The 72,089-nt window shown below is 45.5% G+C and overlaps 1 protein-coding gene across 2 annotated transcripts; it reads left to right on the forward strand.

Moving 5' to 3' along the window:
- The first annotated feature begins 4,859 nt into the window (after positions 1-4,859).
- Positions 4,860-34,810, forward strand: LOC149469947 (mitochondrial glutamate carrier 1-like). Of its 2 annotated transcripts, XM_089668127.1 has the most exons (11): positions 4,860-4,994; positions 9,932-9,982; positions 16,864-16,964; positions 17,309-17,434; positions 17,575-17,630; positions 20,942-21,032; positions 23,004-23,122; positions 24,729-24,933; positions 29,162-29,316; positions 29,510-29,585; positions 31,210-34,810. In XM_089668127.1, exons 3-11 carry the CDS (start codon positions 16,945-16,947, stop codon positions 31,370-31,372), a joined length of 1,011 nt encoding a protein of 336 aa, XP_089524253.1. In that variant the 5' UTR covers positions 4,860-4,994; positions 9,932-9,982; positions 16,864-16,944; the 3' UTR covers positions 31,373-34,810. The 2 variants fall into 2 exon arrangements, with proteins under 2 accessions (XP_089524253.1, XP_089524262.1); XM_089668136.1 differs by lacking the exons at positions 4,860-4,994; positions 9,932-9,982; positions 16,864-16,964 and adding an exon at positions 18,253-18,335 and having other exon boundaries at positions 17,349-17,434.
- Positions 34,811-72,089: the final 37,279 nt, after the last annotated feature.

Consider the following 72,089-nt stretch of genomic DNA (forward strand, 5'->3'; position numbering starts at 1 on the left):
TATTCACTTCTGACCCCTGTACTCTGCATTATTCACTTCTGACCCCTGTACTCTGCAATATTCACTTCTGACCCCTATACTCTGCATTATTCACTTCTGACCCCTGTACTCTGCATTATTCACTTCTGACCCCTGCAGTGCGCATTATTCACTTCTGACCACTGTACTCTGCATTATTCACTTCTGACCACTGTACTCTGCATTATTCACTTCTGACCCCTGTACTCTGCATTATTCACTTCTGACCCCTGTACTCTGCTTTATTCACTTCTGACCCCTGTACTCTGCAATATTCACTTCTGACCCCTATACTCTGTGCATTATTCACTTCTGACCCCTGTACTCTGCATTATTCACTTCTGACCCCTGTACTCTGCAATATTCACTTCTGACCCCTATACTCTATACATTATTCACTTCTGACCCCTGTACTCTGCAATATTCACTTCTGACCCCTATACTCTATGCATTATTCACCTCTGACCCCTGTACTCTGCATTATTCACTTCTGACCCCTGTACTCTGTATTATTCAATTCTGACCCCTATACTCTGTACATTATTCACTTCTGACCCCTGTACTCTGCATTATTCACTTCTGACCCCTGCAGTCTGCATTATTCACTTCTGACCACTGTACTCTGCATTATTCACTTCTGACCACTGTACTCTGCATTATTCACTTCTGACCCCTGTACTCTGTATTATTCACTTCTGACCCCTGTACTCTGAGCATTATTCACTTCTGACCCCTATACTCTGTACATTATTCACTTCTGACCCCTGTACTCTGCATTATTCACTTCTGACCCCTGTACTCTGAGCATTATTCACTTCTGACCCCTATACTCTGTACATTATTCACTTCTGACCCCTATACTCTGTACATTATTCACTTATGACCCCTGCAGTCTGCATTATTCACTTCTGACCCCTGTACTCTGCATTTATCACTTCTGACCCCTGTACTCTGCAATATTCACTTCTGACCCCTGTACTCTGCATTATTCACTTTTGACCCCTGTACTCTGTATTATTCACTTCTGACCCTTACACTCTGTACATTATTCACTTCTGACCCCTGTACTCTGCATTTATCACTTCTGACCCCTGTACTCTGTATTATTCACTTCTGACCCCTGTACTCTGCATTTATCACTTTTGACCCCTGTACTCTGTATTATTCACTTCTGACCCTTACACTCTGTACATTATTCACTTCTGACCCCTGTACTCTGTATTATTCACTTCTGACCCTTACACTCTGTACATTATTTACTTCTGACCCCTGTACCCTGCATTTATCACTTCTGACCCCTGTACTCTGTATTATTCACTTCTGACCCCTGTACTCTGCATTTATCACTTCTGACCCTGTACTCTGTATTATTCACTTCTGACCCTTACACTCTGTACATTATTCACTTCTGACCCCTGTACTCTGTATTATTCACTTCTGACCCCTGTACTCTGCATTTATCACTTCTGACCCCTGTACTCTGTATTATTCACTTCTGACCCCTGTACTCTGCATTTATCACTTCTGACCCCTGCAGTCTGCATTATTCACTTCTGACCCTTACACTCTGTACATTATTCACTTCTGACCCCTGTACTCTGCATTTATCACTTCTGACCCCTGTACTCTGCATTATTCACGTCTGACCCCTGTACTCTGTATTATTCACTTCTGACCCTTATACTCTGTACATTATTCACTTCTGACCCCTGCAGTCTGCATTATTCACTTCTGACCCATGTACTCTGCATTTATCACTTCTGACCCCTGTACTCTGTATTATTCACTTCTGACCCTTGCACTCTGTACATTATTCACTTCTGACCCCTGTACTCTGCATTTATCACTTCTGACCCCTGTACTCTGCATTTATCACTTCTGACCCCTGTACTCTGTATTATTCACTTCTGACCCTTACACTCTGTACATTATTCACTTCTGACCCCTGTACTCTGCATTTATCACTTCTGACCCCTGTACTCTGTATTATTCACTTCTGACCCCTGTACTCTGCATTTATCACTTCTGACCCCTGCAGTCTGCATTATTCACTTCTGACCCTTACACTCTGTACATTATTCACTTCTGACCCCTGTACTCTGCATTTATCACTTCTGACCCCTGTACTCTGTATTATTCACTTCTGACCCCTGTACTCTGCATTTATCACTTCTGACCCCTGCAGTCTGCATTATTCACTTCTGACCCTTACACTCTGTACATTATTCACTTCTGACCCCTGTACTCTGCATTTATCACTTCTGACCCCTGTACTCTGCATTTATCACTTCTGACCCCTGTACTCTGCATTTATCACTTCTGATCCCTGTACTCTGCATTATTCACGTCTGACCCCTGTACTCTGTATTATTCACTTCTGACCCTTATACTCTGTACATTATTCACTTCTGACCCCTGCAGTCTGCATTATTCACTTCTGACCCCTGCAGTCTGCATTATTCACTTCTGACCCATGTACTCTGCATTTATCACTTCTGACCCCTGTACTCTGCATTATTCACTTATGACCCCTGCATGCAGTCTGCATTATTCACTTCTGACCCCTGCATGCAGTCTGCATTATTCACTTCTGACCCCTGCATGCAGTCTGCATTATTCACTTCTGACCCCTATACTCTGTACATTATTCACTTCTGACCCCTGTACTCTGCATTTATCACTTCTGACCCCTGTACTCTGCATTTATCACTTCTGACCCCTGTACTCTGCATTATTCACTTCTGACCCTGTACTCTGCATTATTCACTTCTGACCCCTATACTCTGCATTATTCACTTCTGACCCCTGTACTCTACATTTATCACTTCTGACCCCTGTACTCTGCATTATTCACTTCTGACCCCTGTACTCTGCATTTATCACTTCTGACCCCTGTACTCTACATTTATCACTTCTGACCCCTGTACTCTGCATTTATCACTTCTGACCCCTGTACTCTGCATTATTCACTTCTGACCCCTATACTCTGCATTATTCACCTCTGACCCCTGTACTCTGCTTTATTCACTTCTGACCCCTGTACTCTGCATTTATCACTTCTGACCCCTATACTCTGCATTATTCACTTCTGACCCCTGTACTCTGCATTTATCACTTCTGACCCCTGTACTCTGCATTTATCACTTCTGACCCCTGTACTCTGCATTATTCACTTCTGACCCCTGTACTCTGCATTTATCACTTCTGACCCCTGTACTCTGCATTATTCACTTCTGACCCCTATACTCTGCATTATTGACTTCTGACCCCTGTACTCTACATTTATCACTTCTGACCCCTGTACTCTGCATTTATCACTTCTGACCCCTATACTCTGCATTATTCACTTCTGACCCCTGTACTCTGCATTTATCACTTCTGACCCCTGTACTCTGCATTTATCACTTCTGACCCCTGTACTCTGTATTATTCACTTCTGACCCCTGTACTCTGCATTTATCACTTCTGACCCCTATACTCTGCATTATTCACGTCTGACCCCTGTACTCTGCATTTATCACTTCTGACCCCTATACTCTGCATTATTCACGTCTGACCCCTGTACTCTGCATTTATCACTTCTGACCCCTGTACTCTGTATTATTCACTTCTGACCCCTGTACTCTGCATTTATCACTTCTGACCCCTATACTCTGCATTATTCACTTCTGACCCCTGTACTCTGCATTTATCACTTCTGACCCCTGTACTCTGCATTTATCACTTCTGACCCCTGTACTCTGTATTATTCACTTCTGACCCCTGTACTCTGCATTTATCACTTCTGACCCCTATACTCTGCATTATTCACGTCTGACCCCTGTACTCTGCATTTATCACTTCTGACCCCTATACTCTGCATTATTCACGTCTGACCCCTGTACTCTGCATTTATCACTTCTGACCCCTGTACTCTGTATTATTCACTTCTGACCCCTGTACTCTGCATTTATCACTTCTGACCCCTATACTCTGCATTATTCACTTCTGACCCCTGTACTCTGCATTTATCACTTCTGACCCCTATACTCTGCATTATTCACTTCTGACCCCTGTACTCTTAGACCAAAGACCATTACCTACATCATAATGTGTATAGAATAGATCATTAATACGTATATATATAATAAGGGTCATACTGTCTCTTTACCCCACTCATCGGTCTGTGGATGAGAACATGGAAGGCATAAGTGTGGTGACAAGGAGGCTGACTGAATGAATAAACATGAACTCATGTACAGGCTGCCTGAGGAAACTATGGGAAGCCTTTCTTTTTTTTTTTTCTAAACGTTTTGTGGATTTTTTAGGGGTTTTTGACGTCTTAAAGGGACCACACTGCCAGAAAAGTGTCACAAATACGTTTTTCTTATTTACCCAACTTGACTGGAGCAGGAATTTCAGCAGGTTTTTTATGTTGACCTTCCCACCTGAAGTCCAAATAATTCAAAGTAAACAGCAGAAAAATAAGCCGTGTCAGGACATGCTGAGCATATTTATTGGATGAAGATACGGAATGTACGTGTAGTTACAACATGTTATTACAGGCTAATCACGTTCTATTCAATTCTATGGAATCCTTCTAAGCTACTCAGCAAGAACGTATTGTGCGGCACATAGATAACCCCCTCCCCTCCCCCACCGGGACACCAGCCGACAACCTCCACCCCGGCTGACACAGGACTGTCTAGATATGGTTCTAACCTAATGGGCGTGCCTCATACCGGTCACACAGAAATGCGGCTGACACGGGATTGGCTTTCACGAGCACAGCCAAATCAGTGATTGGTTAGCAATTTGTCGGTGACGCCCCCAGTAGTAAGGAGCGCTGCAAGTTTCTGAAGACTCTCTTTCTTCTCCGCCTGTGTCAGGGGTGTAGAGCTGTGTTCTCCATTCATCGCCAGCGGGTCACCTCCACACCTACCGCACTGTCCTCCCTGCACTGTGAACACCTCATCAATCGTCTGTGACCGGGGAAGGTGAGTGAGCAGAATGAATGAACCTCTGACCTCCATGACCACGTCAGAGTGGCTGTGTCCTCACAGGGCCCAGTGTTCCAGCATGTCTCCCCTGTAATGATAGCATTATGAGTGACTGCATATGTGTGTGGGCAATCGTACACCCCTGGGAGAACTTGGTATAGCCCAGCCTTCCTCCTCAGGAGCAATAGCAATATGATCTTCGACCCACACTGAACCCCTTAGGCCCCATTCGCACCCAGCGTAGCATTTATTGTATTTATTTCAGGTGCTAATAATGCCGGGCGCAGGGTCAGACGTGAATAATGCTGAGCGCAGGGGTCAGACATGAAGAATGCCGGGCGCAGGGGTCAGACGTGAATAATGCTGAGTGCGGGGGGTCAGACATGAAGAATGCCGGGCGCAGGAGTCGGACGTGAATAATGCTGAGCGCGGGGCTCAGACATGAAGAATGCCGGGCGCAGGGGTCGGACGTGAATAATGCTGAGCAGGGGTCAGAATGCCGGGCGCAGAGGTCAGATGTGAATAATGCTGATTGCGGGGGTCAGACATGAAGAATGCCGGGCGCAGGGGTCAGACGTGAATAATGCTGAGCGCGGGGGTCAGACATGAAGAATGCCGGGCGCAGGGGTCAGACGTGAATAATGCTTAGCGCGGGGGTCAGACATGAAGAATGCCGGGCGCAGGGGTCAGACGTGAATAATGCTTAGCGCGGGGGTCAGACATGAAGAATGCCGGGCGCAGGGGTCAGACGTGAATAATGCTGAGCGCAGGGGTCAGACATGAAGAATGCCGGGCGCAGGAGTCGGACGTGAATAATGCTGAGCGCGGGGCTCAGACATGAAGAATGCCGGGCGCAGGGGTCGGACGTGAATAATGCTGAGCAGGGGTCAGAATGCCGGGCGCAGAGGTCAGATGTGAATAATGCTGAGCGCGGGGGTCAGACATGAAGAATGCCGGGCGCAGGGGTCAGACGTGAATAATGCTGAGCGCGGGGGTCAGACATGAAGAATGCCGGGCGCAGGGGTCAGACGTGAATAATGCTTAGCGCGGGGGTCAGACATGAAGAATGCCGGGCGCAGGGGTCAGACGTGAATAACGCTGAGTGCGGGGGTCAGACATGAAGAATGCCGGGTGCGGGGGTCAGAAGTGAATAATGCTGCGTGAGGGGTTAGACATGAAGAATGCCGGGTGCGGGGGTCATACGTGAAGAATGCTGGGCGCGGGGGTCATACGTGAAGAATGCCGGGCGCGGGGGTCATACGTGAAGAATGCCGGGCACGGGGGTCATACGTGAAGAATGTCGGGCGCTGGGGTCATACGTGAAGAATGCCGGGCGTGGGGGCCAGAAGTAAAGAATGCCGAGAGCGCGAGGGCCAGAAGTGAATAATGCAGAGAGCGCGGGGGCCAGGCGTGAATAATGCCGAGAGCGCGGGGCCAGGCGTGAATAATGCCGCGCGCGCGGGGGGGGGTCAGACGTGCATAATAATGCCGCGCGCGGGGGGGGTCAGACGTGCATAATAATGCCGCGCGCGCGGGGGGGTCAGACGTGCATAATAATGCCGCGCGCGCGGGGGGGTCAGACGTGCATAATAATGCCGCGCGCGCGGGGGGTCAGACGTGCATAATAATGCCGCGCGCGCGGGGGGGTCAGACGTGCATAATAATGCCGCGCGCGCGGGGGGGGTCAGACGTGCATAATAATGCCGCGCGCGCGGGGGGGGTCAGACGTGCATAATAATGCCGCGCGCGCGGGGGGGGTCAGACGTGCATAATAATGCCGCGCGCGCGGGGGGGGGTCAGACGTGCATAATAATGCCGCACGCGCGCGGGGGGGGGTCAGACGTGCATAATAATGCCGCACGCGCGCGGGGGGGGGTCAGACGTGCATAATAATGCCGCGCGCGCGGGGGGGGGTCAGACGTGCATAATAATGCCGCGCGCGGGGGGGTCAGACGTGCATAATAATGCCGCGCGCGGGGGGGGGTCAGACGTGCATAATAATGCCGCGCGCGCGTGGGGGGGGGTCAGACGTGCATAATAATGCCGCGCGCGGGGGGGTCAGACGTGCATAATAATGCCGCGCGCGCGGGGGGGGTCAGACGTGCATAATAATGCCGCGCGCGCGGGGGGGTCAGACGTGCATAATAATGCCGCGCGCGCGGGGGGTCAGACGTGCATAATAATGCCGCGCGCGCGCGGGGGGTCAGACGTGCATAATAATGCCGCGCGGGGGGTCAGACGTGCATAATAATGCCGCGCGCGCGGGGGTCAGACGTGCATAATAATGCCGCGCGCGCGGGGGTCAGACGTGCATAATAATGCCGCGCGCGGGGGTCAGACGTGCATAATAATGCCGCGCGCGCGGCGGTCAGACGTGCATAATAATGCCGCGCGCGCGGGGGTCAGACGTGCATAATAATGCCGCGCGCGCGGGGGTCAGACGTGCATAATAATGCCTGCAAGACATCAGACACTTCCCACAAAATGCACTAAAGATGCCTATAAAAAAAAAAAAAACCACAAGATAGAATCCACATCAACCACAACCTGCGTAGGTGTGAACCAGGCCTAAGTGTGACAAACACACCAAAGAGGCTCCTCCACATTTGCTGGTGTAGAGCTTTGTGAATTTTTAATCGTGTTTGTAGAACATTTTGCTGTGTGCAAAAACGTGCGACTGCTGACTGCATGGCACTGCAAACGCGACTGTTTTTCGCACATTCTAATGGAAGGGGGCCTGGCAAGAAAGAAGGAAACCCAGTCTTTGGTAATGCCTATGGGTTCCAGACTTCAGGCAGTCATTGTCAGTAAAGGATTCTCAACAAAATATTCCAAATGAACATTTTATTTAATTATGATTAAATTCATTTGTCCAATTACATTTGATCCCCTAAAAATGGAGGGACTGTGTATAAAAATGGTTGCAGTTCCTAAAATTTGTACTTGATATTTATGTTCAACCCCTTGAATTAAAGCTGAAAGTCTTCCCTTCAATTAATTTGGATTGTTTCTTTTTAATTTATTCTGGTGGCATACAGAGCCAAAAGTATGAAAATCGTGCCTGTCCAAATATCTATGGACCTAACTGTAGTTTCTATGACCCAGACACAAAGATCAGCAGATTTGTTATGAAAATCAAGGAAATGTTGGGGGACGATAAGTTTGTCTATTCCATCCTCCACAGATTGTATGTGCTCACCAACTTTTTTTCTTAAGATCCTAATTCTTCAACCCACATACAGCAGGACAAACAATAAATCATGAATTCAGATGAACAATTGTAAAATGTGTTCATTGTAGAAGTCTTTTCCTTAGTGGTAAAGCATTTTTGGCCATGCTGTACATGTTTACACATTGGACATTTGGGTTTACGACATTGAAACATCCCTTTTTTTAGACAAAGTAAAGGTAGGACGTGAGTGATTGGTAGTGAGTGGTATCTTACTGGGCATAATATTGCTTTTAATATTGGGCACCCTTCTAAAAATCCTGTTTAACAGATGTCCCCAAAAGAACTTAATGTGGGGATCTTCGAGAAGATCCAATGCTGGCTGAAAATGTACTCCATTTTTCTGTGTTGGGTGTGGAGCTGAATGGTAAATCTTAGGCTTGGCCATAATTGTACACATGACAAAGCTTATATTCAACAGGGTGAAATCCTAAAGCATAAATTTCAGGAAAAAGGTTATCCCTCAACACTCATTCAAGAGGCCTTTACTACATATTTAAATGGACATACCCCAAACCAGACAAAACTAGATCATTAAGATTTCATCCACAGGAGAAAGCTAATAAAAGTGAAGGGATGGACGCTGCTCAGCCGACCCCAGGAGTCTAATGTTGAGGAATGGCCTCAGCTGCTGTATCCTCTGACACATTTTGCCCCGCCCATCGGGGCTTGGTAACAGAGGTGACCTCTTGGTGATTTTTTTTTGTGTGACACCTTGGTAATGAGACACATTTTTACAGGCCATCAGTTGAGACTCAACCAGCTGATATTTAATTTGCACTGACAAGGGGCAGGGTTGTTTTCTAATTACTGATAGATTTCAGCTAGTGTTTTGGCTCTCCATGCCTTTTTTTTGCACCTCCCTTTCTTCATGTATTCAATACTTTTTTTCCCATTTTATTACACATAACTTAATTTCTGAACTTGTTTGTTTTGGTTTCTTTGTATGTATGGATTGGATGGGTTGTTACCGACATGAAAATTTCATGTCAATAGCACATTTTATGGGCAGCACAGTGGCTAAATGGTTAGCACTTCCGCCTGGCAGTACTCGGGTCATTGGTTCGAATCCCAGCCACGGCACCTCCTGCCTGGAGTTTGCATGTTCTCCCTGTGCCTGCGTGGGTTTCCTCCGTGTACTCCGGTTTCCTCCCACACTCCAAAGGCATGCTGGTAGGTTAATTGGCTCCTGTCTAAATTGTCCCTAGTATGTGTATGAATCTGAGTTAGGGAGCTTAGATTGTACGCCCCTTGAGGGTTAGGGACTGATGTGAATGTACAATATATATGTAAAGTGCTGCGTAAATTGACAGTGCTATATAAGTACCTGAAGTAAATAAATAATTTTAGAAATCTATTTACCGAGAAAATTGGTGACATGTTCAATACTTATTTTACCTGCTGTTTATTGGCCAGTGCTGAGCTAGTAGTACATGGTGTAGTGAAAGCCATCATATAATGATCCCATACATCTAGACATGTAGTTGTTCTATTACAACAGCAGTGTCTATAAAATTAAGAACTGAGTTGTAGATTCAGTATGCCATCCTACAGTGACTTTGAAGTAACCAGTATATCCATCAAGACTGGATATTTTCTAGGCATTTGTTAATTGGCAGGGTTGTGATTTGCAGTGTAAAATATGTTGTCAATAAATCATTGAGAAAATTACAAAGTTTTTAATGCTCTTTATATATTTTTTTAGATCTCTGAAGAATATTGAAACCAGATACTTGAAGTTTTTGTTGGTTTTTTGGTAAGTTACCCTAGGTTCACACTTATGATTTCAGTGCATTTTCCAGTTTTCAGAAACGCGCTCAGTCCATTTACCACGATTTTCTATGGATCTAGTTAACATCTGTGAGTTTTGAGCTGGTGCAGATTTTTGAAAGGGTCAAGGACTTTTTTTTTTTTTTTCTTCCCGCAGCTGTTTGCGTGTAACAGACTTCAATGGAACTGCACCAAAAATGCATTTTGCATGTTGTATTTTGTGTAGATTAAGCTGATTAAGGAGCAGAGATACTATGTACCCCATACTCAATCACATTGGAAGGGGGGGGGGGGGAATCTGGCTGATCTGGGGAGATCTTGTTAAGTCACCCCAACAAGCACAGCAAGAGTTTCTTAAAGTGGCAGACCTACAAAGTGCTCTTCCATTGTTCTAAATTCAGATAATGCATAAGAAGATCATTAAACAATTTGACTAGTCAGTGGCAGGAAGAACAACTGGTTTATGCTGATAAGTGGAAGCTGAGTCACAGCTGCATGTCTGAAATCCTTCAGAGTGGCAGAAATGAGGTCTTTGTTTCCAGGAAACAGTGATAACATCAGAAGAGTAGTGAATTTTAGAAATGAATGTTGCTTGCAGTTAACTAAAGAAAATGTTTTAATGGACCCCAAGCAGGTATTTAGCGCTGAATTATGCAGTTGCTTTCATACCAGTGGTAAAACATTTTAAAGGGCCTCTTCATGCAAAAAACTGTCTAGTGTGGTTGCTTCTGTGTTATGGACCACTTGGCAACTTTTTAGTAGAAAACATTCATTCTTTATTTATTTTTTTAATTCATTTTCTAAGCAAATACATGGAAATACCTTTACTTTCACTTTGCATTTTCCTTCAGAAATCATTCCATTTTTAGCCCAGGCAGTGACATTACAGAATCCATCTTTCTATTGAGATGGGTAAAAACTGTCAGGCTGACAGAGGGAGAGTTCTGTAAATGGATGGGCAAGAGGAGAGATATTTTTGATGCTTACCAAATAGAAAACTTGGGTGCAACCAGTGTATTGAAGTCAAAAGGTTAGAAATGAGAGGGGTGGGAGAGTGGCACAAGTCTACGAAACCTGTTACTTTTCTGTGCTTTGCTAACTGGTCTTTGCAGGTGTTCCGTAAAATAGGTTATAACCAGACAATGTATAAACTACCCTTGCATATATGCTTGTTCGAAAAGGATAGGAACAGATATTTATAAAAGGAATTTGGTGTTTATTTAGCCTTTCCATTCATTGCCCCTCTGCTGACATTTTATTATATAGAAATGATGAAGAAACAATAGTTCAGTTTTGTTGTGGTAAACGTGTTGCAATAGAAATTTCACAATAGTCATTAGGTTACCCCAGTTACATAGTCTATACCTATGCTGAACTTTGTCCTAATCAACATGCAATAATAATTGATCAGGTCTGGTAGGTTTTGTTCCTTTAAATTTTCTGTTTTTTGTTTGTTTTTTTTTCTCTAGGTATCTACACAAGGTGGTTTTAAATATTTTGTCATATTTTCAGTTTGAGTTACTAATTTAAGGATCTTATGGTAAATCCTCAAGAAGGCATAGAAGTGTAACTCCTGCAAAACATTTTTTCTGGCTTTTGTAGTGGAGAAGGTTAATGTCAGGGATGCAGGTGTGACCAGAAGTGTGTGGACTGACACAGGGAAACGTAGGCTTCAGATATAGTATATAATATAATTTATTGAGACTAACAATACAAATATAAACGCAGTGCACCAAACCCCAAGCTAAAACAAATACATACAACAAGGTGAAACAAACCCAAACCTAAACTGATATAGATACACAGGTACATACACATATAGAGCACAACGTAGTCAGGCAGGCCGGGTCGATAACTATCGGGCAGGTAGGTACAGAAGGAGCATGCGGAGAGAATGGTCAGGGTCACAAGCCAGGGATCAAACAGGAGAAGTCAGCAGAGGTCAGGATCAGGCAGGGTCAGCAACAGGTCAGGCAGAAACAGGACCAGGAATGCAGGTTACAAGATACAGGGGCCCATGGAAAAACACACACCAAGGCCCTGACTGTGAGTCTGGCCATACCTTAAATACAACCCCTGCAATCGGCTTCAGGTGTTTTGGCTGACTGCAGGGGTGAGTCTCTGATTGCTGAGAGCACCCGCTGGCCAGCCCTGGTACTGCAGCCCACAAGGCAGGTGAGTCCCACCGTTATTGGCAAGTCCATTCCTGACAGTTAAAATCAAGTAACCGTGCTATAGGTTTAGTGGTCAGTGGGAGTAAAAAAAAAAATCATTGTTGTCAGTGAGGGAATTAGTTCCCCATCTCTGGTGTCAGTGTCAGTGCTAGGAATAGTACCCCGTTGTTTGTATCAATGGGAGGAATTGTGTTCCATCTTCGGTGCCAGTGGAAGAAATGGTGCCTTGCATCAAATAGAATAGTGCCCCAAAGGCCAGATAAAGGCAAGCAAAGGCAAGCAAAGGGCCATATGCGGCTCTTGCCAAATTTGCTCAAATCCTTACACTTGTCCTTCCCTTTTTTTTTTTTTCTCTGCTTTCAAGATATCCACTTCAGGGACATGTTCACTGGCTGCTTAATATGACCCATCAACTTTTAGATGCTACTGTAATGAGATGGTTGGTGTTATTCACTATCATATTCAAGAGAATTTACTCTGTATATCTGGTGACTGATGTTATCCAGACAGAAAATCTGTTGTACTTGTCAATGTAGCAGGACGTTATTAGGATTCTTCCAATGGGGACTATTTCTGTGACATTTGTCAAATGTGGAATTAGCTCTTGTTTCCTGATATATGTATGGAACAGGAAGTGAGGTAAATCTCCTCAATAGGATTTGGAATTACAAGGAAAAGGGTTTGGGTGAGCGTAAAGATGAGTTTTATGTTTACAGCTGTATGTTTGTTCCAAAAAAGGAGCTGTAAAGTTTAGTACAGGGATACTGTGCAGCTTTACAGCTTTGTGAATAGTGTAGTATTATTATGATTATTTGTGCACGTAGTGCTTATAGCACTATTTAGCCTTGCATGCAGTTTATGCTGTTTCCTTTTCATTGTGGGTTCAGTGGAAATCCATTTGTTGGGGTAGTATTATCAACCGAGCGTGTGATTTATTATGGTTGATCAAACAAATACAATAACATGGCTCAGACACTTTAGTCAATGTGCTTTTTTTTTTTTCTCTGTATCGCTGTATGTGTAGATAGATATCGTGTGTGTGTATATTTTTATATATATATATATATATATATATATATATATATAGTGTGTGTGTGTTTTATATATGTATAAAAACACACATATTATATATAGTTTTACACACAGTGGGCATTATTATTATTACTATTATACAGGATTTATATAGTGCTAACAGTTTGCGCAGTGCTTTACAAAATGAAGGTAGACATTACAGTTACAATATAATTTGGTACAAGAGGAAACGGAGGGCCCTGCTCGTTACAGTTTACAATCTAAGAGGAAGGGTTGAGTGATACAAAAGGTAATAGCTGTGGGGGATGAGCTGATGGAGGAAATAAATGGCAGTTTACTAGGTAGAAGCAGGATAGGCTTCTTTAAAGAGAGGTTTTCAGGGATCGTCTAAAAGTGGATAGATTCAGAGACAGCTGGAGAGATTGGGGTAGGGAGTTCCATAGGATGGGAGAAGTCCTGGAGGCAAGCATGGGAGGAAGTGACACGGGAACTAGAGAGCAGAAGGTCTTGGGAGGATCGAAGAGAGCGGTTTGGTTGAAATTTTGAGACCAGGTTGGTGATGTAGCTGGGGGCAGAGTTGCAGATGGCTTTGTAAGTTGTTGTTAGTATTTTGAATTTTATTCGTTGGGTGAGTGGAAGCCAGTGGAGGGATTGGCAGAGAGGAGTATCAGACACTGAACGGTTGGTAAGGTGGATGAACCTGGCTGCAGTGTTCATGATGGACTGGAGGGGGGTAGCCTATGTAAAGGTAAGCCAATGAGGAGGGAGTTGCAGTAATCAAGGCGAGACATAACTAGGAAGTGAATTAGGAGCTTTGTGGTATCATTGGTTAAAAAGGGGCGTATTCTGGAAATGTTGCAGAGGTTGAAGCAGCATGATTTGGACAGGGATTGGATGTGGGCCTGAAAGGATAGTTTAGAATCCAGGGTTACACCTAGTACCCTGGCATGCAGGGATGGGTTGATAGTGGTGCTATTGATTCTGACCGAGAAAGCAGGGGAAGAGGCATGTGGGGGAGGAAATATTATAAGCTCAGTTTTGGATAGATTGAGTTTTAGGAAGTGGTGTGACATCCTGTCTGATATGTCTGTTAGTAAATCGGCGATGTGTGAGGAAACTGATGGGGTGAGCTGAGGAGTAGAGAGATGGACTTGTGTGTCATCAGAATAGAATTGGTATTGGAAACCATGGGAAGCTATCAGCTGACCCAAAGAAGAGGTGTAGATTGAGAATAGGAGAGGTCCAAGGACAGAACCTTGGGGGACCCCGACAGTAAGAGGAGGAGGTAGAGTTGTAGGTGACACTGAAGGTGCAGTGAGATAGGTAAGATTCGAACCAACGGAGAGTACAGTCATGGAGACCAAGTAAATAGTTTGTTTTGAGGAGGAGGGGGTGGTCAACTGTGTCAAAGGCAGCGGAGAGGTCCAAGAGCAAGAGTACGGAATAGTGACCGTTGGTTTTAGTGGTTAGTAAGTCGTTTGTGAGTTTTTAGGAGCAGTTTCTGTGGAATGTTGTGGGCGAAATCCAAACTGAAGGGGACCTAGAAGGTTATTTTCAGTAAGGTGGCAGCTCAGCCGTTTGTAGACTAGACATTCAAGGAGTTTGGAGGCAAAAGGGAGTAAGAAGATGGGTCAAGATTGGTGGGGTCCAGTGAGGCTTTTCTATAATAGCTGGGTTAAACAAGGGAAGTATAGATTGTGTAGGTGTACAAGGAGTGTAGGGTGAGGGAGATATCTGTACAGTGGAGATCTCGTCACGAATTGTATCAATCTAATTTTTGAAGTGATCTCCTGAGCAGTGAGTGAGTTAGTGGGTGGAGGTAAAGAAGGACGAAGTAGAGAGTTAAAGGTAGAAAAGAGTTGACAGGGATTGCGTGAGAGGGTGTTAATGAGAGTGATAAAATAGGTCTGTTTGGCAGTATGGAGACAAGAATTGTATTTTAGAAGGGCAGATTTATATTCGTCGAAGTCTTGCTGGGTCTTAATCTTGCGCCATAAACGCTCCAGAGCAAGGCTATGTTTTTTGAGGCATCTGGTATTGTCTGTTTGCCAGGGCTGTAGTGATCGAGGCCTGATTCTGTGTGTAGTGAGGGAGGCCAATGTGTCCAGGGTGGATGACCGTGAACTATTGTAGGCAGAAGTGGCCAGGTTGGGGCAGGACAGGGCTGAGATTTTGTCAGAGACAATCGAAAAAAGTTGCCAAAAAAAGAAGTTAAGGGTTAAGACAACGAAGGTTTCTACTGGTAACTGTTTGGAAATTGTAAGACAAGGAGGAGGAAGCCAAGGAAAGAGTGAAGCTAATAAGGGAGTGATCAGAGAGAGGAAAAGGAAAGTTGGTGAGGTTGCAAGGAGTGCATACAGTAGGTAGGAGAATACAAAGACGAGGCAGCTACCAGTGAGTAGCATGTGTCCATTGTTTTAGGTCAAAAGAAGTGGTTAGGCACAGAAGTTTAGAGGTAGCAGGAGTGTTAAGATTAACAGGGATGTTGAAGTCACCAAGAATGATAGTGGGAATTTCAGAAGAGAGAAAGTAAGGCAGCCAGGCAGAGAAGTCATCAAGGAAGCTTGATACCAGTCCAGGAGGCTGATAGATTACAGCAATTCTTAAAGAAACTGGAGAGAACAGACTAATACAGTGAAACTGCGAATGAGGAGAGGGACAGAGAGGCATAGAAAATACATTTCACTTAATAGACTTCATTACAATTCTAGGCATTGATTGATCCTTTGAAATATGTGTGTGTCCATCTCCTGACTTGTGCCTGTCCACATCCCGGAGATCTTTTGACAGTGCCTTGGCACCCATAGTTGGTTTGCTTCAGTTGAAATGCTCCAGGAAAGCGTTTTTTTTTTTATTTGTTTGTTTGTATTGGGGGTTTTTTTTCATGCTGAGATAATCAAAATGACCACAGTTGATCACAGTTGAAGATCAGATGGCTGTGTGTGCCATTGAGAAAGAAGGCGATTAGCTACACCTGATTGGGTCTAAAAGCCATTTTTAGGAGGGCAGTGATCCTTTCTCCAACTCCAACCCAGTGATTCTGTTTTTGAATTTTGAATTTTTTTTCTGACATGTTGGTGTTAAAAACAGCTGGATAAAACAAAAACGGTCTGTCTACATTTCAGGCTACAAAGCAACAAAATGTGAATATTGGGGGGGATTCTTTACCCACTGTAAATAATATTGTAAATCCATAGGAACATCTTGTCTTTGGTGTATTTATTTTGGCTAAAATCTAAAACATTGTTCACTAGTTCTGACCCTTTGATTTCAAGCAGATTTTAGAAGATTTACTTTAAGTTTACTATGACATTGGGGCAGCCAAACGTCAATTGCACATTTATACTCAAACCTTCGTGCATCTCAGTTAGTCAGCCCAAGCCATTAATCCCTACTGCTGTTCACAGTAAATGCCAAATCTTTAGAATATTTTATTTTGTAGCTGGCAAAGCACATGAGCCTTTCTCTTCTAAGCTGGGTGATGCAAGTTGCTGTTTTGGTTGAAAGTATTAGTTAAATTGCCCAGTGTTTAGTTGTGTGTGCAGTGAGCTGTAAGTGAGTCACTCGAGTTCATTGAGCTCATCTTTTTTACAAGGGAGTGTGTGCCAGGGGTATATTTAGACACAGCTGATATGCTTTAAACTGTGCCTTCTCTTTGCAGAGCTCAGTTGGGATTCCGTGCAGGAACAAGCTTGTGCGTTTGTGACCAAATAGATCTTTGAAAGAAGAAAAACACTTGAAAATGGCTGAGAAGCAGATTAGGTAATTGACCACCAAACACTTTACTTGGATCATTTGCTTTTCAATTAAAAAATTTAAGGCTGGGTGATAAAGTAACATATGAAGTAACTTATTTTTGATTAACTGTTTTTAAATGCTCTCAGTATGACCTTTTCAGATTTTAGGCATCTTTAATTAATTTTATAACTATATTTATTTTAACTTTGGTAAAAACCAAAACCTTTAGCCCACTATTCAGAAACAGAATTTTTAATATCTGCTTCTGGTAGGCTTTCCAAATGAGGATGTTTATGGTCTTCAGACTTCTGAAGTGTAATATTATAGAGCTTCTAGGCAGTATTTTATTCTACTTTTTCCCTCCTCAGTTTGCCTGCCAAGCTCATCAACGGTGGAATTGCCGGAATCATTGGAGTGACTTGTGTTTTTCCAGTTGACCTGACCAAAACTCGCCTTCAAAACCAAAGGAAAGGCCAGCATGTCTACAGAAACATGTAAGTGGGATTGGGATGGGATAGATTTTTTTTTTTTACTTCAGTTGCCAGGGTAGCTTGTAGCATTGTATCTAAACATGCTAGAAATATTCTTCAAATTTTATTAAGATTCTTTTATCTTATGGCTTCTTTCTTTTCAGATGGGACTGTTTGGCAAAGACTGTTAGATCGGAAGGTTGTTTCGGGATGTATAGAGGTATGTGTTCCAGAAAAATTTTGTCCAGTAATTTATTCATCAGATACTCAACTCCATAGTAATTGGATTTGCCAAAAAAGGGCACTTTTAGTTAGTTGTTTTGGATGACTTACTAGCTGGTGCTACATTTTCAGTTGTGTGACAAACTGAATACATATAGGTTTGCTAGCTGCAGAGCATAATTTTTTACTAGTGCATCCTGATTTCTGTTCATGTATGTTGCTTTAAGAGAAGCCTGTTCTTGTTAAACATGCTGCTTAATAATACAATGTAATATTTCTGCTTATTTGTTGCTAAAGTGTATTTTCCCCTTATTACATTTTGAGGCCCATTTTGGAATGCATAGTAGCTGTATATATGATCTAGCCAGAACATCACAGCTACAAATTTATATATACAGTAGATGATAAACCTGGTACTGTAAAGACACTCAACTGAATATTTTTAGTAGGGACAATTGCCAGATATTCTTATCAAATATCATATTTTCATTGTGTCCCTCCTTTTTAATTTCATTTGTTGGATCAAATTCCATGGTTCATATACAAGTAGCATTTTATTTTCACATGCCAGATTGTTGTGTAGAATGTTGTTTGTTGCATCTGTTTTTTTCATATTGCAGAGCTGTCGCCGTGGAATTTGAGGGCTAGCCGATGTGGCGAAGCCACGATGGATCAATAAAATGGGTCTTACAGTACTACAATTGTAATTAGGAAAAACTTTTCTGTTTTTACTTTCCCCTTTAATTTTGAGGATTTTTACACCTTTTTTGTAAAAGTTAGGCTTTCTGTGTCCTGTTGCTTTTCTTCTGTGTATAGTTTTCCCTTCTGTAAGACAGTTCATTGAAAGACCTAGCATGGATACCGTCCATGTTTAGTTTTTTTTCTAATATTCTGCAGACATCCGTTTGAGAAGCATTCTTTAGTAAAGTAAAAATGATTAGGAACCCTCTTTGACTAAACTTAAGTATACTGTTGGCAGTGTTAAGAAAGAACCGTGTTTAAATGCAGTATAATTGGTATTCTACTGCAGCAGAGACACCATTCAATAAAGCTCAATAAACTTAAATGTTAGGGCTTTTACATTGTGCCTATATATTGGGACATAGGGCACAAATTATAAACTTACAAGGATTTTTAACGTAGTAAAGATACAAATTATGAGAGCGCCCCAGTGATGGGGGGTTGATATGGGGTTTGTGCTATATGAAGGGCAAACCCTTTTTACACAAAGACCAGTTATGCCAAATTTTAAATGGTGAATAGCGTTAACAATGATTCTATGAAATCAATTGCAGTAGGGTTCGTATGTTAATGTAAGAGGATAGCACTGGTAGGGAAGAACCTGGTGATGGAGGCCAAGATGTAGTGGTGAAAAGCATACCCTAGTAGATCTTCAAATGACCATTTTGTACAAAACCACTTGTATGAGAATTCTTAAAATTCTCATTACATCTACATCCGATTTGAATGACATTCGAAAGCTTGTTTGTTCAAGGAAAAATTTTCCATCCAGCTCTTGAAATTTCTCTTCACTGAGATTCAAATTTTGAACAAACATTCTTGAACGGAGAAGTTTTGAACAAAACTGTAGTAGTGAATGGGTCAGCTTAAGAAAACCTGATAATTCTACAGAATTGGTGCAGCATGTGAGAAATCTACAGATGAGTGGAGGCAAAAGTAAGATCTTGATTAATTGTAGCACATTTACACTAGGTATTGTCTTGGACTCGGTCACTTACAGACCATTTACCGTGATCTACCAGTGAGCCAAATTAATATGAGAATACGTGCACGTGGAAGTAAGACACTGACACTTCGCAGTTTGCCAACTTCCTAAAATTCTGTTTTATTGAGGAACTAACAGTATCATTTATAGGGCATAGAAAACTACTGACCAATGCAGGGACCGGCAAAAATTATTTTTATGAAAACAGCCCTAGTGAAGCATTAAAGCGGAGTTCCAGTTGATTTAAAAAAAAAAGTCAGCAGCTACAAAAACTAGCTACTGACTTTTAAATTACAGACACTTACCTGTCCGTCGGTCCAGCAGTGTCCTTACCACGGCTATTTTCATCGGCCGTCTTCTTCCCCAGCGCCGGCATCTTCAGTGTGGTCACCTGGCTGTGACAGTTTGCGGATTCACAGCTAGGTGCCTACTGTGCATGTACGAGTAGCACTGCGCTTTGTGAATGGTCCTGTAGTCTTCTGGGACCTGTCACGTGTCCCAAAAGACTACAGGGAGGGAGGGGGGAGGACAACTTCCGCTTCCGATCACAGTGGGAGTGGGTACCTGTTAAATTCGTGTACCCGCTCCCCAAAGGTGCCAATCTTTAACGGAGAGCAGGGGACAAGGGCTTAAAGCGGAACTTCCCCTTTTGGGTGGAGCTCTGCTTTAAGTTTATAAGCTGCAGTGAAGGCAAATTGAAGATGTGGTGAGTGAATAAAGTTTAATAAAATAGGGAATTTTGATAACCTTTGTAAAGGCAAGCTTGTGAAGCCCTTTTAACACTGCCAACGGTACATATAAGGTAAAGTTTTAGTGGGTTTATTCTAAATACATAATTTGGATCTGTGTAAATGTATCCTTTTTCTTTTTCTTTTTTTTTTTTTTCTTTACGGAAATTCAATGACTGTCTTTTTTAGAGTTTATTTTAAAATGCTTATGCATGATCTCTACTTTGTGTTGCATTCTGCTGTTTTCCTGCTTACCTCTACCTGTGTACTGTCCTATTATTTCACTGCTCGAAAGTATGGTTTCTTGTATTTCTGCAAAATATGTACAGATGAAGATGAAGGCTTGTATGTGACTTCTGTAACAGCTGACCATATACATGTCATGCTGTGTACTATCTTGCAGATGCATTTTTAATAACTTATAAACCGATGCACATACTGCACTCTGAGCTGCTTTGTGACCTCCTAAACGGACTTACATGTACATAACTGTAATAAATAGACTTTTAGCTGACCATTGTAAGCTGTACATGTGCAGTTATATTACCTTGCACAAGGACATGTTCCAAAACACTTATTAAACAGTGTAGATATAGATTAAGAGTAAAGTGAAAATACTGGCCCTCCTTGAGCTGTAGATAAGTACTTTGAAATGACTGACATTTTATATTAAGTTATGACATAGCCAAAAGCGCTCCTGTTTTTTTTCTGTCTTACTCAGATGTTTTATCCATGTGAATAGCGGTTCAAATATTGTTTCCCTTGTAGCGTCTGTTATACTGTATTCATGCCACAACGTTTTTTAATGGAAATTACATTACTCAAAAATCCTGAACAAAACTTTGTTCTTTTCAGGCGCTGCTGTGAATTTAACTCTTGTAACTCCAGAGAAGGCTATTAAACTGGCTGCTAATGACTTCTTCAGATACCACTTGGCAAAAAATGGGTACGTCTGTGCATTGGAAATCTGTTTATGAAACCTTTAGTATGGTAGACTTGCATGCTGTTTGGATTAGTGGCCCTATTACTATAGGGTGAACTCCTAATATTAATTTTCTGCTTAAAATAAAAGTCTGGGACCTTCAGGAGTCCTGAAGTGCATTGCTGGCAGCAGAATTAGGCCCCACAGACTCATGTTCTAATAATTAACAATAATAATAAAATTTTCAATTTGGCTGGAAAAAAAGTCCAGAAAAAAAAAATCGGGGTAGCTGGGTTTTAGTAATGGCAGCATGAAAACAACCATAGTCTTTAAAACATTTTGTTTAATACCATAGGCTGAATTCACATGAATGCTTATTTGTACAAAGGGACGTCTGTTAACAGTTTGAGTTTTGCTAATTTACAGTCACATGGCAAAAATTATCCTTGTGTTTTTAAATTGATTGTAAATTATTTTTTTAAAATAACATGTCATACTTGCCTACTATGTGCAATGGTTTTGCACAGAACAGTCTTGGATCCCCCACTGGCATGCCTTGCTCCTCCCACCTTCTGATTGCCCCCATAACAAGCTGCCTGCAATGTGGGCACTTGTGCGGACTTGATCCCAAAGCTAGGCTCTGTGTCCATTGACACTCAGTGTGGCTCTACCCCACCTCCTGCTCCCTACACCCTGGCTGTGAGTGACTGCAGTAAGAGCCAGTGGCTCCTGCTGCTGCCTCCATGTCATGAGAGAGGAGAGAGCCACTGAACAGCACTGGGTTGAGATCAGGCTCAAGTAAGTGTTTTAGGTGGGGACTGGGTGAAGAGCTGAATACAGAAGGCTTTTTTGCTTTAATGCATAGAATGCATTAAGGTAAAAAAAACCTTCTGCCTTTATAACCACTTTAAAGATTAATTGAGCCTCATATCTTTAACTGGAGCTGGAAATGTCTCTATTGAACTGTTACAGTGGTTGAATCATTAAACTGGAACTAAAGGGAGCTATGCTCACCTCTCCCCAAAAAGTCCCTATACCTACCTGGCATCTTCTGTTTTCAGCCATCTTCATTGGCCAGCGTGGGATGACGTCACTCCTGCGCAGAAGCTAGTCTTCCCAGCACATAGGGATTAGGTCAGCGCTGTAAGTTGAGCTGCATAGCTCAATTTACAGGACTGGAAATGCTACGAGCAGGCAGATAGTTGCATCTAATTGCATCTAAAAGTTTCATCTGCAGTAAAAAACCTGCCTGCTCACAGTGAATAAGCGCAAATTACCAAAGTAGAGAATGTTCAGAATAAGTGAATTTTGTTGATTAAGATATTTTTCTCCCAGACTTAATTGGTTGACATACAGTAGGCCTGTCCATACATTCAAAGCTCCTGTGTCAACAAGTGACTACTGGAAAGCAGCATGATTGTGCTAGCCTATTATTCATAGTATGCACAGTCTGCTATAAGGCAGAATACTTTCACACCTGGAGAATTGTTGCCTGCAGGGGAGTTATTTATTATTCCTTAAATGTGCCTAGATCATTACTGAATCAAAGAAGATAGTACATACCTAAAGCATGCATCATTAAACAGATGAAAATATTGAAAATTGAGCATATAATGTACATATTAAAGGTGAACTTACAATTTATAATGCATTTCCCCAGCTGTACAGCAAAGCAGACATATTGCAACATACTAATTTCTTCGTAAAATCATGTTTGATATAATGTAGCTTTAAAGACTAACAAACCTGTCTGTGACCTACATCCTAAGGTATTTGATGGCCACCTATCAGTTGAACTTGTCAAGTTATTCGTCACCCTGGGAAATCGGACTCTGTGTCCATCTGTTAAGAGCTTTTAGATTAAACTTCCCAGGGTAAAAATAGTATCTCCAGATAAACTTTTCCTTGTGTGATACTTTCTTACGACTTTATTGGTATGATAGAAAGTATGCTTATGAATATGATTAAACATGTACTGTATGTGTATTTTAATAGCAAAAAACTGACGTTGTTCAAAGAAATGCTGGCAGGATGTGGTGCTGGGACATGCCAGGTTATTATCACTACCCCTATGGAAATGCTGAAGATTCAGCTCCAAGATGCTGGGAGACTAGGTAAGAGGTTGTTTTTTGTTTTTTTAACCAGTTTGGAAAAACTACCGTATTTTTGCTCCATAAGACACACCTAGGTTTTAGAGGAGGAAAACAAGAAAAAAAAAAATCTGAACCAATGGACTGCAGACATAGTACAGGAGATGACCAGAGACTGCGGACATAGTACAGGAGATGACCAGAGACTGCGGACATAGTACAGGAGATGACCAGAGACTGCAGATATAGTACAGGGGATGACCAGAGACTGCGGACACAGTAGCGGGGATGACCAGAGACTGCTGACACCGAAGAGGGGATGACCAGAGACTGCGGACACGGTAGCGGGGATGACCAGAGACTGCGGACACGGTAGCGGGGATGACCAGAGACTGCGGACACCAAAGAGGGGATGACCAGAGACTGCGGACACGGTAGCGGGGATGACCAGAGACTGCGGACACCGAAGCGGGAATGACCAGAGACTGCGGACACGGTAGCGGGGATGACCAGAGACTGCGGACACGGTAGCGGGGATGACCAGAGACTGCGGACACCGAAGAGGGGATGACCAGAGACTGCGGACACGGTAGCGGGGATGACCAGAGACTGCGGACACCGAAGCGGGGATGACCAGAGACTGCGGACACGGTAGCGGGGATGATCAGAGACTGCGGACCCGGTAGCGGGGATGATCAGAGACTGCGGACACGGTAGCGAGGATGACCAGAGACTGCGGACACGGTAGCCGGGATGACCAGAGACTGCAGACTCCGTAGCGGGGATGACCAGAGACTGCGGACTCCGTAGCGGGGATGACCAGAGACTGCGGACTCCGTAGCGGGGATGACCAGAGACTGCGGACTCCGTAGCGGGGATGACCAGAGACTGCGGACTCCGTAGCGGGGATGACCAGAGACTGCGGACTCCGTAGCGGGGATGATCAGAGACTGCAGGCACAGTACAGGGGATGACCAGAGACTGCAGACACAGTACAGGGGATGACCAGAGACTGCGGACACAGTACAGGGGATGACTAGAGACTGGGGAGGGGGAGCGGGTACCCAAATATGACAGGTACCCACTTCCACTTCCGCAGAGTTGTCCTCCCTCCTTGTCTTCCGGGACACATGACAGGTCCCAGAAGACCGCCGGACCATTCACAAAGCTCAGCACTTCTTGCGCATGTGCAGTGGGCACCCGGCTGTGAAGCCACAAGCTCACAGCTGGGTGCGCATACTAAAGATGCTGGTGCTGGGAAGAGAAGACGGTGAGGACAGCGATGGACCGGGAAACAGGTAGGACCGAGGGGCACAGAAGAGCTGAGTGGCCGGCCCGGTATTCTAACGCGGCAGCGGCAGGAATTCCGGTCCAGCCACTCCATATTCGCTCCATAAGAAGCACAGACATTTTCCCCCATTTTTTGGGGGGAAAAAAGTGCGTCTTATGGAGAGAAAAATATGGTACCTTATATTATCTAATTTGCATTGTGTTTATTATGCTTGATCATGGTGTGGTACTTGTTTTATTCCCGAATATCTTTTTGTATTATGATCTGTAATCCTATGCATCTTGCTGTACATGTTGGTCTTCAGATTACAGGACTAATGTGTTCTGGCTTGTTTTCCAGCATCTTGTCAGAAGTCTGCTACAGGGATACAGAGCGTTATTCATGGCACAAAACATTTAAATGCCATTCCTGTACTATCAAGAGCATACAATGTTGGACCTACTTTAGTAGCTCAAAAGATGTCTGCTTCACAAATTGCTGCTGAACTTTTCCGTAATGAAGGCGTTAAAGGTCTTTACAAGGGACTAGGTGCAACTTTATTGAGGTATGTTTAACAGCTGGAAGTAATGGCCTTACCATCCAACTAACAATCCAAGATTGTTGAAACAGTTGTGGGTTTGTTTTCCTTAAACTATGTGATTCTGTAATACAGACACCATAGCCAGGTATTGCCTATTTATTGTTCAGTTAAAACAGTGCAGCTTAGTCAAGGCTGTAACTTGATGAGATGGAAGCCGCAGCAGGCCATCTGTGCTCTCCTCCAGTCAGCAAGCTCCATTTGTTAGGTTTACAAATGCAATAAACCTTAGTGACCGCTTCTTCCTCTCCCACTTCCGGGATGTACTGAGGATTACAGATTTTTAAAAGCTAGATTGAGGTGATACTAAAAAGTAAGTAGTTACAGTATTTAAGTAGATTAAACTGGATTCTTGTAAAAATCAGTATTTTATTTTTTTTATAGAAAATTACTTGGAACCTCCAAACAGCAGAGGCCCTAGTGAATAGAATACTGGGTGTTTTAAATTCTTATGCCACATGGTGTTTGTGCAGTGGTTTTCGAAACACAATTTTTTTTTTGCGGGGGGGGGGGAGTGGATACACTCTAATTTTATTTCACACAAATGCTATATAATACTTAAGAAAGAAAAAGCGACATTTTGGTTTGTTTTAGAACTATATATATATATATATATATATATTTATAGAATTTTTTTTATCCCTCCAGATCTCCCTAATTTCAGGAGATTTAAAGTAATGTGGCTGAGGTAATGTCACTGCTGTGCTACTCACTGTTCTCCTTGCTTGGAGATCTGACATGAGGATGCAAAGCCCTGCGTCTGCCAAAATGGCTGCCCCCACACAGAGAAACAGTGCAGAACACGGCATGGTAAGATCTGTAATGGGATCAGATCCACTGCATTGAGACCGCAGGCAAGTCTAGTAACTAGTCCTTTGCTCTCTGCCTATTTAGAGTACAGCTTCCAAAATGTTGTTTCTTTTTTGTATCTGCCTATTCTTAAACCTAAATGTCATCCTTCTTTGGCTAGTGCTTAACATAAGGAGAAAAAGGTTTCATTCCAAACACCCAATGTCCTTTATATTACCTTTACATTTCAGCTGGGCTTAGCATTGTGTGACAGAGCGTGCACTACGCATGTGCAGGCTTTAAAGGATCAGTTCACTTTCGTAACTGTTACACCAATATTCATGGTATAGCATGTTACGAATGGACCAACCCCCACTTCCGTTGTGACAGATAGAGGGGGATCTTCTCCTCCCCACTAGCTGTCACAGTTAAAAAAAAAAAAAAAAAAAAAAATGCAGCTGTGCGGTGCCCTGCCTGGCTGCATCATTCATTCACTGTGGGTACAGTAAATGAATAAACTAGAAGTCCCGGCAGCCTTTGCAGCTGTCAGCAGTTTTCAGTGAACTACCACGGCACTGTGGAGCATTGTGGTAGTTCATTGATTCTTCCTCGCAGTATATCTGCTTGCCCATGAATCCCATACGGGCAAGCAGATACACGGACAGGTCTGCAGGAGACCTGCATGGCAATCTGCTGATTGCTGGTTCAGTGGTTTACGGGCTCCTGCAACCAAAAATAGGAAGATGTACATTTTTTGCAGGTGAAAAAAAAAAGTGCTCTTGTTTTTTGTAAAAAGGAACTTATCCTTTAGACAAGACAGAGCGCTTGTTATTGAGCTGATGGGGCAATGAGTCAGGGTCGCCCCTTCAAAGTTTTTCAGACAGCTGGGGAGAGGCTGCAGATGGCGTACAGGTATGCCTTGAAAATAAAGCAACCGTTTAAAAGCTAAGGGCTTCTTTTAAAATATTAGAGAATCTGGAATCCATTGATAATGGTTTTTGGAAAGGTGATTTATAGGTTAACAAACTGTTTTTAAGACCATAACCATGCACTTTATTTTCCTTACAAGTGAAATCAGACATGGTTCATATAATTCATGAAAATGAATATTAATGTAAAAATAGGCACTGCAGCACACTGGTGTGAACCCAGCTACAGAGTAAATAGATACCAAACATATCAACCCTTAAACTGCACATGTCAAAGACTAACTTTGGTACCCTAAATTTTCCATTGGCAATGCTTTAAAAGCCCCTCCAGGTCAGCAACCAGGAGTATGTAAAACCTGATGTTGCCAAAGTGTGATATACTTCAGTTGTAGCAAAAGGGTTAAAGACCCAGCAAGTACAGATAAATACCTTTTGATGTACCAGAAATGCTGTTGTGCAAAAAATCATCTTGCAGGTTAACGTGCTGCATTTTTGAGGACTGAATGGTGTCAGCATTGTCCAATTATCTTTTACTAAGTTACTGAAACCCTCCCACTGTCATCTCCACAAAATAAAGACTAGTTGCTCTGTAGTTCAAAATAATAATTGACAAGCTAATTGCTCCTTGAGAACGCAGGGAGTGTGCACATGACTGCCTTTAATTTCTGACATGGTGTTTTTTTGAATTATTGGACATAACAAAACTCTTTCAATTACCCATTTTAAAAGACCAAACAAAGAAAAAAGAGCTAATTTCTACATACATTTAGTTGGTAGACACTCCCTGGTAATGGTGGCTGTAACACAGAGCTCATGTTACTATGTCGTCACTGCTCCTTAAAATGGTGAATTTGGTACGGACTCGTTGGTTTTTGGTAATCATTTGCCTTCCATTTTGGTTTGCTTTTCCTCATTACTGGATGAATATATTCCTTAAAGGCCTCAAAATATATACCACTTTGTGTGCACTAAATGCTTTTGCAGTTGCAGATATTACTTTGTGAAAGTAGTTTTTACCTCACCACTGTACTGCAAATAGCATGTCCAGAGACTTGGCAGGTCCTTCACTACAGGATGGCGGATAGAAGACTGATCATCCTGCCCAAGGAAAGAGAGCATCAGTGACTATCTTCTGATACAATGCCAGCTACTCTGTAACATCCATTGGAACATATCATTATTGTCTACATAGGATACAGCAGTAACAGAAGGATATGTTTCAGCTGAAGCCTTATGCAGGCCATAGACGGTTCGCTTATTGGCCAAATTTTCAGCCGAAAAATGAAACATCGGTCGTTCTGTTGCCACCAATGATGACGAAAATCGAACGTTTTTCGTAAATTTTACATCATGACCAATAAAAGAAATGAGGAGGAACTGCGAAAATCGGCCGATGATATTGCCCCACTAATTAATCGACCAATTATTCTTTTGGAAGAAAATTCGGCCAAAAACGAACCGTCTATGAGCTGCATTACTCATGTGTAGTGCTGCTTTCACACTGATCAGTTGCGTTTTTAAAAACAAAACAAAAAAAGTGGCGGAAAAACATGTGACCGTGTATTCCTATGGAACTCTCTACACTGGTCCAGTGTGTTTGTTCAAAGTCCTGCTTGCTGCACTTTTGGTGCGGTAAAAAAAAACAACTGCGCACCTCCCTTTTGAAATAATGGAAAACATGGCAAAAATGCACCTGTGTTGCGTTTTTTTTTTTTTTTATGTGATTTTTGAGCCATTTCTGCTTCGACTGAAACACATTAGCATGTTACTGCTATGTAGCCAATAAAGAATTGTTCCAATGGATGTTAATAAGTAGCCGGCTTCATTGTATCAGATTATTGCTACATTTCATTGGCATTTGGGCCAGAGCACCAGTTCCCAGGTAATCTGTAGTAGAGCATGCCTTCTTTGTGGACTGTCAGCAGCAGAAACTCCTGCACAGTGGAAAAGACACACTGGATTACTGCATAGATTTGGAAAAAGGACAAAAAGTACCCCAAGATTTAAGTGGGGGGTATACATGTCTACCTGGTACATGGATAGTATCTGCTTATCTCGGATTTCAGCTTTAAACTTTGCTAGTGAGTGGTCAGCATTACCATAATCAAAATATCCAGAACTGCCAACGTAAAATTGTCAATGTCATTTATCAGAACATAAGTAATTAACCTGGCAAACTTGCACTAATCAAATTGCATATACCAACTTTTCCATTTTGATCATTTAGAAATAACCAAAATAATTTATTTTGAAGGGACTTGTATAATAGAAAAATGGTTAAGGACTTAAAATCAACATGACAGCCATGCAACTGACATGCTTAAAAGAAGCAATGGCAGCCTACATATTTTCTCAGTACAGGTTTCCTTTAAACATTGCCAGGATCTTTGTCACTTATGTTGGAAATAAGTTTTTACAAAAATTGTAAATTAATCTTTTACACTAATGTATGTTTATTTTTTTCCCCTCAATTACAGGGATGTTCCTTTCTCCATGATCTACTTTCCATTGTTTTCCAATTTAAATAAACTGGGACAGTCTTCTCCAGATGGCAAAGTGCCTTTCCATCATTCATTCTTTGCGGGCTGCATTGCTGGCTGTACTGCAGCTGTGTCTGTCAATCCTTGTGATGGTAAGCCACCTTTTTGGACTTTGACAAGCTGTACACTTTCTATTTTTAATTGTGCATGCCTCCGCAAAATATACCATCTATGAGTCTGTGTACATTTATATTTACACACTGTTCAACTTGATCCATGTTGCAGGATTTGGTTTCTTGGCTTTATTCTGAGCATGTGTATCACTTTATCAATGTTTCCTTTCAGTAATAAAGACACGCCTTCAGTCTTTGCATAAAGGAGCTAATGAAGAGATGTACAGTGGGATAATAGATTGTGCCAGGTAAGGAAAATATGTTCATAATTTAAAACTGGGTGCTTTCTGAAAAAATATTTCTTTTTTCTATTGCCTTTTCTATAGCTTACATAGAAGACCTTCACCCAAAGTTATGGAAAATGTTTTTAAAATGATAAACAGTCTATATTTGTCTATAGCAGGGGTCAGCAACCATATCGTGATCTACCAGTAGATCTTGGCCAGGTGACTGGTAGATCACGGTCAGGGCTTGCTGACCTGCCATCCTAGAGCATCAAGCAGAGTGCAATGCAGAGGGACTACTTGTAAAGTTGGAGCTGTAGTAGGGGAGCAAGAGCCGCATAAGCCGATGTCTCCTTTGTAGTGCTGGCTCCTACACCCAGTTATGGTTTGTGGCTGTAGCACCTGCCAAGCATGACCCATTCAAGCAAAACAGGCCGCTCTGCAAGTGCCCTGCAACCTTGTGCAGTACAGCAAACAAGGTGTTATACAAGCAGCATTGTGTTGCTTGCTCACCACTTGCATTAATCCCTTGGACCCTGCAGAAGCATGCAGTTATGGGGCACTTGCAGAGTGGCCCCATTTACTTGAATGGGTCTGATCGTCAGGTGGTAGCACCCACCTTAAGCAACATGGGGTGTAATTCCTTCTGCGGCATGTTTACACCTTTGGCTGCTGCCTAAGCAGCTGAAGGGGATATGGATTGGGGGCAGTAAAATGTTGACTCAACCGCAGGGTTTTACTACCCCTCCACTTTAAATTTGTGCAGCAGACACTGCTGGTCCTCTGCAAAGCGATCCGTGTGTGTTTTGACAGGTGGTGAGGAGGCGATATGTTGCCTTCTCACCACCTGATTTAAACCCACGATTGCCATGCAATGCACACAATTATGACACATTAGTACGGCAATTAGAGATTTAAATCAGGTGTGAGGAGGCGACCTTGTGCCCGGTGATCTTTGATGTCTAACATGTTCAGTTAGATATCCACCTCTTTGGGGTTGCCTACCCCTGGTCTATAGCCTGCAGCGCCAAGAAAAGTCAGTAGTTCAATGAAAAAATATAAGTTGGATGCAATGCTATGGATGACCTTGTAATGCTTCTTGATTTTCGGCTGCCTCTAGTTTTTGTCTGCAGACACTGACCTTGGGGGGGATAGGGGGCATGCAGTGGTAGCCTGCATATTTCTATCAGTTAAGGTTTCCTTTAGACTTCTCCAGTGATATTCCTCCTTTTGCTATATGTATTCTTGTTTGCATTAGATTACATGCACACGGGTATTTGCCATATCCAATGTGCCTTGTGTACACTGTACACATGAGAAGGATTTAAAGTCTCAGTTCACTTTTGTGAAAAAAAAAATAAATGCACATATTTCTTTTGTTTGCACTGAAACCTGCAGAGCACTGCACCTTTGATTAGTGGATTGTGGGTGCAATTTCGGGCTCCTGCTCCCATTTGCTACCCCGACTTGTAGTTCTCAATGGACTGCAAGGGTGCTGATGACAGCCCTTGTATTCCACTGACATGCCCTCCAGCTTTGTAAAAGAAAGCTCATACAGAGTTACGAGCAAGAAAGCTGGAGGATCAAAACCTTCCTCATGAGGATTACTTTTTACTTAATTTGGTTTCATTTTTCCCTCTCTTTACAGGAACATTTGGGTGAAAGAGGGTCCATCTGCATTTCTGAAGGGATCAGGGTGTCGTGCCTTGGTCATTGCTCCTCTCTTCGGAATAGCACAAGTTGTGTACTTCCTTGGTGTCGGAGAAGCTGTTCTAGAGTTTGCACAGTTTAACAGTTTAACGACCCAGTAACTGAAGCGTTCCACAGGACTAAAACTTGATGACAGAATGGCTTTTGCTATGATGGTGTTTTCACTTTGGGATATTCAGACAAACTTTGTTGGAAAGCTTTCTCTTAGCACTGGATTAAGTGGGTCTCGTTCCCTCTTCAGTCTTTTGTTGTAGGTTCCCCTAGTCTGTTTTTTGGCACTTTTCCACAAACATTTGCACCATTTGTTTAGCTGAATAGCACTTTTTTTCTACAGTGACAACACCGGAGTAGATGGTTTAGTAAGGGAGATGTATATTGATTAACATTCCCTTTTTCAAATTTGGTCTTTGAATGGGTCATTTCTACATGGGTAGTAATAAGATGGATATTTGTAGGTCAGAAAAGTTAGTGAATCTGAAATGTTGAAGTGTGTTTTGGCCAGCTCCAAATATTGTATTTGGATGCTTGTCAATCTCTTGTGGTTATTTGGTACTACTGCTTTCATTTATTATCTAGGAATGCAGCTACTTGCATAAAGTGATCACACAAGTACTTTTATGAGATTTTTTTTTTTGTGAAAACAAATGAGATAATGGTTCTCAGGGGCCAATTCTGACATAAGTATCTCACGGTGTAAATGTTTAATTGCAGAACTTGAAAATTCCTTTGTGCAGCTAGCAGTTTCTATCGTACATACTTTGTATATATTTCAATGTCTAGGGAGTATTGTCCTCACTAAACTTGAACGTAGATGAGTTGATACATTAGCATCAAAGTCTTTGGCTGTTACTGGGACTATACAAGTCTTGAGTGGCTGAACAGTTGTAGTCGTGCTGGTAATTAGACAAATTGCCATGGACACAGAGCACTCATGTAGTGAGACTCTGTTCAGTTCCAGCTAAGACATTTGTATGCTGGAAGGCATACTTGACAAGGGGTTAACTTGATGTAAACAAAGCTGTGCAAAAACACAAGTTCAGGCAATGGCCATCTACCCTGACTGTCCAATTTCTCAGGAACTTGGAACCTCAACCATTTGCTTACAGCCTGAAGTCTTGGTCAATTTTGGGTATCAACGTATTTTTTTTTGTTTTTTTTGTATATACAGATATCAGTGTTCGTTTTTGTTTTTCTTTTTTCTACTTATTTTTATGTATATATTAAGAGGTGCATATACATATATACTTAATTTTTTTTTAATTTTTTATTATTATTGTTCTATATATATGCAACATTTTCTGGAGGAACCCTTTTTATGCAAATGTAGTCAGACCCGTGGTGCCTACAAAAGAAAAGGCAGGAGTCTGATATGTTAGCAAGCAATAAAGCCTAAACTGTAATAGTTTATACAATGAAAAATTTAATCTGCACAAGCCATGCGCGTATGGACCACTAAAGTCTACTAATGTGGTAGTTAAAAAATGGCACTTATAACTTTGTACTGTATAGACACGCATAGCTTCATTCAAGCATTTAATGCATTTCAATCATCTCTGCACATGTTAGATGCCTGTTTAACAAGTTTTCAAGGACAAAGGTAAAGCCTTTTATTGCAGAAGAGACATAGGTCTCTTCTGCAATGGGAAAAAAAGTCCCCTTTATGTACATTTTTTAAAAGTACACTAAAGTTATGCTATAAAGAGTTTAGGCATTTGATGGAAATTCACACCCTTTTTCTTAAGTTACTCCCACTTGCACCTACTGTTTCTACTAGGTGAGCCACATCTAGAATTTGTTCCCTGAAGGTAGATCCAAATATTGCACTACTATTCAGATTTAAAACCAAATTGTGCTCTTTGCTGGAGAATGCATTTCAGCTACCCTCTAATGTAGGTCAAATGATCAAAAGCCTAGGCATATGCTGACTTGTAGCTATGGTGTTTTTTATGTATTTTTTCTTTTTTAAAACACTATATCACACAGGGTATACAGTGCTTTATTTAGCTTTTTTGAAGAATTGCAAATCAGCCCCTACTATAATTATTGAATAGTGGTGCTTAAGCACTTTTTAAAAAAAACACAGATGCACCGCTGTGGCTTCAGTTAGTAGCAGTTTTATGGTTTTAAGTATTTTGTATTAATTAAAAAAAAAAAGACTAACGGAGCTGTCAGGATATTAAGTATTGTATATTAAATCAGAAAATATGTATGGTGTTTTCTATTCTTCAATGTAATTAATTGCCAAGAACTAAGACCACAGTTAAGTTATTGCCGATAATCAGAATAAAAAAGCCCTGCCTGTCACAAAGATTTCTGCATGGCAAAGTGGCAATCGATTCTGATGTGCGAGGACCTCATGAGATACTTGAATTAGTAATCGTGTATGAAATGTGTACATAATGTGTAAACTCTTACATTTTCAAGATCTACTGGATACAGCATTGGTTTATTCCAAGTTAAAACTGTGAATATGCATTTTGGCCTTCATTGATTGTAGTCACCTCACACAGGCCACATATCTTTTTGTCAAATTTAATTTGAGAGAGATATAGACTATATATATATATATATATATATATATATATATATATACATACATACATACACTTCCTTAGATAAAATGGTAACGCTGCAATAAATCAATGGCGCTTAACACCTTTTTTTGTTTCATTTTTTTTCTTTCTGTAGCATCTTGTGTAGAATAGACTTGCCAGCACACTATCCTTTTCATCCCTCACTTCATTAATGCTGAACTTCAGGTATGGATTAATTGTCGCAGCATGGATCAATGCATGTTTCATAAATGTGGAACTGCTGTGGAAGCAGAGATTCACTTTAGTAGTTGTTACTACTGCAGTGATCGCCAGGGTTTGTCCCACAGCTTGGTGGACACAGGGGGTCGCTTGCTTGGCACAGCTGACATTCAGAGAACCCCTGGTATTTTTATTCAAGGAATACAAGGTGTTTTCTGATTGGACGCGGTGGAGAGGTGTGGTCACAATCTCTATTTCTTCCAAACAAGACCTTGTATTCACTGAAAAAAATACAAGGCATTCTCATATCATGGACGAGAGAGCCACATTGTGTTCATTATGCAAAAAAGCAGCTGCCCTGCACAGGCCCTGAATGACTGGCAATCACTGTAGTAGTGACGACTACATTTTTTTCATGCAATAAAATCCATACCTGGATATTAATCAGAAATTCCTGGATGAATACTGTGAACATTTTTCCCATTACTCACCCAGATGCAGCAGTGATTCACTTAACTGGGTCAGTATAACTGATCCTAGTTACAGAATATTTAACAGCCAGGACAATCTCATTCACATAAACCTGGAGTTGGATTTTTCTTTACTATTTAAAATGTGAGGTGTCTCCATTTATGAAATGCAAGCTTTTTTTCCCATTGCTGTTACCAGTGACTGCTGTGAAAGGCCACCAGTTTTGTACAGCCACAGCTTCTTGTCAGACATACCAATGTGTATTTTGTTCCTTTCTGGTACATCATGACTGAATAAAATCTAAGTTGGTGATAACTTGCCTCTGTCATGTTTGTTTTTTTTGTATCTCTTCATGTATGTGAGTATATTGTATAGATATCTAACATAAATGTGGTATAAAATCTTCTGTAAGTGTAGTGAAGTAATGCCAGTAAGAAATTCTGAAATAATATGAAAGTCCCTTGAAACAAAATGTTGGTGTATATAGAGTTGAATTTTAGAGCTGCTTCATGCTGTTGAAGTTTATGGGCATTTTGGCAGGAGGTTATGACCGATGCTAAACTACCTTCAAATGGCTGTACTGAAAAGAGCTGAGTGGTGCATTTGGCTGGGAGTTGCATGAATGCAGCAGCTGTTTCAGCTTCTTGTTTGGTATGTTTTTGGGTTTTTTTGGGGGGGGCCAGAATTCCACACATGGGTGGAACACTGCATGCAAGAAATTAGAGCTAGATATACACATAAAGACTTCTCTTATTCAGCACTCTGAACGAGAGAAAATGGATACATTCCTCGATTCATGCTAATCGGCACAGATGGAGGAATCTGTACTGGTGTTAAATCAGCCATTGTACGCATGGCTATTTGAATACTGAAACAGTGACTGCATCTGATAGGATGAAGTCACTGCTTGACTGACAGTTTTCCACCCAGTTCCTTCAATCTACTTCAGTCGAACCAAGTGGTGCTGACAAAGCCATGTCTCAAATTTTTAGCCAATTCAAATGGAATTGACTGACACTTGAGCCTTCTATGGCTAGCTTTGATGGAATGCTCTTGTGTATCCACTAGTGTGAGTGATGGTTTAATTAGCCACTAACCTTTTATGACTGGGCGAGACGAGTACTAATCTAGGAGGACGAACCCGTAGGTCCTCAATCTCTAGCAGCTTATGTGCCCACAAGCTCCCTTGGGCACAGTGGATTGCCGATCAGGTTACAGGGCCAATTTTATTGGCCCTGTACCATGTGATCACTGTGACCAATTAAAACAATCACAAATGTAAACACAGGCTGCTTGTTGCAGCCATCTGCTCTCCTCCCACAGTGCAGTGTGAGGAGAGCAATCTGTGCCTTGGTCTGACTTTACTCTTACTGTGAAAACCTACTCACTACTAGCAACATCTCTCCAAGTGTTGCAGGGCAGCCATCAACACCTATATCAGTGGCCTTGTCACAACAGTACCTGACCATCTCGCCAATGCAGCCATCAACATCTGTACCAGTTTCACCATCACAACAGTACCTGGTCATTGTTATACCAATACAGTGTCACCTGAATGCCATGTCCAAAAATGTACATAAGCAAGGGGGCCTTTCAGATTCTTGGCATGACATGAGAGCTGCAGTCTCAGATTCTGAATGTGAACAGGTGTGGAGCAGTGGTTCAGTAACCAATATAGAGGAAAGGGTCTCTACAAAAAGAGTGAGGCATTCTGAACAGCAGCAGGCAATCACCACCAGCAGTGCTGTACAGCCTGGTGAAGTAGCGAGCACCAGTAGCGTGTGGCCCCTGGAATGCCCAATCAATCTTTAACAAACTTTCCTCTGTCAATGACCTCTTCCTCTGCCACTCCCTCAACCTAATTCCATTACCAAGACCTGGCTTCAGGAATCTGACGCCGTCTACATAGCAGCCCTCTCACACGGTGGCTTCCTCCTGGACTCACCCAGACCCAGTGGATGGAAAGGGGGCGGAGTTGGATTTCTTATCCCACAAAGCACTTTCCAGGTTCTTCCTACACCTCCCTCTCTGTCCCTCTGCTCTTTTGAAGTGCACTGTATTAGTCTTTTTCTCCTCCTGTTTGAGTATCATGCTTTCTTGACAACTAACCTAATACAATGGACACAAACCACCACTCTAATGGCAACACCCTCAACCTTGTATTCTCCCATCTATGCACTCCCTGTAAACTCTCTAACACCCCTTTTCCCCTCTCTGATCACAACTTTATCAGCTTCATACTCTCCCTGTCTCCTACCTTCCATGCCTCCAACCAGCAAACTGTTACCCACAGAAACCTCCGCCTTCTCAGCCCTTCCCTTCACTCTGCTACCTGCCTTTATGATAAAATGTCATCCCTGTCCTGCCTAGACCTGGCCAAATCTGCCTACAACAACTTACTATCATCCTCCCTAGACACACTTGCTCCTCTCTCTCTACATGCAAAACCAGCCCCCCCCCCCAACACCTGAAGTCTCAAGAGACACTGCTGTGCTCTTGAGCGAGCATGGCGTAAAACTAAATCCCTGCAAGACTTCACCAAATCTGCCCCTCTCAATTACAACTCCAGCCTCCATGCTGCTAAACAAACCTACTACAGCAATCTCACCAAAACCTTCTCATCTAATCCTCATCAACTCTTTTTTTACCCTTAATTCCTTACTTCATCCCCCACTGCCTTCACCCACTGACTTGCTTCCCAGGAGATTGCCTGTCCTCTGGATTCTGTCCCCTCAATTATTGCAGCCTCCTTCCTGCTCTATCAGTCTCTAACTCATATCTTCAACCTCTCCCTCTCTGCGGGCACCTTTCCCTCCCCGCTCAAACCTACACTGGTTATCCATACACTTAAAAAAAACCCTCGCTGGACCCACTTGCTTGAATAACGTAAGACCCATCTCCCTGTTTCCATATGTCTCCAAGCTTCTTGAGCACCTCGTCCACAATCGTATGAGTTGCCACCTCAGCGACAACCTTCTTGATCCCTTACAGTCTAGCTTCCAATCACAACATTCTTCTGAAACTGCCCTTCTAAACCTCATGACCTACTAACTGCTACTCTTAGAGCTTTCCCGCTGCCTTTGACACAGTTGATCTCCTGCTCCTTCTCTGTAAACTGCACTCCCTTGGCCTCTGTGACTCTGGTCTTTCTTGGTCCTCTTACCTTTTCTCAGCTCACTTTCAGCGTCACATACAACACCAACTCTTCTGCTCCTCTTCCTGTTGGGGTACCCCAAGCCTCTGTCCTTAGGCCCCTTCTTTTCTCTCTCTACACCTCCTCCCTGGGCCAATTGATAACCTCCCATGGCTTTCAATACCACCTTTACACTGACACCCAGACCTATCTCTCCACTCCGCAGCTCACCCCCTCGATCTCACGTATCACAAATCTACTGAGTGAAATATCAGTATGAAGGTCACACCACTTCCTCAAGCTCAATCTTTTTAAAATCAAGCTTGTAATATTTCCTCCTCCCTGATCCCCCACTCATGACTTTAACCCCATCATGCCAGCGCCTCCCAGCCCTTTAAGAGTTTCAGAAGCTGGTTTAGAGTCATGTGACCACCGTGACACGGCGGTCACATGATCGGGAAAGGTCCCGATCGAAAGAAGACATTGGGACCTTTCCATGAGTACCAGACGTGTGCAGGGTGTGCGCTCTCAGAACATATGTTCTGTTTTAATGGAACGTAAATGTGCGGGTGCTTGGCATCTAGGCCCAGACGCCGGGAGCCCGCACATTTGCGTTCGGCTGGCGTGAAGAGGTTATTATTAAGATTAACAGCACAGCCATTGGTGTCTCCCTACATGCCAGGGTGCTAGGTGTAATCCTAGACTCTGACCTCTCCTTTGGGCCCCACATCCAATCACTGGCTAAATCTTTCTGCCTCAACCACTTCTACATTTCCAGAATTTGCCTCTCTCTGACCAATGACACCACAAAACAACTTATCCATGCCTTGGTTATATTCCTCCTTAATTACTGTAATTCCCTCCTCACTGGCCTACCTTTTACACAGGCTATCCCCCTTCAGTCTTATGAATGCTGCTGCTAGACATATACACCTTACCAACTAATCAGCGACTGCTGCCCCTCTCTTCCAATCCCTTCACTGGCTTCCACTAGCCCAACGCATAAAATTCAAAATACCACAAGGTACAAAGCCATCCACAACACTGCCCCTAGCTACATCACCAACCTCATCCTCAGATGTCCAAATCCTCTGCTCTGTTCCTCCCAAGACATCTCTAGCTCCCTTGTCACCTCCCCCCATGCCCACCTCGAAGACTTCTCCAGAACCTCTCCCTTCCTCTGGAACTCCCTACCTCAGTATGTCCGGTCAGCCCCCATCCTGTCTGCCTTTAGGCGATCTTTGAAAATTCACTTTTTCAGGGAAGCCTACCCAGCTTCCACCTAAGGACTGTACTTGAATCACCTGCAGCTAGCACTTTTTGTATCACCTCCCATTTCTTTAGATTGTAAGCTCCATGAGCTATCTATTGCAACGTGCTACATAAACTGGTGCTTTATAAATCCTGTATAATAATAATAGTACACCTGAATGAAAAGCCAAGTACAAGTAGTGGGGATTAACACCAGTTACAAAGTAATCCTTTGTGGCTGGTGCTAATCCCCACTACTTGCACTTGGCTTTTCATCCAGGTGTACTATAGTAGTATTCCACAGCCACTATCAGATCCTTTTATTGCCACCTTCTAATTCAGCATTTACAGTGCAGCCGGTCATTTGGGTAGCAACAAAATTTTGCACCCATTCAAATAGTTTTTTCTCTGATGTATTCAATTTAATTGTTGTCCAATGTAATCTGTATGCCCAGCAGTACATTATCAATAATCCACATTCACCTTATGCCTGTTTATTTGAGTGGAAGCCTGTCACAGTTGAAGAATTTCAAATATTTCTTTGCTTTCCCCTAAGTGAGGGACAAACAAAATGAAGTGCACTCCTATTGGCCTACAACCCTTCATTCACAATTTGCTACTGTATTCCCCTGTTGTGTCCAGGGCATGCTATGCAATGAATATGAGATTTCTATGCTTCAATGACCATTCGCTGTGCCCTCCCTGAAAGCATCCTGAATAAAACAAACTTTATAAAATTAGGCCACTTATCAATTTTTTTTTCCTGCAAATTTTCTTAGATTTATACTTCCGACAAACATATCTGTTGATGAGTCCCTTATCTATTTTACCAGCAGTCTGGGCATCAAACTGTACATACCCAGTAAACATGATACAAGGAGAAGTTATACAATCTTTGTGAGAGGACCACAGGGTTTATGAAGGGAAAGACAGCCAGCTGGAGCCCCCTGGATACCCAACCTATAGGGGGAACAGTGGAAAAATTGTGTGGGACCTTATATCACCCCTGTTCCATTAGGGATACATCCTTTATGTGGACAATTCTTATACCAGCCTATCACTTTTCCACCACCTTTATCTGCAGTAAACTCTAGCTTGCACAGTGCAACCACATTGTAAGGGCTTCGAAAAGACTGGTCACCAGAAAGCAGAAAAGTGGGAGCGTCAGACACTTTGTGAAATGAAGAAATTTTGACCCTTAAATGGAAGGATAAGTAGGATGTATACTGTACATCCTTTCAATCATCCACCAAGACACCTCAGAGGAAATCCAAGGAAGGCATTGTCTAGTCCAGTCTTTTTCAACCAGGGTGCCTTAGCAAAATGCCAAAACATTTCCCCAAATTACCCAAAAATTGTCAACAAACCAGCAAGTGGATTTAGCCTGCCTTTTTGTTGCACAAACCCAAGGTTTTATTGTGCACCATTACAACCTTGGGCACTGTAAGGGCCAGCCACTAGCATCCTAAGAAGGAATGATGTGATTGGTAGATAAAGAGGATGTCGGGTACCTGCATCCTTTTTTGCCCCCTCTCCATCACCACTGAGGTCACTTCAGCTGAGCGAAGAAGAAGAGGAATGTTGGAATACTAGTCAGTACCAGTGTGCAAAGGTGTATTCGCTTTGTAAGACTAAATCGCCTCTAATGTTGGGTGTCCTACATGAGTGTATACTGCTGTGTTGTGTAAAACTATTCCTTTAGTTCTTTACGTCTTAGCATGGGGTGCCGCAAGATTGTGTGGAATTTTACCAGTTGGAATACTAGTCAGTACCAGTGTGCAAAGGTGTATTCGCTTTGTAAAACTAAATCGCCTCTAATGATGGGTGTCCTACATGAGTGTATGCTGCTGTGTTGTGTAAAACTATTCCTTTAGTTCTTTACATCTTTCCATGGGGTGCCTCAAGATTGTGTGGAATATTAAAGGGTGCCTTGACTGAAAAGAGGTTGAGAAACACTGGTCTAGTCCAAAAACCCGATTGCTTATACAACTACAGTCAACTTGTGGAAAGTGTAGATTATAACGACTAAATGATGCAGCCCTACATGTCAACTAAAAGATCCATTCACTAGTACAAAAGTGTTCATATACCTGTTACAGTTGTCTATTTACAACTCAAGGCATGACACCGTTCCTATTGTCCCCAATGTCCCTCACAACCTCGCCTCTGTATAGAAGACCATTTCTGTTGTTACCATACTTCACTTTTAGTGAAGGCATGGTGAAGATGTTTCTCATGTGTCTGCCTACTTGCCATTTCCCTATATCGGATGTCCTGTTTACCGAATATGTGCCTGTTTTCTCAACCATGTTTCTGCCTGCTGCCTGGACCAACTATTTGCCTACCTCTTGTTCATGCCCTGGCCTGTTTATTGACCATGTTTCTGCCTTCTGTCTGAACTGACCTCAGCCTGTTAATCAAAAATTTTTTTCCTGCTGCCTAGACTGATCTTTTGCCTGCATATTAACAATATTGACAACGTCTCTGGCACCAGTACTGACCCGTCTGCAGTCCCACTTGCTACATTCCTGCGAGACACCAATCCCACCCATCCTCTGGGGGCAACTGCACTGCTGGAACCAGAGGTACTCTTTAACGGACACACAGCTTCCTTATTCTTGCCATCTGGGACACAGGAGCAGGACGATAGGCAGAAAAAGAAACTCGGCAATGCCTATGGGCAGTCCTAGCTGGTATAAACCCCCTCTCTGCTATATGCCAACCAGTTTTTTCTCCCTGGTGTTTCAGGAGTAAAGACATGGTTCCCTTCTGGGACCTTTGGTTCCATGTGTTTTTTTTTCTGGGTTTTTTTCTTTGGAGATCTGCAGTCAACAGTCAGGCTGAGCAGTGGGCTGGATAACGTAGATTCAGTGGTCACCCCAGCTTGGCCAGCAAGAGTAGACCTGTAGCTAAGCATTGGGTTGGCCACGACACAGCCCCTTTTGGGACTGGGGCAGGCGTACAAGTTAAATGTCTCACAGGGGCGCATATGACCGGGCTCTGGAGTCCGTGTCACAGCGCTACCCTGGCTGACAATCCCCTCCATTGAGTGGTGAGGAGGTTCTGTCTATGGCACATCACTTGTATTTCCTATGAAATCAGTAAGTAGAGATTCCCCCCTCTCCTCCTGGCACAGTGCAGGGTGGGTGTGAGTTCAAGGGATGGCCAGCCCTGCGGGGTTCTCCCCCTCCCATCCAGACCCTCTTTTTGTCTATCTCCTGGTCCCTTTCTTGCCATCACCCCTAACTTCACCCTGTTCTGGCTGGGTCAGTTTATCTGGAGGGTCTGAGGGCCCTGTAGTCCCCTTCCTGCTCTGCTGATGGTGGAAGCTTGGGCTGCTGGTGGGGGGGGGGTGGCTCGGTGCCCTGTGTATTAAAATACCCTGGTGGTGGTCTCCTATGCGATCATCAAGGCAGGCATTCCTTTTCTGGGGTTAGTGCCCACACTATGTTTACTATTGCCGGGTTGGTGCTGCGGCCACAGTCCTGGTATCCCAGACACTCACTGAATGGGCTAAGCATCTTCGATATAGCCTGGGTGTGGAAAACTTCCTCCAGCTTACAGTACTTGAAACTGGTGACCAAGTTGGTCCAGGGGCTTAATTTTGTGCGTGATGCATCCTTAGCTGCTGCCCCTTTGCTTTCCAAACTCTCTTCCTTATCAGTGGTTCTTAGGCGCATGTTGTGCCTCAAGTATTGGTCTGCAGACAAAACATCCAAGAAGACTCTCACAGATTTGCCCTTCCAAGGTAAATGCCTGTTCGTAGCTAACCTGGATGACATCAAGAATCTAACCAGGGGGAAGAGTACTTTTCTTCCACAGTCCAGGAAGGGGAAGTAACTCCGCCGCAAACACGGTCCTTCTTTTTCTGGACACAAGAAGATTTTTCATTCCCCTGGATCCATGGACAAGGGCTATAAGCCTTTCAAGGCTTCCACCGGGCATACCAAGCAGCCCTAGTCTACCAAACTCATCAAGCCTATGGAGAAGTCCTCTTCAGAATGAATGTTTACTGAAGGTGGGAGGGTGTCTTCACTGGTCTGTGGCCCATGGACCTCATTAATATCCAGCAAGTGGGTCTACTGTGTATGTGGTTCAAGACTCTACTTTATCCATCATGAAGCATTTTAGTAGGCTGATTCTCTTGCAGAGGGCCTGAAAGCACAACTTTTTTCTAAACCTAACACACAATACCCAACATATAGGCTCCTACAAAAAATATGGGTAAACGCAAAACAACTGCAAAAAGTCACAGGATAAACCAGTCATAGTCCTATTTGGAACAACCAAAGCATCCATGACCAGCATGGACCACAAGAGCCGGGCGGATGTGATATAGAGTGGAGGGGGCGTTCTCAGACACTTCCTCAAACAACACCAGAGATCAACCAACAGTTTGTCTGTCTGGGTTATAGAATCGATTTCCAGGACTCTCCACACAGCGGAACGTTTTAAGCGTTTGTGCCAGCGGGAGACTTTTTGGAGTTATACTTTGTGGACCCTTGCCCCAGGAGGCCTTAATGAGGAGATAGAGATCCACACCCTATTATAAATTATTAATATCTATTCTTTCAAAGATTTTCAGTCATAATATATAAACATAATATTCGTAATAATTTTTAATCCCATTTAACATCTATGTTTGCTTATAATTATAGGGGACCTTTAAGGTCCAGTCTAGTGGTGGCGTACTTTACACCACTGCATCCGACGCTTTGCATTGCACTTGATGTAAGTCTTGGATACAGCTGCTCGGCCATGGAAACCCATTCCATGAAGCTCTCTACGCACTGTTGTTGTGCTAATCTGACGGCCACATGAAGTTTGGAGGTCTTTAGCTATTGACTCTGCAGATGGTTGGTGATTTCTGCGCACTGTGTGCTTCAGCATGCGCTGACCCTGCTCTGTCATTTTACGTGGCCTACCACTTCGTGGCTGAGTTGCTGTTGTTATAATACCACTAACAGTTGATCGTGGAATATTTAGTAGCAAGAAAATTTGACAGATGGACTTATAGCACAGGTGGCAACTAGAGATGAGCGAAGTATTCAAAAATTCGATTCGACTGATTCGGCGAATTCGTAGAAAAATTTCGATTCGAGTCGAATATATTCGCTGTGAATTTAACTTAAAAAAGGGTGTTTCTAGGCTTCAGAGAGACTTAATATTAGTGCTGAACACTGTACCTTTAATTTAAATGCCCTTGGAGTCTGCTGGGGAAGAGAAATAATACTGTCAGGCAGTATGACATGCAGATGAGTGCCGTCGATCTTAGAATCACCGCACACTTCACTCATTTGGGCAGTCACGGGGCCAAAACCAGAGTGTGGAGCCACAGTGTGGCGGTGGAGGCAGCAGCAATGGGAGGCCATACAGCACCCTATGACAAAAATGGAAACCACCAGCAGTGTGAGGAGACCTGAAAGTGGCACATGGCAGAGTGTGGCGATAGAGACAGCAGCAATGGGAGGCCGTACAGGGACCCATGACACACTCTGGACCTGGCAGCAGCATGAGGAGGCGGTACAGGGGCCCATGGCAGATTACGGGCCTGGCAGCAGCATGAGGAGTCGGTACGGGGGCCCATGGCAGATTACGGGCCTGGCAGCAGCAATGGGAGGCCGTACAGGGACCCATGACACAATCTGGACCTGGCAGCAGCATGGGGAGGCGGTACAGGGGCCCATGACAGATTACGGGCCTGGCAGCAGCATTTGGAGTCGGTACGGGGGCCCATGACACACTCTGGACCTGGCAGCAGCATGAGGAGGCGGTACAGGGGCGCATGACAGATTACGAGCCTGGCAGCAGCAACTTGGACAGGAGGACGTTCAGTTTCTGCACCGTCTGGTGCGTGCTCGCAAACTGTTGTCTCTTGGAAACGGATTCCAAGAAAGACTGCTGACGGAATCCGTGAAGAGGAGTAGCAGGAGAAGGAGCATCTGAACGAGCGGAATATGCCAACAAGCGACAACAGGGGCCCATGACAGATTACGGGCCTGGCAGCAGCATGAGGAGTCGGTACGGGGGCCCATGGCAGATTAGGGGCCTGGCAGCAGCTATGGGAGGCCCGTAATCTGCCAGCACCCTATGACAAAAAATGGAACCCACCAGCAGTGTGAGGAGACCTGAAAGTGGCACATGGCAGAGTGTGGCGATGGAGACAGCAGCAATGGGAGGCCGTACAGGGACCTATGACAGACACTGGACCTGGCAGCAGCATGAGGAGGCGGTATAGGGGCCCATGGCAGATTAGGGGCCTGGCAGCAGCTATGGGAGGCCCGTAATCTGCCAGCACCCTATGACAAAAAATGGAATACACCAGCAGTGTGAGGATATCTGAAAGTGGCACATGGCAGAGTGTGGCGATGGAGACAGCAGCAATGGGAGGCCGTACAGGGACCCATGAGAGACTCTGGACTTGGCAGCAGCATGAGGAGGCGGTATAGGGGCCCATGGCAGATTAGGGGCCTGGCAGCAGCTATGGGAGGCCCGTAATCTGCCAGCACCCTATGACAAAAAATGGAACACACCAGCAGTGTGAGGAGACCTGAAAGTGGCACATGTTTGGGGCATGATTCATGGCGGATTTAGTCAGTTGTGTCAGGAACTGGTGGTTTGAAATCCAGACTAATCCACGCCTGATTCATTTTCACAAACGTCAGTCTCTCCACACTTTGGGTGGACAGTCGTGTCCTCCGCGGAGTTGCAATACCTCCTGCCGCACTAAACACGCGCTCCGATGCCACGCTACTGGCCGGGCATGACAGCCTTTCAAGGGCAAATTCAGCTAGTTGGGGCCAAAGGTCAAGTTTCGTTGCCCAGTAGTCAAGGGGATTGTCTACCTCGGTTGGCAGGGTGCTGTCCAAGTAGGCCTAAGCCTGTTGTTTGAGGTCCTGCTCCAGGTCCACCTGATGCTGCTGCTGCTGCGGCTGGTTAGTAGTTTCCTCACTGCGCTGGTGAAGAAAGCTACTCATCATCGACTGCAGACTGAGGCAGCCGCTGCTGGTGGAGCTGCCACTGCTCCTACCACCCCACCCCTCCCCTGCTGCCATGGCAGCGGAACGCGAGCGCACAGGGCCCACAGTGTCTGAGGATGGACGTTGGCGCAGACAGGCAGAGACCAGCTGACTACATAGGTGGTTTTTATAGTACGTTATTTTGGCCTCCCTCTCAGCAGGTGTGAAAAAGGCCACCATTTTTGAACGGTAGCGAGGGTCCAACAAGGTGGACAGCCAAAAGTCATCCCTCTGTCTGATGGTTATTATTCGGCTGTCGCTACGCAAGCAAGCGAGCATGCTATGGGCCATTTGTGCCAAGGAATGCGAGGGACTCCCTGCCTCCATCTCCACAGCATACTGCCACGGTGCGTCTGGGTCCTCTGTCTCCTCCTCCTCCTCCTCCTCTACCAGATGCTCCTGCTCCTCCACTCCTGTCCGCTGAGTGGAAAAACCACCCATTTCACTCAATAATTCCTGAGCACCAATGTCCTCCTCTACCTCCTCCTCTTCTTCCTGTCCTGCCCCCACAGGGGTCATGTGGCGTTGAGATCTGTGCGCCACGTCTACCGCACCCTGACCAGCCATTGTTAACAGCATTTGTTCCAGGACGTGCAACAGAGGAATGACGTCGTTCATCCCATAGTCCTGCCGACTCACGAATAGCGTGGCCTCCTCAAAGGGCCTGAGCAAGTGCAGGTGTCACGCATGAGCTGCCAATGGCTGACATCTAAGTTACACAGGGAGTACCTTTATCCGCTTTTAACATCAGGAAATCGGTGATGGCCTTTCGCTGTTCGTAAAGGCGGTCTAACATATGTAGGGTTGAATTCCACCTTGTTGCAACGTCACAGCATGAGGAGTCGGTACGGGGGCCCATGGCAGATTAGGGGCCTGGCAGCAGCTATGGGAGGCCCGTAATCTGCCAGCACCCTATGTCAAAAAATTCTACACACCAGCAGTGTGAGGAGACCTGAAAGTGGCACATGGCATGAGACACTGTGGACCTGGCAGCAGCATGAGGAGGCGGTATATAGGGGCCTATGGCAGATTAGGGGCCTGGCAGCAGCTATAGGAGGCCCATAATCTGCCAGCACCCTATGTCAAAAAATTCTACACACCAGCAGTGTGTGAGGAGACCTGAAAGTGGCACATGGCAGAGTGTGGCGATGGAGACAGCAGCAATGGGAGGCCGTACAGGGACCCATGAGAGACTCTGGACCTGGCAGCAGCATGAGGAAGCGGTATATAGGGGCCTATGGCAGATTAGGGGCCTGGCAGCAGCTATAGGAGGCCCATAATCTGCCAGCACCCTATGACAAAAAATGGAATACACCAGCAGTGTGAGGATATCTGAAAGTGGCACATGGCAGAGTGTGGCGATGGAGACAGCAGCAATGGGAGGCCGTACAGGGACCCATGAGAGACTCTGGACTTGGCAGCAGCATGAGGAGGCGGTATAGGGGCCCATGGCAGATTAGGGGCCTGGCAGCAGCTATGGGAGGCCCGTAATCTGCCAGCACCCTATGACAAAAAATGGAACACACCAGCAGTGTGAGGAGACCTGAAAGTGGCACATGTTTGGGGCATGATTCATGGCGGATTTAGTCAGTTGTGTCAGGAACTGGTGGTTTGAAATCCAGACTAATCCACGCCTGATTCATTTTCACAAACGTCAGTCTCTCCACACTTTGGGTGGACAGTCGTGTCCTCCGCGGAGTTGCAATACCTCCTGCCGCACTAAACACGCGCTCCGATGCCACGCTACTGGCCGGGCATGACAGCCTTTCAAGGGCAAATTCAGCTAGTTGGGGCCAAAGGTCAAGTTTCGTTGCCCAGTAGTCAAGGGGATTGTCTACCTCGGTTGGCAGGGTGCTGTCCAAGTAGGCCTAAGCCTGTTGTTTGAGGTCCTGCTCCAGGTCCACCTGATGCTGCTGCTGCTGCGGCTGGTTAGTAGTTTCCTCACTGCGCTGGTGAAGAAAGCTACTCATCATCGACTGCAGACTGAGGCAGCCGCTGCTGGTGGAGCTGCCACTGCTCCTACCACCCCACCCCTCCCCTGCTGCCATGGCAGCGGAACGCGAGCGCACAGGGCCCACAGTGTCTGAGGATGGACGTTGGCGCAGACAGGCAGAGACCAGCTGACTACATAGGTGGTTTTTATAGTACGTTATTTTGGCCTCCCTCTCAGCAGGTGTGAAAAAGGCCACCATTTTTGAACGGTAGCGAGGGTCCAACAAGGTGGACAGCCAAAAGTCATCCCTCTGTCTGATGGTTATTATTCGGCTGTCGCTACGCAAGCAAGCGAGCATGCTATGGGCCATTTGTGCCAAGGAATGCGAGGGACTCCCTGCCTCCATCTCCACAGCATACTGCCACGGTGCGTCTGGGTCCTCTGTCTCCTCCTCCTCCTCCTCCTCTACCAGATGCTCCTGCTCCTCCACTCCTGTCCGCTGAGTGGAAAAACCACCCATTTCACTCAATAATTCCTGAGCACCAATGTCCTCCTCTACCTCCTCCTCTTCTTCCTGTCCTGCCCCCACAGGGGTCATGTGGCGTTGAGATCTGTGCGCCACGTCTACCGCACCCTGACCAGCCATTGTTAACAGCATTTGTTCCAGGACGTGCAACAGAGGAATGACGTCGTTCATCCCATAGTCCTGCCGACTCACGAATAGCGTGGCCTCCTCAAAGGGCCTGAGCAAGTGCAGGTGTCACGCATGAGCTGCCAATGGCTGACATCTAAGTTACACAGGGAGTACCTTTATCCGCTTTTAACATCAGGAAATCGGTGATGGCCTTTCGCTGTTCGTAAAGGCGGTCTAACATATGTAGGGTTGAATTCCACCTTGTTGCAACGTCACAGCATGAGGAGTCGGTACGGGGGCCCATGGCAGATTACGTGCCTGGCAGCAGCAATGGGAGGCCCGTAATCTGCCAACACCCTATGTCAAAAAATTCTACACACCAGCAGTGTGTGAGGAGACCTGAAAGTGGCACATGGCAGAGTGTGGCGATGGAGACAGCAGCAATGGGAGGCCGTACAGGGACCCATGACAGACTCTGGACCTGGCAGCAGCATGAGGAGGCGGTATATAGGGGCCCATGGCAGATTAGGGGCCTGGCAGCAGCAATGGGAGGCCCGTAATCTGCCAGCACCCTATGTCAAAAAATTCTACACACCAGCAGTGTGTGAGGAGACCTGAAAGTGGCACATGGCAGAGTGTGGCGATGGAGACAGCAGCAATGGGAGGCCGTACAGGGACCCATGACAGACTCTGGACCTGGCAGCAGCATGAGGAAGCGGTATATAGGGGCCTATGGCAGATTAGGGGCCTGGCAGCAGCTATAGGAGGCCCATAATCTGCCAGCACCCTATGTCAAAAAATTCAACACACCAGCAGTGTGAGGAGACCTGAAAGTGGCACATGGCATGAGACACTGTGGACCTGGCAGCAGCATGAGGAGGCGGTATATAGGGGCCCATGGCAGATTAGGGGCCTGGCAGCAGCTATGGGAGGCCCATAATCTGCCAGCACCCTATGTCAAAAAATTCTACACACCAGCAGTGTGTGAGGAGACCTGAAAGTGGCACATGGCAGAGTGTGGCGATGGAGACAGCAGCAATGGGAGGCCGTACAGGGACCCATGACAGACTCTGGACCTGGCAGCAGCATGAGGAGGCGGTATATAGGGGCCCATGGCAGATTAGGGGCCTGGCAGCAGCTATGGGAGGCCCGTAATCTGCCAGCACCCTATGTCAAAAAATTCTACACACCAGCAGTGTGAGGAGACCTGAAAGTGGCACATGGCATGAGACACTGTGGACCTGGCAGCAGCATGAGGAGGCGGTATATAGGGGCCTATGGCAGATTAGGGGCCTGGCAGCAGCTATAGGAGGCCCATAATCTGCCAGCACCCTATGTCAAAAAATTCTACACACCAGCAGTGTGTGAGGAGACCTGAAAGTGGCACATGGCAGAGTGTGGCGATGGAGACAGCAGCAATGGGAGGCCGTACAGGGACCCATGAGAGACTCTGGACCTGGCAGCAGCATGAGGAAGCGGTATATAGGGGCCTATGGCAGATTAGGGGCCTGGCAGCAGCTATAGGAGGCCCATAATCTGCCAGCACCCTATGTCAAAAAATTCAACACACCAGCAGTGTGAGGAGACCTGAAAGTGGCACATGGCATGAGACACTGTGGACCTGGCAGCAGCATGAGGAGGCGGTATATAGGGGCCCATGGCAGATTAGGGGCCTGGCAGCAGCAATGGGAGGCCCGTAATCTGCCAACACCCTATGTCAAAAAATTCTACACACCAGCAGTGTGTGAGGAGACCTGAAAGTGGCACATGGCAGAGTGTGGCGATGGAGACAGCAGCAATGGGAGGCCGTACAGGGACCCATGACAGACTCTGGACCTGGCAGCAGCATGAGGAGGCGGTATATAGGGGCCCATGGCAGATTAGGGGCCTGGCAGCAGCAATGGGAGGCCCGTAATCTGCCAGCACCCTATGTCAAAAAATTCTACACACCAGCAGTGTGTGAGGAGACCTGAAAGTGGCACATGGCAGAGTGTGGCGATGGAGACAGCAGCAATGGGAGGCCGTACAGGGACCCATGACAGACTCTGGACCTGGCAGCAGCATGAGGAGGCGGTATATAGGGGCCCATGGCAGATTAGGGGCCTGGCAGCAGCAATGGGAGGCCCGTAATCTGCCAACACCCTATGTCAAAAAATTCTACACACCAGCAGTGTGTGAGGAGACCTGAAAGTGGCACATGGCAGAGTGTGGCGATGGAGACAGCAGCAATGGGAGGCCGTACAGGGACCCATGACAGACTCTGGACCTGGCAGCAGCATGAGGAGGCGGTATATAGGGGCCCATGGCAGATTAGGGGCCTGGCAGCAGCAATGGGAGGCCCGTAATCTGCCAGCACCCTATGTCAAAAAATTCTACACACCAGCAGTGTGTGAGGAGACCTGAAAGTGGCACATGGCAGAGTGTGGCGATGGAGACAGCAGCAATGGGAGGCCGTACAGGGACCCATGACAGACTCTGGACCTGGCAGCAGCATGAGGAGGCGGTATATAGGGGCCCATGGCAGATTAGGGGCCTGGCAGCAGCAATGGGAGGCCCGTAATCTGCCAGCACCCTATGTCAAAAAATTCTACACACCAGCAGTGTGTGAGGAGACCTGAAAGTGGCACATGGCAGAGTGTGGCGATGGAGACAGCAGCAATGGGAGGCCGTACAGGGACCCATGACAGACTCTGGACCTGGCAGCAGCATGAGGAAGCGGTATATAGGGGCCTATGGCAGATTAGGGGCCTGGCAGCAGCTATAGGAGGCCCATAATCTGCCAGCACCCTATGTCAAAAAATTCAACACACCAGCAGTGTGAGGAGACCTGAAAGTGGCACATGGCATGAGACACTGTGGACCTGGCAGCAGCATGAGGAGGCGGTATATAGGGGCCCATGGCAGATTAGGGGCCTGGCAGCAGCTATGGGAGGCCCATAATCTGCCAGCACCCTATGTCAAAAAATTCTACACACCAGCAGTGTGTGAGGAGACCTGAAAGTGGCACATGGCAGAGTGTGGCGATGGAGACAGCAGCAATGGGAGGCCGTACATGGACCCATGACAGACTCTGGACCTGGCAGCAGCATGAGGAGGCGGTATATAGGGGCCCATGGCAGATTAGGGGCCTGGCAGCAGCAATGGGAGGCCCGTAATCTGCCAGCACCCTATGTCAAAAAATTCTACACACCAGCAGTGTGTGAGGAGACCTGAAAGTGGCACATGGCAGAGTGTGGCGATGGAGACAGCAGCAATGGGAGGCCGTACAGGGACCCATGAGAGACTCTGGACCTGGCAGCAGCATGAGGAAGCGGTATATAGGGGCCTATGGCAGATTAGGGGCCTGGCAGCAGCTATAGGAGGCCCATAATCTGCCAGCACCCTATGTCAAAAAATTCAACACACCAGCAGTGTGAGGAGACCTGAAAGTGGCACATGGCATGAGACACTGTGGACCTGGCAGCAGCATGAGGAGGCGGTATATAGGGGCCCATGGCAGATTAGGGGCCTGGCAGCAGCTATGGGAGGCCCATAATCTGCCAGCACCCTATGTCAAAAAATTCTACACACCAGCAGTGTGTGAGGAGACCTGAAAGTGGCACATGGCAGAGTGTGGCGATGGAGACAGCAGCAATGGGAGGCCGTACAGGGACCCATGACAGACTCTGGACCTGGCAGCAGCATGAGGAGGCGGTATATAGGGGCCCATGGCAGATTAGGGGCCTGGCAGCAGCAATGGGAGGCCCGTAATCTGCCAGCACCCTATGTCAAAAAATTCTACACACCAGCAGTGTGTGAGGAGACCTGAAAGTGGCACATGGCAGAGTGTGGCGATGGAGACAGCAGCAATGGGAGGCCGTACAGGGACCCATGAGAGACTCTGGACCTGGCAGCAGCATGAGGAAGCGGTATATAGGGGCCTATGGCAGATTAGGGGCCTGGCAGCAGCTATAGGAGGCCCATAATCTGCCAGCACCCTATGTCAAAAAATTCAACACACCAGCAGTGTGAGGAGACCTGAAAGTGGCACATGGCATGAGACACTGTGGACCTGGCAGCAGCATGAGGAGGCGGTATATAGGGGCCCATGGCAGATTAGGGGCCTGGCAGCAGCTATGGGAGGCCCATAATCTGCCAGCACCCTATGTCAAAAAATTCTACACACCAGCAGTGTGTGAGGAGACCTGAAAGTGGCACATGGCAGAGTGTGGCGATGGAGACAGCAGCAATGGGAGGCCGTACAGGGACCCATGACAGACTCTGGACCTGGCAGCAGCATGAGGAGGCGGTATATAGGGGCCCATGGCAGATTAGGGGCCTGGCAGCAGCAATGGGAGGCCCGTAATCTGCCAGCACCCTATGTCAAAAAATTCTACACACCAGCAGTGTGTGAGGAGATCTGAAAGTGGCACATGGCAGAGTGTGGCGATGGAGACAGCAGCAATGGGAGGCCGTACAGGGACCCATGACAGACTCTGGACCTGGCAGCAGCATGAGGAGGCGGTATATAGGGGCCCATGGCAGATTAGGGGCCTGGCAGCAGCAATGGGAGGCCCGTAATCTGCCAACACCCTATGTCAAAAAATTCTACACACCAGCAGTGTGAGGAGACCTGAAAGTGGCACATGGCATGAGACACTGTGGACCTGGCAGCAGCATGAGGAGGCGGTATATAGGGGCCCATGGCAGATTAGGGGCCTGGCAGCAGCAATGGGAGGCCCGTAATCTGCCAGCACCCTATGTCAAAAAATTCTACACACCAGCAGTGTGTGAGGAGACCTGAAAGTGGCACATGGCAGAGTGTGGCGATGGAGACAGCAGCAATGGGAGGCCGTACAGGGACCCATGAGAGACTCTGGACCTGGCAGCAGCATGAGGAAGCGGTATATAGGGGCCTATGGCAGATTAGGGGCCTGGCAGCAGCTATAGGAGGCCCATAATCTGCCAGCACCCTATGTCAAAAAATTCAACACACCAGCAGTGTGAGGAGACCTGAAAGTGGCACATGGCATGAGACACTGTGGACCTGGCAGCAGCATGAGGAGGCGGTATATAGGGGCCCATGGCAGATTAGGGGCCTGGCAGCAGCTATGGGAGGCCCATAATCTGCCAGCACCCTATGTCAAAAAATTCTACACACCAGCAGTGTGTGAGGAGACCTGAAAGTGGCACATGGCAGAGTGTGGCGATGGAGACAGCAGCAATGGGAGGCCGTACAGGGACCCATGACAGACTCTGGACCTGGCAGCAGCATGAGGAGGCGGTATATAGGGGCCCATGGCAGATTAGGGGCCTGGCAGCAGCAATGGGAGGCCCGTAATCTGCCAGCACCCTATGTCAAAAAATTCTACACACCAGCAGTGTGTGAGGAGACCTGAAAGTGGCACATGGCAGAGTGTGGCGATGGAGACAGCAGCAATGGGAGGCCGTACAGGGACCCATGACAGACTCTGGACCTTGCAGCAGCATGAGGAGGCAGTATATAGGGGCCCATGGCAGATTAGGGGCCTGGCAGCAGCAATGGGAGGCCCGTAATCTGCCAACACCCTATGTCAAAAAATTCTACACACCAGCAGTGTGAGGAGACCTGAAAGTGGCACATGGCATGAGACACTGTGGACCTGGCAGCAGCATGAGGAGGCGGTATATAGGGGCCCATGGCAGATTAGGGGCCTGGCAGCAGCAATGGGAGGCCCGTAATCTGCCAGCACCCTATGTCAAAAAATTCTACACACCAGCAGTGTGTGAGGAGACCTGAAAGTGGCACATGGCAGAGTGTGGCGATGGAGACAGCAGCAATGGGAGGCCGTACAGGGACCCATGACAGACTCTGGACCTGGCAGCAGCATGAGGAGGCGGTATATAGGGGCCCATGGCAGATTAGGGGCCTGGCAGCAGCAATGGGAGGCCCGTAATCTGCCAACACCCTATGTCAAAAAATTCTACACACCAGCAGTGTGTGAGGAGACCTGAAAGTGGCACATGGCAGAGTGTGGCGATGGAGACAGCAGCAATGGGAGGCCGTACAGGGACCCATGACAGACTCTGGACCTGGCAGCAGCATGAGGAAGCGGTATATAGGGGCCTATGGCAGATTAGGGGCCTGGCAGCAGCTATAGGAGGCCCATAATCTGCCAGCACCCTATGTCAAAAAATTCAACACACCAGCAGTGTGAGGAGACCTGAAAGTGGCACATGGCATGAGACACTGTGGACCTGGCAGCAGCATGAGGAGGCGGTATATAGGGGCCCATGGCAGATTAGGGGCCTGGCAGCAGCTATGGGAGGCCCATAATCTGCCAGCACCCTATGTCAAAAAATTCTACACACCAGCAGTGTGTGAGGAGACCTGAAAGTGGCACATGGCAGAGTGTGGCGATGGAGACAGCAGCAATGGGAGGCCGTACAGGGACCCATGACAGACTCTGGACCTGGCAGCAGCATGAGGAAGCGGTATATAGGGGCCTATGGCAGATTAGGGGCCTGGCAGCAGCTATAGGAGGCCCATAATCTGCCAGCACCCTATGTCAAAAAATTCAACACACCAGCAGTGTGAGGAGACCTGAAAGTGGCACATGGCATGAGACACTGTGGACCTGGCAGCAGCATGAGGAGGCGGTATATAGGGGCCCATGGCAGATTAGGGGCCTGGCAGCAGCTATGGGAGGCCCATAATCTGCCAGCACCCTATGTCAAAAAATTCTACACACCAGCAGTGTGTGAGGAGACCTGAAAGTGGCACATGGCAGAGTGTGGCGATGGAGACAGCAGCAATGGGAGGCCGTACAGGGACCCATGACAGACTCTGGACCTGGCAGCAGCATGAGGAGGCGGTATATAGGGGCCCATGGCAGATTAGGGGCCTGGCAGCAGCTATGGGAGGCCCGTAATCTGCCAGCACCCTATGTCAAAAAATTCTACACACCAGCAGTGTGAGGAGACCTGAAAGTGGCACATGGCATGAGACACTGTGGACCTGGCAGCAGCATGAGGAGGCGGTATATAGGGGCCTATGGCAGATTAGGGGCCTGGCAGCAGCTATAGGAGGCCCATAATCTGCCAGCACCCTATGTCAAAAAATTCTACACACCAGCAGTGTGTGAGGAGACCTGAAAGTGGCACATGGCAGAGTGTGGCGATGGAGACAGCAGCAATGGGAGGCCGTACAGGGACCCATGACAGACTCTGGACCTGGCAGCAGCATGAGGAAGCGGTATATAGGGGCCTATGGCAGATTAGGGGCCTGGCAGCAGCTATAGGAGGCCCATAATCTGCCAGCACCCTATGTCAAAAAATTCAACACACCAGCAGTGTGAGGAGACCTGAAAGTGGCACATGGCATGAGACACTGTGGACCTGGCAGCAGCATGAGGAGGCGGTATATAGGGGCCCATGGCAGATTAGGGGCCTGGCAGCAGCTATGGGAGGCCCATAATCTGCCAGCACCCTATGTCAAAAAATTCTACACACCAGCAGTGTGTGAGGAGACCTGAAAGTGGCACATGGCAGAGTGTGGCGATGGAGACAGCAGCAATGGGAGGCCGTACAGGGACCCATGACAGACTCTGGACCTGGCAGCAGCATGAGGAGGCGGTATATAGGGGCCCATGGCAGATTAGGGGCCTGGCAGCAGCTATGGGAGGCCCGTAATCTGCCAGCACCCTATGTCAAAAAATTCTACACACCAGCAGTGTGAGGAGACCTGAAAGTGGCACATGGCATGAGACACTGTGGACCTGGCAGCAGCATGAGGAGGCGGTATATAGGGGCCTATGGCAGATTAGGGGCCTGGCAGCAGCTATAGGAGGCCCATAATCTGCCAGCACCCTATGTCAAAAAATTCTACACACCAGCAGTGTGTGAGGAGACCTGAAAGTGGCACATGGCAGAGTGTGGCGATGGAGACAGCAGCAATGGGAGGCCGTACAGGGACCCATGACAGACTCTGGACCTGGCAGCAGCATGAGGAAGCGGTATATAGGGGCCTATGGCAGATTAGGGGCCTGGCAGCAGCTATAGGAGGCCCATAATCTGCCAGCACCCTATGTCAAAAAATTCAACACACCAGCAGTGTGAGGAGACCTGAAAGTGGCACATGGCATGAGACACTGTGGACCTGGCAGCAGCATGAGGAGGCGGTATATAGGGGCCCATGGCAGATTAGGGGCCTGGCAGCAGCTATGGGAGGCCCATAATCTGCCAGCACCCTATGTCAAAAAATTCTACACACCAGCAGTGTGTGAGGAGACCTGAAAGTGGCACATGGCAGAGTGTGGCGATGGAGACAGCAGCAATGGGAGGCCGTACAGGGACCCATGACAGACTCTGGACCTGGCAGCAGCATGAGGAGGCGGTATATAGGGGCCCATGGCAGATTAGGGGCCTGGCAGCAGCTATGGGAGGCCCGTAATCTGCCAGCACCCTATGTCAAAAAATTCTACACACCAGCAGTGTGAGGAGACCTGAAAGTGGCACATGGCATGAGACACTGTGGACCTGGCAGCAGCATGAGGAGGCGGTATATAGGGGCCTATGGCAGATTAGGGGCCTGGCAGCAGCTATCGGAGGCCCATAATCTGCCAGCACCCTATGTCAAAAAATTCTACACACCAGCAGTGTGTGAGGAGACCTGAAAGTGGCACATGGCAGAGTGTGGCGATGGAGACAGCAGCAATGGGAGGCCGTACAGGGACCCATGAGAGACTCTGGACCTGGCAGCAGCATGAGGAAGCGGTATATAGGGGCCTATGGCAGATTAGGGGCCTGGCAGCAGCTATAGGAGGCCCATAATCTGTCAGCACCCTATGTCAAAAAATTCAACACACCAGCAGTGTGAGGAGACCTGAAAGTGGCACATGGCATGAGACACTGTGGACCTGGCAGCAGCATGAGGAGGCGGTATATAGGGGCCCATGGCAGATTAGGGGCCTGGCAGCAGCAATGGGAGGCCCGTAATCTGCCAACACCCTATGTCAAAAAATTCTACACACCAGCAGTGTGTGAGGAGACCTGAAAGTGGCACATGGCAGAGTGTGGCGATGGAGACAGCAGCAATGGGAGGCCGTACAGGGACCCATGACAGACTCTGGACCTGGCAGCAGCATGAGGAGGCGGTATATAGGGGCCTATGGCAGATTAGGGGCCTGGCAGCAGCTATGGGAGGCCCGTAATCTGCCAGCACCCTATGTCAAAAAACTGAACACACCAGCAGTGTGTGAGGAGACCTGAAAGTGGCACATGGCAGAGTGTGGCGATGGAGACAGCAGCAATGGGAGGTCTCCCATTGTCCCAACATGGCCCAAATAGTCCCAACATGGGCCCCCTGGCCACGCTTGACTTTCTGGCCACATAGTCGACATACGGCTACGTTTACTTCCTCGGGCGGCTTGACGAAAAATTGCCACACCGCTGAGTAGGAAACTTTGCCCCCGATACTCCTCACTGGCTGACTGCTGCTTCCTCCGTGCACACCGGTACCACTACTGGCCGTGGTGGTAGGCTGCAGTGGAGCTGGTGCTCTACTCCGTGGCCGTTTGGCTCCACTGACACTGCTTCCACTGACACTGCTGCGACCCTGCTGCTGTCTCCTGGGCAACCCACCGACTGTTTCGCTCACTGCCAAGCTGCCACCCTCTTCTCCTGATGATGCGGAAGAAATTGCCTGATGACGACGAGGCTGCCAAGTGCGATCAACCTCCTCATCATCAAGTAGGGTCTCCGCCTCACTATTAGCCCCCTCGGCTGCGTCTGGGTCAGGAGATAGACCTGTCTCTAGACCGGCTACCGGGCCACTCTCCTCGCCACTACTTCTTCGCCTAGCTGCTGAAAAGGCGGATGTCTCCCCCCGTTCCTGACCGCCCTCTGTTAGCTCTTCCTCACTGTACAGTGGGGCTGAGCCCACAGCATGCGATACTTCGCTTGGTGAGGGAACACCAAAGGACAGGGGCAGGTAGAGGACACGTGATTTCAGTGGGCTAGGTCCCGGGCCATGCCAACTAACGGTTGTGTCTGACGTACCCACCGACCGTTGGCTGTAGGTGTCAGAGGTGACCTGGGAAGAGGAAGACGACCGAGCCAACCAATCGACGACGGCAGGGTTGTCGGTGGAGACACGACCGCTGGATGACACCGGGAGCACTGGCCTCTGGCTGCGAATAGTGCTGCCTCGACCCCTTCCTCTGCTGCCACGTCTGCTCGCTCCTAAAACATTGCCTCCTCTGCCACTCCTCTGCATGTTGTCTGACATACTCTTTAATTAAACGATTATGTGTCCCTGAGTAACAATTCTGTGTCCCTGAGTAACAATTCTGTGTCTGTGCGAGTAACAATTCTGTGGCCCTAAGTAACAGTTCTGTGGCCCTCAGTAACAATTCTGTGTCCCTGATTAACGTTTCTGTGGCCCCAAGTAACAGTTCTGTGGCCCTCAGTAACAATTCTGTGTCTGTGCGAGTAACAATTCTGTGTCTGTGCGAGTAACAATTCTGTGGCCCTAAGTAAAGTTTCTGTGGCCCTAAGTAACAATTCTCTGGCACTCAGTAACAATTCTGTCTGTCCCTGAGTAACAATTCTCTGGCACTCAGTAACAATTCTGTCTGTCCCTGAGTAAAAATTCTGTGGCCCTAAGTAAAGTTTCTGGGGCCCTGAGTAACAATTCTCTGGCACTCCGTAACAATTCTGTCTGTCCCTGAGTAACAATTCTCTGGCACTCAGTAACAATTCTGTCTGTCCCTGAGTAAAAATTCTGTGGCCCTAATTAAAGTTTCTGTGGCCCTAAGTAACAATTCTCTGGCACTCAGTAACAATTCTGTCTGTCCCTGAGTAACAATTCTCTGGCACTCCGTAACAATTCTGTCTGTCCCTGAGTAACAATTCTCTGGCACTCAGTAACAATTCTGTCTGTCCCTGAGTAAAAATTCTGTGGCCCTAATTAAAGTTTCTGTGGCCCTAAGTAACAATTCTCTGGCACTCAGTAACAATTCTGTCTGTCCCTGAGTAACAATTCTCTGGCACTCCGTAACAATTCTGTCTGTCCCTGAGTAACAATTCTCTGGCACTCAGTAACAATTCTGTCTGTCCCTGAGTAAAAATTCTGTGGCCCTAAGTAAAGTTTCTGTGGCCCTGAGTAACAATTCTCTGGCACTCCGTAACAATTCTGTCTGTCCCTGAGTAACAATTCTCTGGCACTCAGTAACAATTCTGTCTGTCCCTGAGTAAAAATTCTGTGGCCCTAAGTAAAGTTTCTGTGGCCCTGAGTAACAATTCTCTGGCACTCCGTAACAATTCTGTCTGTCCCTGAGTAACAATTCTCTGGCACTCAGTAACAATTCTGTCTGTCCCTGAGTAAAAATTCTGTGGCCCTAATTAAAGTTTCTGTGGCCCTAAGTAACAATTCTCTGGCACTCAGTAACAATTCTGTCTGTCCCTGAGTAACAATTCTCTGGCACTCCGTAACAATTCTGTCTGTCCCTGAGTAACAATTCTCTGGCACTCAGTAACAATTCTGTCTGTCCCTGAGTAAAAATTCTGTGGCCCTAAGTAAAGTTTCTGTGGCCCTGAGTAACAATTCTCTGGCACTCCGTAACAATTTTGTCTGTCCCTGAGTATGAATTCTGTGGCCCTAACTAGCGTTTCTTTGTCCCTAAGTAACAGTTCTGTGGCCCTGAGTAACAATTCTGTGTCTGTGCGAGTAACAATTCTGTGGCCCTAAGTAACAGTTCTGTGGCCCTCAGTAACAGTTCTGTGTCTGTGCGAGTAACAATTCTGTGTCTGTGCGAGTAACAATTCTGTGGCCCTAAGTAACAGTTCTGTGGCCTTCAGTAACAATTCTGTGTCTGTGCGAGTAACAATTCTGTGTCTGTGCGAGTAACAATTCTGTGGCCCTAAGTAAAGTTTCTGTGGCCCTAAGTAACAATTCTCTGGCACTCAGTAACAATTCTGTCTGTCCCTGAGTAACAATTCTCTGGCACTCAGTAACAATTCTGTCTGTCCCTGAGTAAAAATTATGTGGCCCTAAGTAAAGTTTCTGGGGCCCTGAGTAACAATTCTCTGGCACTCAGTAACAATTCTGTCTGTCCCTGAGTAACAATTCTCTGGCACTCAGTAACAATTCTGTCTGTCCCTGAGTAAAAATTCTGTGGCCCTAAGTAAAGTTTCTGTGGCCCTAAGTAACAATTCTCTGGCACTCAGTAACAATTCTGTCTGTCCCTGAGTAACAATTCTCTGGCACTCAGTAACAATTCTGTCTGTCCCTGAGTAAAAATTCTGTGGCCCTAATTAAAGTTTCTGTGGCCCTAAGTAACAATTCTCTGGCACTCAGTAACAATTCTGTCTGTCCCTGAGTAACAATTCTCTGACACTCCGTAACAATTCTGTCTGTCCCTGAGTAACAATTCTCTGGCACTCAGTAACAATTCTGTCTGTCCTTGAGTAAAAATTCTGTGGCCCTAAGTAAAGTTTCTGTGGCCCTGAGTAACAATTCTCTGGCACTCCGTAACAATTCTGTCTGTCCCTGAGTATGAATTCCGTGGCCCTAACTAGCGTTTCTTTGTCCCTAAGTAAAGTTTATGTGGCCCTCAGTAACAGTTCTGTGTCTGTGCGAGTAACAATTCTGTGTCTGTGCGAGTAACAATTCTGTGGCCCTAAGTAACAATTCTCTGGCACTCCGTAACAATTCTGTCTGTCCCTGAGTAACAATTCTCTGGCACTCAGTAACAATTCTGTCTGTCCCTGAGTAAAAATTCTGTGGCCCTAAGTAAAGTTTCTGTGGCCCTGAGTAACAATTCTCTGGCACTCCGTAACAATTCTGTCTGTCCCTGAGTAACAATTCTCTGGCACTCAGTAACAATTCTGTCTGTCCCTGAGTAAAAATTCTGTGGCCCTAAGTAAAGTTTCTGTGGCCCAGAGTAACAATTCTCTGGCACTCCGTAACAATTCTGTCTGTCCCTGAGTATGAATTCTGTGGCCCTAACTAGCGTTTCTTTGTCCCTAAATAACAGTTCTGTGGCCCTGAGTAACAATTCTGTGTCTGTGCGAGTAACAATTCTGTGGCCCTAAGTAACAGTTCTTTGGCCCTCATTAACAGTTCTGTGTCTGTGCGAGTAACAATTCTGTGTCTGTGCGAGTAACAATTCTGTGGCCCTAAGTAACAGTTCTGTGGCCTTCAGTAACAATTCTGTGTCTGTGCGAGTAACAATTCTGTGTCTGTGCGAGTAACAATTCTGTGGCCCTAAGTAAAGTTTCTGTGGCCCTAAGTAACAATTCTCTGGCACTCAGTAACAATTCTGTCTGTCCCTGAGTAACAATTCTCTGGCACTCAGTAACAATTCTGTCTGTCCCTGAGTAAAAATTCTGTGGCCCTAAGTAAAGTTTCTGTGGCCCTGAGTAACAATTCTCTGGCACTCCGTAACAATTCTGTCTGTCCCTGAGTATGAATTCCGTGGCCCTAACTAGCGTTTCTTTGTCCCTAAGTAAAGTTTATGTGGCCCTCAGTAACAGTTCTGTGTCTGTGCGAGTAACAATTCTGTGTCTGTGCGAGTAACAATTCTGTGGCCCTAAGTAAAGTTTCTGTGGCCCTAAGTAACAATTCTCTGGCACTCCGTAACAATTCTGTCTGTCCCTGAGTAACAATTCTCTGGCACTCAGTAACAATTCTGTCTGTCCCTGAGTAAAAATTCTGTGGCCCTAAGTAAAGTTTCTGTGGCCCAGAGTAACAATTCTCTGGCACTCCGTAACAATTCTGTCTGTCCCTGAGTATGAATTCTGTGGCCCTAACTAGCGTTTCTTTGTCCCTAAATAACAGTTCTGTGGCCCTGAGTAACAATTCTGTGTCTGTGCGAGTAACAATTCTGTGGCCCTAAGTAACAGTTCTGTGGCCCTCAGTAACAGTTCTGTGTCTGTGCGAGTAACAATTCTGTGTCTGTGCGAGTAACAATTCTGTGGCCCTAAGTAACAGTTCTGTGGCCTTCAGTAACAATTCTGTGTCTGTGCGAGTAACAATTCTGTGTCTGTGCGAGTAACAATTCTGTGGCCCTAAGTAAAGTTTCTGTGGCCCTAAGTAACAATTCTCTGGCACTCAGTAACAATTCTGTCTGTCCCTGAGTAACAATTCTCTGGCACTCAGTAACAATTCTGTCTGTCCCTGAGTAAAAATTCTGTGGCCCTAAGTAAAGTTTCTGTGGCCCTAAGTAACAATTCTCTGGCACTCAGTAACAATTCTGTCTGTCCCTGAGTAACAATTCTCTGGCACTCAGTAACAATTCTGTCTGTCCCTGAGTAAAAATTCTGTGGCCCTAATTAAAGTTTCTGTGGCCCTAAGTAACAATTCTCTGGCACTCAGTAACAATTCTGTCTGTCCCTGAGTAACAATTCTCTGACACTCCGTAACAATTCTGTCTGTCCCTGAGTAACAATTCTCTGGCACTCAGTAACAATTCTGTCTGTCCCTGAGTAAAAATTCTGTGGCCCTAAGTAAAGTTTCTGTGGCCCTGAGTAACAATTCTCTGGCACTCCGTAACAATTCTGTCTGTCCCTGAGTATGAATTCCGTGGCCCTAACTAGCGTTTCTTTGTCCCTAAGTAAAGTTTATGTGGCCCTCAGTAACAGTTCTGTGTCTGTGCGAGTAACAATTCTGTGTCTGTGCGAGTAACAATTCTGTGGCCCTAAGTAAAGTTTCTGTGGCCCTAAGTAACAATTCTCTGGCACTCCGTAACAATTCTGTCTGTCCCTGAGTAACAATTCTCTGGCACTCAGTAACAATTCTGTCTGTCCCTGAGTAAAAATTCTGTGGCCCTAAGTAAAGTTTCTGTGGCCCTGAGTAACAATTCTCTGGCACTCCGTAACAATTCTGTCTGTCCCTGAGTAACAATTCTCTGGCACTCAGTAACAATTCTGTCTGTCCCTGAGTAAAAATTCTGTGGCCCTAAGTAAAGTTTCTGTGGCCCAGAGTAACAATTCTCTGGCACTCCGTAACAATTCTGTCTGTCCCTGAGTATGAATTCTGTGGCCCTAACTAGCGTTTCTTTGTCCCTAAGTAACAGTTCTGTGGCCCTGAGTAACAATTCTGTGTCTGTGCGAGTAACAATTCTGTGGCCCTAAGTAACAGTTCTGTGGCCCTCAGTAACAGTTCTGTGTCTGTGCGAGTAACAATTCTGTGTCTGTGCGAGTAACAATTCTGTGGCCCTAAGTAACAGTTCTGTGGCCTTCAGTAACAATTCTGTGTCTGTGCGAGTAACAATTCTGTGTCTGTGCGAGTAACAATTCTGTGGCCCTAAGTAAAGTTTCTGTGGCCCTAAGTAACAATTCTCTGGCACTCAGTAACAATTCTGTCTGTCCCTGAGTAACAATTCTCTGGCACTCAGTAACAATTCTGTCTGTCCCTGAGTAAAAATTCTGTGGCCCTAAGTAAAGTTTCTGTGGCCCTAAGTAACAATTCTCTGGCACTCAGTAACAATTCTGTCTGTCCCTGAGTAACAATTCTCTGGCACTCAGTAACAATTCTGTCTGTCCCTGAGTAAAAATTCTGTGGCCCTAATTAAAGTTTCTGTGGCCCTAAGTAACAATTCTCTGGCACTCAGTAACAATTCTGTCTGTCCCTGAGTAACAATTCTCTGGCACTCAGTAACAATTCTGTCTGTCCCTGAGTAACAATTCTGTGGCCCTAATAACGTTTCTGTGGCCCTAAGTAACAATTCTCTGGCACTGAGTAACAATTCTGTCTGTCCCTGATTATGAATTCTGTGGCCCTAACTAGCGTTTCTTTGTCCCTAAATAACGATTCTGTGGCCCTCATTAACAAGTCTGTGTCCCTGAGTAATGGTTCTCTGTCCCTAAGTAACTTTTCTCTGTCCCCAATTATCGTTTCTGTGGCCCTAACTCTGTCCCTGTCCCTAGTACAGAGCGGTCTGCCTCTGTTCAATAACTGCAGGCAAATGAAGAATTCCAAAATGGCCGCTATTTATAGCTTGACCATTACACAGTGCTGGCTGGCTGGCTGCTGATTGGCTGATGCGATCACATGTAGTTGAGGAATGCATTATGGGTCAGCGCGCCTTGTCTGCGCGCCTTCCCAGACATCCCCGCTCCGTCGCCGCACATGTCGCCGCCATTTTCTGAAAAATTTCGATTCGCGCGTCCGAATTAGGCTATTTTTCGGATTCGGCACGAATCGAAATTTTTCCGATATTCGACTCGAATTCCACTTCGGATACTTCGATTCGCTCATCTCTAGTGGCAACCTATCACGGTACCACGCTTGAATTCACTGAGCTCCTGACAGCGACCCATTCTTTCACAAATGTTTGTAGAAGCAGTCTGCATGCCTAGGTGCTTGATTTTATACATCTGTGGCCATGGAGGTGATTGGAACACCTGAATCCAATGATTTTGAGGGCTGGCCCGGGTTGGTGTCACCCGGTGCGGTAACACTTGGTGACACCCCCTCCGACAATCCCCGCAGAATGGATCGGATCGGCGGATTGAGCATAATGGATCGGAATCCGATCCATTATGCTCAATCTGCAGATCCGATCCATCCTGCGGGTATCGGCCGCTTTCTTTACAACTTACCTTTTCTTGGAGCGGGTCCGGTGTCACCCCGTATAGGTTGCATGCCAACAATCCCCACAGGATCGTCGGCATGCAACCTATATGGGGTGACACTGGACCTGCTCCAAGAAAAGGTAAGTTGTAAAGAAAGCCGACGATCCCCGCAGGATGGATCAGATCCATCCTGCAGGGATCAACGGCTTGCTTTACAACTTACCTTTTTGTGGAGCGGGTCCGGTGTCACTCCGGGCGGTCGGTGTCACCCGGAGAAAATAAACATGGAACCACCTCTGCCATAGTGGTCCGGAAAACCCGGAGTGGACTCCACCGTAATCTCCCAGATATGATCGCATGCAAGGTGACACATATAGATCACCTCGCCTTTCATACTGTCACAGTATGTAATAATATATATAATGTTTTTACATATTTATACAAATTGTTATATTAGGGCATCATCTTTGAAAAACCACACAGTGGCACTCTCATATATTATCATTATTTGTGACCATTGTTATATTAATTTTTATGATTTGTTTATTAAAAAAATGTTATATAATTTTTTTTTATTTTTAAGGCAACCCCCCCCCCTCCTTTTTTTTAGATTCTCATGGTGCAATATGACTCGTCATTTTTATAAATGAATAAGAAAATCTGTGGGCTTAGTAGTCCTCCGGGCTGTTTTTTCCTATAAATGGAGCACCTCAGGCATTTCAGCTCCAGGCTTTTGGAAGGAGCAGTAAGCCTTCCTTTCCCCTGGTGTGTTGTCACATCTGGCCAGCTCTTGTGGTCCACTCTGGTCACAGATACTTCCAGCTTTTGGCGGCGCCGTTCTGAGACTCTCCTACCATCCACGGTGGTCCCATGGTAGTCAGGCAGACTTCTGAAGGATGTGGATAATGGCGGTATACCTGGATGCATTCTATATTTGATGGGCTTTTCAACCTTTTAATCATTGTGAGTTTTTCAACTCTGGCTTATTAAACCGTGTTTACATACTGCACTTAGAAGGCTCCTCTCTCTTCCTTCCCTTTTATGTTTATAGAGTCGGCATACTCTGGCTGCCATCTAAGCAGTTTTATATATATATACATATATATATATATATATATATGGACACTTATGGACTATCATGGATTTTATATTGTGTACCTCAATTTATTAAATAGGATATGAGCTTCTAGTGCGCTGAGAGTGTTTTAAACTATTGAGTGAATGCATGATGCAGCCATGTGGGTAGAGCCCTGCTTGGCTGCACTGTTTTCAAATTTGATAGAGGGAGGGGGGTGCAGGGCAGCGGATGTAGCAATGGGAACATGTTGCATGTTCCCCCCTAAAAACGTGTTCCCAACGGTGAACTTATCCTTTAAACATATATGTGAACAATTACTCTTCTTTGCATACTTACTCTAAATTTGATATTTGGTATCACCCATAACATGCTTTTCTACTATTTACAATTGCAGCATGCTGTGAAAGCCCAGTGGATTTTGGAAACCCGGAAGATATCACCAACCCCAGTCTTTAGTCTTATGTAGCAGCTTCATTCTACAAAGGCTTTATTTCCAATTGTTATGCTATGCTTTTGGAGGAATATTTGGATAGTTTTGCTAGCACAGCATCAGATAAGCATAAGATCAATAACACAACCATCAGTCCCTCCCCTCATGCCAGGGTACTAGGTGTAATCCTAGACTCCCATCTGTCCTTTCAGCCCCAAATCCAGTCACTGTCCAAATTTTGTAGACTTCACCTCCGCAACACCTCCAAGATACGCCCGTTCTTAACCTCGGAAACCACTAAGCAACTTATTCACTCCCTTGTTATATCTCGCCTTGACTATTGTAACTCCCTCCTCATTGGCCTACCTCAGCGCAGGCTATCCCCTCTTCAGTCTATCATGAATGCTGCTGGCAAACTCGTCCACCTTACTAACAATTCCATATCTGCCATCCTTCTCTGCCAATTCCTTCAACTGGCTTCCCATTGCCCAACGGATAAAATTCAAAACATTAACAAAAACATATAAAGCCATTTATAACTATGCCCCAAATTACATCACCAATCTTGTCTCCAAATATCACCCAAACCGTACTCTCCGCTCCTCGCACGGTCTCCTGCTCTCTAGTTCCCTTGTCTCCTCCTCCCATGCTCATCTCCAGGACTTCGCCAGAGCTTCCTCCATCCTCTGGAACTCTCTACCCAAATTTATCAGACTATCGCCTACTCTGCTCACTTTTAGGCGATCTCTAAAATCCTATCTCTTCAGGGAAGCCTATCCTGCCCTCAGCTAATAATGGAATCTTATTTTCCTCCTAACAGTCCATCCCCCACAGCTTTAACTTTTGTACCACTAGCCCCTCCCTCTTAGATTGTCTCCCATTATATTGTAAAGCGCTGAGAAAAACTGTTGGCGCTATTTAAATCCTGTATAATAATAATAATGTAAGAAATGGGAGGGATATGTGGGAAACATACCAGCAGACCAGTGGGAGGAGGCCCTAAAATCTGTATGCTCATGCTCCCTGAATATCACAGCTATACATTCTACTACGAGTACATCATACTCCATCATACTTACCCTTTTCCATTTTTGTGGGCTCTGTAACTCCTATGAAAACAGGTCCTAGACATGACCCCCAAGTGTATGCATTACTTTTCTGGTATATTCAAACTCAGCTATGTTATGAGTATAAGCTATCTTGAATGACTTTTTATATAACTGCTTGATTGTAAAGTTTGGTGACATCTTAATAAACATTTTCCTGATTTAAAAAAAACAAGCGGGTTCACAAGCTGATTTTGTCTGGGTATAAAATAGAATTCTACTCCTGTCCTCCGGAGATGTACTTTGGCAGGCAGACTGCCTTAGCGGTTGGATCCAGGAGAGTGGTCTCTGCATTCAGATGTGTTTTGTCAGCTTTGCTTGTGGTGGGGCACTCCAGACCTGGATCTTCTTGCATCTCAGTTCAAAAGGAAGGTGCCAAGGTTCATAGTAAGGGCAATGTATCCCTTGGCAGATGCAACAGACACCATGGTGTCACTGTGGAGCCAGTATCACCTCCTTTATGCATTTCCTCCTCATAAGCTTCTACCCTGCTTACTGGTGGCTCTGGATTAGCCCCACCTACCCTGGTATGCCAGTGTGGTGTGGCTGGTCTCGGGGCAGATCTGCTGTCTCAAGAGTCAATCTTCCACCCATCTTTACTGTCATTGGCTTTGACAGCTTGGTTATTGAAAGCCAGGTTCTAAGGGACAGAAGATTGTGAGGGTCAGTCATTCCTACCAAGCTGAAAGCGGGAAAGTCTACCTCTAGGAAAATACCATCGTATATGGAAGGCATACATATTGTGGTGTGATGCTGCGAGTATACATCCACATTCTTTCTTGGTGGCTTGGATTTTGACTTTTCTTCAATGGGGCATTGGGCAGAAGCTGACCTTGAGTACCATCGATGGCCAAGTACCTGCTCTTGCGATTTTCTTTTAATGCAACCTGGCTATGCACTCTTTGATTCATACCTTCATTAAAGGGGTTTGGCATGTGGTCTGTGTGCTCCTTGATGCTGCTGTGGGACTTGAACTTGGTTCTCTCTGTTCTCCAGAAGCTTACATTTTGATTAATAGGAGATCCTTTTGCTTATCTTGTCCTTCTTAGTAGCTATTACTTCCACATGCAAAGGGTCAGAGCTGGCTGCTTTGTCATGCAGGTTCCCCTATTTTCATTTAAATGAGGACATTGTTCTGCCTCCTCTGTGCACTTGTCTCTCACATCCTAAGGAGTTGAATTGAACACCTTGGATATGGTTCATGCAGTTTGGGTGTATCTGTCCACTACGGAGTCCTTTCAAAGGTCAGATTCTCTCCTTGTGATCACGGACAAGCCAAGGAAGGGTCTGGTGGCATTCTCTGTCACCATTTCTAGCAGAATTAGGTGGACAGTGTTTCAGGTCTATACCAATAAGGGTCAGGTTCCTCCCTTTCCTGTAATGGCGCACTCTACTAGGGCATCTGTGAACACGTTCACTAAGTTTTACAAGCTGGATGTTTTGGCATCTTCAGATACTTGTTTTGGCTGCATAGTTTGAGGTTTGTGTTCCCTTTTGGGTAGTTTCTCCTTTTGGCTGGGTTCCTATTTTCCTGTTTGAGCACCTGTTGGCCTGTTTTAGCTTTTGATTTCTCCCACCCCTCATCTTTTGGCACTGCTTTGAGACATCCCTATAGTCGAGAATAAGGAAGTTATGTCTGTCAGTGAATGAAAGAAAAAATTGGATTTTTTATTACTCACCATAAAATCGCTTTCACAGCACCCACCCCTCTGTGGTTGTTCTTGTACTGCTTGGTACTAACTGGTTGGCCTATAGCAGAGAGGAGATTTATACAAGCTTAATTTTCTGCCTAGTGTCCTACACCTGTAGGTGGCACTTTAACCTATGGTCGAGAATAAGGAAGTTGTGTAGATCAATGTTTTTTTCCGCTTATTTTCTGGCAGAGATTTTGTCATCCACATAGAGTGATATCAACTGAGGTTCTTTTTTCATATGTCAAACATTAGGAGAGTGGAGTGGTCAGCGGGCGGTAGCTCCTATTCTTCTGCATATACTTTTTTCACTTTTTTTCTGGCAGAGATTTCTTCATCCACATCAACCGATGTGAATGAAAGAATCTTCCCCACAGGATGAATGAAAAAAAGTACATTCCATGTATGCCCACTATTAGGAGTGTGGCAAAAACATCTAATCTAGCCATACAGGTAATGTTTTTACTGACCATAATATGCCAGGACAGTTCAAACACCCCCTAAATGACCCCTTTTTTGGAAAGTAGACACCTCAAGGTATTTGTCATATAATAGTGCCGCACATACAGTATATCTCTACAACCTCATATATGAATTAAAGCATCTAAACCATGTGATTATGCAACAACGGTGAATACACTGAATACAACTTAAAAGTCCATGATGTGCGCTTGATCTGTGCCTTTATAATTTGTTCACAAACAGGTGCTCTTTATTGCTTATATCCACATATATTCCTATAGGTGCTTCTCCACCAGAGACATACATATATACTTTCACCTCCTTTTATGACCCAAATTGCATAGGTCAAATACCGCCTTTCCCTTTTAACCAGGGTAGGTATCACTGCATAGATGACTCCACTTTCCTCCTCACTCTGCTGCAAATGGTACCGTCTCCTCTTTATCCCACAAATCTTCTGCATATATAAACAGAAACACTTGCCATAGTGTAGTATATAAATATAACGTGATTTATTTAAAAAACAAAGTGCACTCACATTTAAAAGTGTCCTGCTGGGACACCACAGTAAAAAAAACCTTGTTATAATGTATTTTCAATGTGTTCAGGAATTTCCAAGATGGGGGCTCATAAACGTCCGATTTAGCGGCTTGACATCATCGGCCCACCCTACACGTTACGTCACGTGACTTCCTCAGGAGTTGGCCATTGGACGTACAGCTGCCTATATATACCATTATAATCCTTAACCACCTCCCGTCCAGCCGTTGTATATAAACATCCAGACAGTGGCAGTGCAGGGTCGGGTGGTCGTTTATAAACAGCCACCCCGCCCCCTGCTTGTGCGCACTCCCTGGGAGCGCACAGCACCGTGATCCGGTGCCCGCTGTGTTCTCCAGACACAGTGGAACACCGATTGGCATACAGGACCTCTGTGCGAGGTCCCGATCATGTGATCACTGATTGGCCAATCAGTGATCACGTGCAGAGTAGTAAGCAAGATGTCACTTCTGACATCATTGCTTACTAGGTGTGAAATCTGTGAATGATCACAGAGGTCACATGGTACAAGGCTATTCACAACAGCCTTGTACCATGTGACAAGCTGTGACTAAACACAGCTCACACAGTATTTCTCAATGGCTGCAAGAATGCAGCGAGAGAGAAGGAGAAATGATTGCTTTTACAGCCTTTATGGGTGTATAAGCAATCAGTGTAAAAAAAAAAAAAAATCTTCATCACCCCCCACAAGTAGTATAGTGTCACTATGGTGACACTGTACTGCTAGGGTGACAGTATGTAAAAAAACAAAAAAAAACAAAACATAATAATATAAGAAAATAAAATAAAAATGTAACAAAACTTTTTTTAAAATTATAATTTTTGGTTATAAACTAATTTGGGTTATTTTTATTTTTACTAAAAATATAACTGAATAAATTTTGGCCAAGATTTATGAAGAAAGATTATTAATTTGCAAAACTGTATAAGAAAAACACTTTTTTTTTTTATTTTTGGACTTTCTCATTTATATAGCAAATAAAAAATAAAAATCCCAGTGGTGAATAAATACCACCAAAATAAAGTTTTATCTGTTTAAAAAAAATGCTAAAAAATTCATATGGGTACAGTCTTGCAATTGTCATTCAAAATGTGATAGCGCTGAAAGCTGAAAATTGGCCTGGACAGAAAGGGGGTAAAAGTGTCCGGTCTTGAAGTGGTTAATAGACTAATTGGGCACAATTTTGTTGTGGCCCGCCTGTCCCTCCTTCAGTGGCCATTTTCCCTTGGTCTTTTGTGTGTGGAAACTCATGTAAGTGTCAGCAGCACTGGTATACACAGGAATTTGAGGAGTTATTTGTTGTGCTGAAGTTTTATTTGTGCACCTCAAGATATTTAGAGCCATGTTGAATCCATGGAAGATTTTTTTTTTGCCACAAGTTTTTAGAACACGACAGAAAAAGGTTTTTTTTTACACAAAGTTGTTACTTTAATGAGATGTTTCTTACACACGCCATGGGTATATATGGAATTGCACCCCAAAACACAGTTTGCTGCATCTCCAGAGAATGGGGATACCACATGTGAAAGACTTTTTGGGAGCCTAGCCTCAAACAGCAGCCCAAAACCAATGATCACCTTCAGGCTTTCAAAGGGTGTACCTTTCACATTTGATCTCCTGGCATAACTATCATATTTGGGAGGCCCCTAAAATGCAAAGACAGTATATAAACACCCATATTAGCGTATTGGTGAAAGGATCAAGGTGAGAGCACATCCACAGCCATTTTGGTAGGTGTTATCACGGAGTGTGAAGATTT

This window comes from Staurois parvus, unplaced genomic scaffold (genome assembly GCF_062004578.1).
Source record: "Staurois parvus isolate SC_StPar_1 unplaced genomic scaffold, SC_StPar_1.0 ptg000056l, whole genome shotgun sequence".
Lineage (NCBI taxonomy): Eukaryota > Metazoa > Chordata > Amphibia > Anura > Ranidae > Staurois > Staurois parvus.

What these genes read in the sequence shown, in the direction of transcription:
- LOC149469947 (XM_089668127.1), top strand. Translation starts at nt 16,945, where the DNA reads ATGGCTGAGAAGCAGATTAG. An exon ending in ATGGCTGAGAAGCAGATTAG is followed by an intron (nt 16,965 to 17,308) that starts GTAATTGACCAC and finishes TTCCCTCCTCAG; the next exon opens with TTTGCCTGCCAAGCTCATCA. An exon ending in CTAGGTGCAACTTTATTGAG is followed by an intron (nt 24,934 to 29,161) that starts GTATGTTTAACA and finishes CCTCAATTACAG; the next exon opens with GGATGTTCCTTTCTCCATGA.